At 47.4% G+C, this 70,372-nt stretch overlaps 2 protein-coding genes across 3 annotated transcripts in view; both read left to right on the top strand.

Moving 5' to 3' along the window:
* Nucleotides 1-6,524, top strand: part of GINS4 (GINS complex subunit 4) — a 13,743-nt gene extending 7,219 nt beyond the window's left edge. The window contains exons 5-8 of the mRNA XM_060136263.1: nucleotides 2,595-2,692; nucleotides 2,857-2,945; nucleotides 5,287-5,377; nucleotides 5,468-6,524. Coding sequence (XP_059992246.1) covers nucleotides 2,595-2,692; nucleotides 2,857-2,945; nucleotides 5,287-5,377; nucleotides 5,468-5,564 — 375 coding nt within the window. The 3' untranslated portion in view covers nucleotides 5,565-6,524. The remainder of the gene's footprint in view (nucleotides 1-2,594; nucleotides 2,693-2,856; nucleotides 2,946-5,286; nucleotides 5,378-5,467) is intronic.
* Nucleotides 6,525-36,155: 29,631 nt separating this feature from the next.
* GPAT4 (glycerol-3-phosphate acyltransferase 4) lies at nucleotides 36,156-67,849 on the top strand. 2 transcript variants are annotated; one of them, XM_060136671.1, is made up of 12 exons: nucleotides 36,156-36,291; nucleotides 48,248-49,231; nucleotides 56,722-56,791; nucleotides 56,946-57,246; nucleotides 57,999-58,073; nucleotides 58,850-58,939; nucleotides 59,116-59,209; nucleotides 59,718-59,833; nucleotides 60,941-60,996; nucleotides 61,517-61,602; nucleotides 64,511-64,719; nucleotides 67,083-67,849. In XM_060136671.1, the coding sequence occupies exons 2-12, from the start codon at nucleotides 49,067-49,069 to the stop codon at nucleotides 67,189-67,191; spliced, it is 1,371 nt and encodes a 456-aa protein (XP_059992654.1). In that variant the 5' UTR covers nucleotides 36,156-36,291; nucleotides 48,248-49,066; the 3' UTR covers nucleotides 67,192-67,849. The 2 variants fall into 2 exon arrangements, with proteins under 2 accessions (XP_059992654.1, XP_059992656.1); XM_060136673.1 differs by lacking the exon at nucleotides 36,156-36,291 and adding an exon at nucleotides 41,205-41,224.
* The last annotated feature ends 2,523 nt before the right edge of the window (nucleotides 67,850-70,372 follow it).

The following is a 70,372-nucleotide window of genomic DNA, read 5'->3' as shown; positions in this document are numbered from 1 at the left end:
TTTTCAATGACGTCTGTTTTAACCCTGGAAGTTCTTACCTCCTTGAAGTTTCTTCTCATTTGGTTCCACTTGTCCTCTTAGTTATTACAAAGCAAACATGCTTGATTCTTGAACACCATGGTGTGAACTGCGTGGGTCCAGCGGCACATGGAATTTTTTCACTGTTTGCCGTAAAGTGATCCGAGGTTGGTTGAATCCAGGTGCAGAACCAGGGACGCGGAGGGCCGCCTGTCAGGCGGGGGCGGGGGGGGGGCTAGCACACTCAAGCCCCGAGTTGTTCAAGGGCCAGCCGCACCCTCCACCATGTGGGCGCGCCTCAGATACTGAAGGCAGCTCAGAAGGCTCTCGGGAGTCCTCTCAGCTGAACATTTCAGCCGTTTATTTCCATTTACTCTCCTGGTCTCTTCCCTTAAAAGGTTTATCAGTATCCTTCTTAAATTATCCCACCTACAATGGAACAGAGTTCCCGTTGTAGTTTGGTCACTTTTGTGAAAAGCAGGATGATCACTTTCCTTGTGGGTATCAGACTGGTAGTAACGCCACCCAGTGTCATGTAGCGTCTGACGGACACGTCACCCTGGGTTCATTCCGCACTCGCCATGAGCACCAGCCTCTTTGGAAGTTTTTAAGCTGTTATTATTATTACGCCATCCCGTCACTCTCCTGTACTTCCATGGCTTGATTTTTGACCCCTCAGTGTAGGGCTCAGTACTTGTCCCTTTTCAGCTTCTTTTTTGGGGCCATTTCCCTGGTCTCTGGATCCCAGTCTTGTCACCTAGTCTATTAGTTATTTCAGCAAGTTTGATGAGTGTGTCATCAGAGATCTTATCTGGTTCTTTAGTAGGACTGGGCCAGTGATCGATGTCCCGCCAGAGCCTTCCCCGCCGATCGGCGTCTGTCAGTTGAATCCGTGTTCTTCTTTCACTCATTTATGCGTCTCCTAGTCTGTGCTGTCACCCAGCACCCCTGCTACAGCTTGTCCCCAAGGACGTTAAAGACATCATCACGCATTTTGAAAAGCTTGAGACGCGCTACGCCTCTCCCCACCCTCAGCTGCCAGGCCGCTCAGTTTTTTGAGGCATGTGGTGAGGTGAATGCTCTACACGCGCACCGCTACTTTCCTTTGAGTTCACAGACCGTCTATCTGTAAGGCCACGTACAACGTGAAGGACACTGATGTGTGTTGGAAGAGTCTCCTCCTTTGTATTTTTGAAAATCAGGAAATGTGTCTGCCTCTAATCTTTCCCACCTCTTCTGAACTCAGTGACTCTGAGATTCTGAAATGGCATGTATTTTTAGTGCACGAAGTGATACAGTAGCAGCGGTGATCCACATAGGACAGGAGAAGGTGCCTCACACACTCAAACTCCGTACAGACGAGAATTTAGTTCATCCTGGAACACAGTGCATCCGAGCCGGGAGACCTCACCGCTTTAAGGATAAGTGCTGCCTTCTCTGGGCCTTCAGCTCCTCCTTGCCATCATCGTGGTCCTGCTCGCAGAGAGCGTTTCCCTGGCGGAGGTGATCGTGAGAGCTTTGACTCCAAACGAGACTGCCTTTCCTGGTTCCTGACCACACACCTTTCTGTAGCTTTTAGCTTTGTTGTTGTTTTCTGGTAGTTCTTAGCACGCTTCCCAAGCCTCACCTCATTGTGGGTTTTATCCTTGCTGGTTATATTGTTTCTTTTGTTGTTGTTGTTAATTTATAAATTTATTTATTTATTTTTGGCTGTGTTGGGTCTTCGTTGCTGCGCACGGGCTTTCTCTAGTTGCAGCGAGTGGGGGCTACTCTTCATTGCAGTGCACAGGCTTCTTGTTGCAGTGGCACAGGCTCTAGGCGCGTGGGCTCAGTAGTTGTGGTGCGGAGCACAGGCTCTTAAGTGCGTGGGCTCAGTAGTTGTGGCACGTAGGCCCAGTAGTTGTGGCTCGCGGGCTCAGTAGTTGTGGCGCATGGGCTCAGTAGTTGTGGCTCGCGGGCTCTAGAGCGCAGGCTCAGTAGTTGTGGTGCACGGGCTTAGTTGCTCCATGGCATGTGAGATCTTCCTGGACCAGGGCTCAAACCCGTGTCCCCTGCATTGGCAGGCGGATTCTTAACCACTGCACCACCAGGGAAGTCCCTGGTTATAGTCTTATAATCGAGCATCACTCTCTGTCTGCTTAAATGTTCTGTGTGTGTCTCTCCAGCCTCTGTATCTGTTTTACTTCACAGGTTGTACAGTTGTGTCTGTACAGTGACACAGAAGTGCTGGGTAACAGCCCCTTCCTTTCTCTTAACTTCCATTTCCAGTTGTCTCACCAGAGTTTCTTTCATGAAAGCCTCTCATCCTTTTTAAACTGTCTTCCTTTTTTGAGCCCTGGCCTTTGCTCCAAATTCTCTGAAACCTGCCTTCGTGAAGTCCAGTGTGTAAGTCTTATGATTAGAAAGAGTCTCAACCATGAAAACGTGTCATTTTAAGAGACACTTTCTAGATTAACCTCGACCTGTTTCAGAAAACGAGCATGTGTGCCACTGGAATCAGACCAGACCTTCGATGACACACTTGATTGAACTTGCTGATGGCAAAAAGCGTTGACAGGTGTTTCCTGTCCCCACAGATAGAGAGGTTTTTCCCTCACGTCCTTGAAAAGGAGAGAACACGCCGTGAGGGGGAGCCTTCCAGCCTTTCTCCGGAAGAGTTTGCCTTCGCCAGAGAGTGAGTAAGCAGCGAGCATGGGACCCGCCTTTATTTCCCTGGCTTGCCAGTGTGAGTTTGGTGGTTGTGTCCCTGAGGCCAATCGCAGGGCCACTGCTGTTGGTCTTATAGCCCTGGTGGCTCCGGGGCGTGTCGTCACTGCGATGTGGGTTTGTGTGTTTCAGGTACATGGCTAACACAGAGACCTACCTAAAGAACGTTGCCTTAAAGCACATGCCTCCTAATTTACAGAAGGTGGACCTCTTGAGGGCAGGTGAGCAAAACATTCTCCTTTCGGACATCCCGAGGGGCCGTAGTTTACACCCCACGTATCTCCAGGTGTCTTAGAATAGCATCTTCATCTCCACTCTCTTCTCTCGAACATGGGCAAATAGGTGCATAGATAGATCAGCAGAAAAGAGACAGAGGGGAAGGGTTCTGGGTTAAAAACCAAAAATCGTGAAAAGCAGGCGCCGGGCTAACGATTTCAGCATCACTTTTGTGTTCTTCCGGTTCAGAGGAAATTCTCGTAGCTGCCACTGTAAGTGCAGACTCACCCTCGTACGCAGTCACCTCCCGAGGGTCCATGCTGTGCTCGGCTCCTCTGGGCGAGGAAGATGCTGGGGTCTCTGGTCTCCGGGGGCAGCAGCGTTCCCCTCACAGGTTCCAGGCCATGCAGGGCCTGTCTTCTCGGGGGGGGGAAGTTAGCTGGGAGGCTGGGATGCCTACGGGGGTCCCTCAGTGCTCCTGATCTTCAGTTGTGAGCAGCCTCCCGGCTGTAGGAAGGGGAGCAGGACAGACGGCAGGGAGGCGCCAGGGGGGGAAGCACGGCCATCTCCTCTGCCTCTCGCCCCCTTGCTTGGTCCCCTGAAAGTCTGCCGAGCCACGGGGGGGGGGGCCCTGGTGGTAACCCCTAACCTTGGGTCAGCCAGCAGGCCCCCTGGCCTGTGGCCTCCAGTCCTCCTCCCCGGCCTTTCCCAGCTCGCCGTGTCCACACAGGACCTCACGGGGGCCTGGAGTCCACAGGTTCCCAAGCTGAGTTCACGACAGCCGAGCCCTGAGCGTCCCTCGCCGACCCAGCCTGGGGGTCGCGCCCTGAGCCCTGCCGCTGGCGGGGGACTTAGCCCCGGCTGTCACAGCTAAGTACCACCGACAGGACGGGGGCGCCTGACCAGCCGGTATGGATCTTCTCACAGATGTGGAGGCCAGAGTCCATGGTCAGGTGCTGACAGTGTTGGTTTCCCCGAGTCTCTCTCCTTGGCTTGCAGGCGGCCGCCCCCTGCACACGCACCCTGCTGTCTGTCCCTCTCCTCAGCAGGTTGCATCAGGACCCCACCCTGACGGCTTCATTTTGCCTCTTTAGAGGTCTGGCCTCCAAATCCATTCCCGTCCTGAAGTACTGGGGTTCGGGGCTTCAGCGTGTCATCGTGGAGGGGACACGAGGAGCAAGCCCACCGCGTGCTGGGCTTGTGGAACTCTGAACTGGTCATTTTGGTGAACTGCCTGAGGGACACAGGAGGCCCAGTCCGTGTCCAGTTTAGCCTCTTTTGTCTGCACTTACGAGTGGGGCAAGGACCACGTCCCTAATCACTGCCCAGCACCACCTGTCATATCCAGTTGAGCCGGGTCCAGGCCGTTGCCCCAGAGCTGCTTCTACTTGATGCTGGCCAACACCTCCTGACGCTCATGTGTCGCTTGTCCTGGGTCCCTTCCAAGGACCAGAGCTGGGCGCCTAGGGCTGGAGCTCTTTGGGAGCCAGCCTGCCCTCGTGAGATCAGAGCCTTGCTCACGTAGCCCAGATGCCCCCTGGAGCACGGAGACCACAGTGGCAGGGTCGTGGAAGGGCGTTGTAGCCGAGCATCCTTCGAGGGTTTCCTCACATCAGCAGCAGCCCAGTGGGCCCAGCTGACCCTGCTGAAGTTGGTGTCTCTGGCAGGCCCAGAACCCCCGAGCAGCCCAGGGGACCCTCCCTGGACCTTTGTGGTCAGTTATCCTGACCCCCCTCCCGTAGACAGGGAACCGAGGGCAGCCCCACACCTGAGCTGGGCTCTGAACACTGAGTTGTCCGGTGGGTTCTCCGGACCCCGCAGGTGATGGGGTCCTCTTGGCACAAACGGAGCCGCAGGCAGGGAAGGGCTGGAGAGCTGCCAGCGCGGGGCACTTCGTGGTGAAGTGCTGGCTGGTGGTAGAGAGGGAGGGAAGCTTACAGCGCGCAGCCCGTATTCACCTCCCTGACGTTCAAGGCCATCACCGTGTGACCCAGCCTCCCTAACATCCAGTCCTCCCACCCTTTATACAGACATACTTTCTGGCCCGATTCACACACTCTGTCCTCCTAAGACGTCACGCGTGTTTCTCCCATGGCCCTCGCTCTTCCTCCCAGGCACCCTGCAGATCTTAGGGCCTCATCACTTGTCAAATGAGCGGGTGCTGTGTGAAACCTTGAGGGAAGCGTGCTGTTTCTAGAAGGAGCCAGATCCCTCCTCAGGTCCCTGCCCCCGAGAAGCTTTTACATCAGGGCTCCCTCTGTGCCTGAGGCAGTTAATCCCAGCAGCTTCTCCATCCCGATCTTGTCAGCTGAGCATTTTCTGATCACACTATCGTCCTCCTGGCAGTTCCCAAACCAGATCTGGATTCATATGTGTTTCTGAGGGTGAAAGAGCGACAAGAAAACATACTGGTAGAACCGGAAACAGATGAGCAGAGGTGAGTGGCGTTTGCGTTGTGGATGGTGGGAAGCGTTCCTCCCCATGGGGCTGCAGCCGAGCTCCGCGGGTACATTGTTTTCTCTTCCAGGGACTATGTGATCGACCTGGAGGAGGGCTCACAGCACTTGATCCGATACAAAACCATCGCACCCCTGGTCGCTTCTGGAGCCGTACAGCTGATTTAAAACCCGAAGCAACTAACCAAGAGTGAGGACATGGCACGTTGGAGAACGTATTTGGAAACCCCACGTGTCAGCCGGTGCCCGAGGACGGGAACTTTTCCTGGCAGTGCCATGGGTCACTGGGGCATTGAGATCCGCTCGGGGCAGATCCCTCCCTGGCTGCTCCAGCCAGGATCAGCAGGTGGGGTCATCGCTCTGCCGACCCCGCGGCTGGGCAGGGACACGGAAGCGCCCTTCGTGGTGGTGTTTGAACTGAGGAAAGTGAGGCCGAGGGGGTGCAGAGAAAGGCCTCGCTGCCTGTGATGAGGGGACTGGTGGGCCCCGACCTGACAGCTGCAGGAGCGCTCCCTCAGCCCTCCTGGTAGGAAGAGTGTAAATAGATTAAACCGTGTGGCCGCCCTGTATAGTATGTCACTGACTCGTGTAAACTCAGCTTCTGGGGCCTCTGCTCTCGCACTTAAAGCCAACTTCTGTCGTGCCTAACTGAGCATCACAACCAATAAACTAGTAACTAGGTCTTGGTTTCATGGCAGAAGGAGCCCGTGGGCATTTCCCAGCGTGTAGTCTAGCGAGGTGCATCCTCCCCGTGGCGAGCTGCAGCGTCGGGCGGTCTCCCGGGCCAGCCTGCAGGCCATGTGCCAGCCTTGACCAGGGCCCCGGGGGCAGGGCAGCAGCAGCTCCCCTACGCCGCCACCTCAGCGGCAGCTGCTCCTTTTTAGGCTCTTCACTTTCTCAAGGGGAATAGATGAAATTAACCTCGGTGAGTGGACCGTGTCTCGGTGACGCCCGAGGAGGGATGTACACACGCGAATCGTCTTCCCTTGAAACGTGATACAGAGCAACTGCCTTCCAGTCTTTCTTGCTCGATGCAAAGGCAGGTTTTCATCTACATGATGTTGGCTCTTGGAGTAATCAGTGTAATATTGCTGTCATTTCCAAGAGAAATCACTAAGTGAAAGCAAGGAAGGTTTTATTCGTTAATAAAAACATTTTATATCTCACGCAGTGCTTTGTTTTCTCCAGAGCGTTTTCACCTTCTTCAGCCATTCATTAAATAAATGTGCAGTGAGCACACAGTATGCCGGGCACAGTCCACCACACTGGGGCTCCAAGCCAGAAGGAGATGGTCACTGACCCTGCTCAGGTGGGAGAAGTGCCTTGAAGAGACTTAGAACGGGGGGCTCACGGGGACTCACCAGCATGACTGGGTGCTCTGAGAGGCTCTCACTGATTTCAGTGAATCTCACTGAATTAGGCTGAGGTCTGAATAACAAGAAGGGGCCAGACACAGAACTCGAAAGGCTTTCCAGGCAGAAAAGGCAGCTTGTGCAAAGGCCCTGAGGCAGAAATGAATTCTACCTGCAGTCGGTGTGGCTAGAAGGCAGTGGGCACAATGCAGAAGGGTGCAGGATTAAGGTCCGAGAGGCAGGCTGGCCCCAGATCACTTAACGGCTTTGTTAGCAAGGACCCCATGGGTCCTCACAGCATCCTGAGAAGCAGGCAGGGCTGGTAATAGGTAAATAGGTGGGAAACAAGGTAGGCAATAAGTCTGAACCCAAGTCTCCTTCCTCAGGGCCACCTTGTGGTCCCATGTCACCGTTGCCTCTGCTGTGGAAAGGAGAGGACCGGGCTGCATCATGTCACCCGCTCCCGCCCTGTTCATGCCGTGTAGCACGGAGGAGTAAGGTCATCACTGAAGCCACAGAGCTCATTGCTTCATTTCCTAGGTCACCTCTGCAAAGGAAGACTGGTTTAGATAAGCCATTTCGAAATAAAGAGGAAGTTGAATTTCAAAACAAGTGAAGGGAAATGATGTGGTTTAGTGTGACGTCTTTAACATTTTCAATTTGTGGGGAGTATTTTGCTTTATGGTTAAAAACTCATCACTGGAAGCAGGATGGGACATTTACTTCAAACAGTAGCATCATACCTTATCATAAGCTTGTTGCCAGTGAGATTCCTGAGAAATGCTTGCATGTCCATATCTGCAGGTGCAGCAAAAACATGTACCAGCTGTGACCTTGGAGCAAGACCCGCTGTGTTTACTCTGTGCCCAAACATTGAGGCTTCAGTGCCCCCAACCCCATGCACATCCACCTTCCTTCTGTGATGGACTTGAGCTAACCATGAAACTCTCAGAGGGATTGTGAAGTGAGCACATCATACACCAGTACTTCAGATAAATGTTATATGATATCGTTTCTATGTGTAATAAAAAAAATACAAATGAACTTATTTCCAAAACAAATAAATCCACAGACATAGAAAACAAACATGGTTACCAAAGGGGAAAGGGGGAGAGAGGGATAAATTAGGAGTTTGGGATTATTTATTACTATACTATATATTAAATAGATAATCAACAAGGACCTGTGTAGCACAGGGAGCTCTACTCGATATTTTGTAATAACCTGTAAGGGAAGAGAATCTGAAGAGAGTGTACATATATATATGACTGAATTGCTGTGCTGTATACCTGGAACTAACACGATATCGTAAATCAACTACTGTATACTTCAGTTTAAAAAATACTTCATATAGGTCTTCCCTGGTGGCGCAGTGGTTGAGAGTCCGCCTGCCGATGCAGGGGACACGGGTTCGTGCCCCGGTCCGGGAAGATCCCACATGCCGCGGAGCGGCTGGGCCCTTGAGCCATGGCCGCTGAGCCTGTGCGTCTGGAGCCTGTGCTCCGCAGCGGGAGAGGCCACAACAGTGAGAGGCCCGCGTACCGCAAAAAAAAAAAAAAAAAAAAAAAAAAAACCTTCATATAATGTTAAGTAATTTATCATGGGAGGCTAAACATTCCAAATATTTGGAATTGTTCAAAATTGATTTTTTTCTTTTTTGTATTATAGTAAAATACACATAACGTAATTGCCATCTTAACCATTTGTAAGTTCACATTCAGTGGTATTAAATATATTCACCTTGTTGTGCATCCTTCACCACCACCCGTCCCCACGACGCTTCATCTTGTGAAACTGAAACTCTATACCCGCTAAACAATAACTCCCTCCCACCGTCCCTGAAAACCACCATTCTACTTTGTCTTTACGGTTTTGGCAACTCTAAGTACCTCATTAAGGGGAATCATAGTTTGTCTTTTTGTGGCTGGCTTATTTCCCTTAGCATAAGGGAAACCTTGGGAAACCATGGGTTTATCCATGTTGTAGCATATGTCGGAAATTCTTTTTAAGGCTAAATAATATTCCCTTGTACGTATAGACCACCTTTTGCTTATCCATAAATCTGTCAGTGGACACTTGGGTTGCTTCCACATTTCAGCTGTTGTGAATAATGCTGCTGTGAACATGCGTGTGCAGATATCTTCGAGATCCTGCTTTTAAATTTTTTGGCTATACACCCGTAAGTGGCATTCCTGGATCATAATGTAATTCTGTTTTTAATTTTTTGAGGAAACACCACACTCTTCCACAGCAGCTGTACCATTTTACAAGGGCTTCAATTTCTCTACATCCTTGCCTATACCTGTTTGCTATTTTTTTATAGTAACCGTACTAATGAGTGTGAGGTTATATGTCATTATAGTTATGATTTGCATTTCCCTAATGATTCGGCATCTTCTCCTGTGCTTATTGGCTATTCCTACGTCTTCTTTGGAGAAATGTATATTCAAGTGCTTTGTGCTTTTCTAATCAGGTTGTTTTTATTGTTGATGAGTTTTAGGAGTTCTCTATACATTCTGGATATTAATCCCTTATCAGATATATGATTTGCCAATGCTTTCTCTCATTCTGTGGGTTGCCTTTTTACTCTGTGGATAGTATCTTTTATGCATAAATGTAAAAATTTTTTTCATAAAGTCCAATTTGTTGATGTTTTCTTTTGTCACCTGCGCCTTTGGTGTCAAATCCAAGAAATCATTACGAAATCCAATGTCATGAAGTTTTTATCATATGCTTTCTTCCGAGAGTTTTATTTGCTTAGGTCTTAAATAAATTTAAAGACCTAAAGGTCCTTGATTCATTTTGAGTTAATTTTTGTATGTAGTGTTAAGTAAGGGTTCAACTTCATTTTTTTGCATGTGGATATCCAGTTTTCCCAGCACCATTTGTTCAAAAGACTGTCCTTCCCCCACTGAATGGTCTTGGTACCCTTGTCAAAAATAATGTTACCATACATGTGAGGGTTTATTTCTGGGCTTTCTATTCTGTTCCATTGGTGTGTATGTCTGTCTTTATGCCAATACCACACTTTTGATTACTGTAGCTTTGTAGTAAGTTTTGAAATCAGGAAGTGTGTGTGCTCCAGTTTCGTTCCTCTTTTTTCAAGATTGTTTTGGTTATTGGGGGTCTTTTGAGATTCCATATGAATTTTAGGATGGGTTTTTTCTGTTTTTGCAAAAAAAAGTCACTGGGATTTTTATAGAGATTGCATTGAATCTGTAGGTCTCTTTGGGTAGTACTGACATTTTAGCAATATTAAGTCTTCTGGCCCATGAACATGCAATGTGTTTTCGTTGATTTATGTGTTATTTAATTTCTTTCAGCAGTGTCCTTCAGTTTTCATTGTATAAGTGTTTTACCTCCTCGGTTAAGTTACTTCCTAAGTATTTTGTCCTTTCTGATGCTATTTTAAATGGAACTGTTTTTGTAATTTCATTTTCAGATTGTTCACATATAGAAATGCAATTGGATTTTGTGTGTTGACTTTCTATCCTGCTCCTTTGCTGAATTCATTTATTAGTTCTAACAACTTTTTTGTGGAGTCTTTAGGGTTTTCTACATATAAGATAAACATCATCTGCAAACAGGTAATTTTACTTAGTCCTTTCCAATTTGGATACTTTTTATTTATTTTTCTTGCCTAAGTGCTCTGGCTAGAACTTCCAGTACTATGTTGAATAGAAGTGGTAAAGCCGGGCATTCTGATCTTAGAGGAAGAGCTTTCAGTCTTTCACCATCAAATGTGGTGTTTGCTGTGGGTTTTTAAATATGGCTTTTATCATGTAGAGGTAGTTTCCTCTTCCCATTTTGTTGAGTGGTTTTATCATGAAAGTGTTGAATTTTGACAAATGCTTTTTCTGCATCAGTTGAAAAGATTTTGTGTTTTTTCCTTCATTTGCTGATATGACCTATTACATTGATAATTTTCATATGTTGAGCCGTCCTTGCATTCTAAGAATAAATCTCAGTCATGTGTATAATCCTTTTAATATGCTGCTGAAGTCTATTTGCTAGTATTTTTTTGATGATTTTTACATCACTGTTTATAAGGGATATTAGTCTGTAGTTTTTTTATTGAAGTATAGTTGATTTACAATGTTGTGTTAATTTCTGCTGTACAGCAAAGTGACTCAGTTATATGCATATATACATTCTTTTTAATATATTTTTCCATTATGGCTTATCCCAGTGTATTGAATATAGTCCCCTGTGCTGTAGTTTTCTTTTCTTGTAGTGTCTTTGTCTGGCTTTAGCATAAGGTTATGCTGGCCTCATAGAATGAGTTAAGAAGTGTTCTCTCCTCTTCGGTTTTTTGGAAAAGTTTGAGAATGTTTGGTATTAGTTCTTTAACTGTTTGGTAGAATTCACAGTGAAGCCATCAAGTCCAGGGCTTTTTTTTTGCCCCCGGTTTGGAGATTCTTGATTGCTCATTCAATCTGCTTACTAGGTATAAAATCTGTTTATATTTTCTGTTTCTTTGTGATTTAGTCTTGGTGGGTTTTGTGTTTCTAGGAGTGTGTCCATTTCATCTAGGTTATCCAATTTTTAGCATACAATTGTTCATAGAACTCTTTTATAATCCTTTTTATTTTTGTGGAATCTGTAATAATGTCCCCACTTTCATTTCTGATTTTAGTAATTTGAGTCTTCTCTCTTTTTTTCTTAATCCATCAAGGTAAAGGTTTGTCGATTTCATTGATCTTTTTGAAGAACCAACTTTTGGTTTCATTGATTTTCTCTGTTGTTTTTCTGTTCTTTATTTCATTTTTCTCTGCTCTAGTCCTAATCATTTCCTTCTTTCTGCTAGCTTTGGGTTTATTTTGTTCTTCTTTTTTCTAGTTCCTTAAGTTATAAAGTTAGTTTGTTGATTCTCTCTTTCTTGTTTTTTAGTGTAAGCATTTATAGCTATAAATTGCCCCCTTAGCACTGCTTTCTCTATGTCACATAAGATTTGGTGTGCTTTGTTTTTCTTTTCATTTGTATCTAAGTAGTTTCTAATTTTCCTTGTGATTTCTTCTTTGAGCTATTGGTTGTTTAAAAGTGTATTATTTAACTTCCATAATTTTGTGAACTTTTCAGTTTTACTTTTGTTATTGATTTCCAGGTTTATCCTCTTGTGGCCAGAGAGGATACTTTGTATGATATTTATCTTTTCAAATCTATTGAGACTTAATCTGTGGCCTAATGTATGGTCTGTTCTAGAAGATGCCCCATACGCACCTAAGAAGAATGTGTATACTATTGCTGTTGGGTGGGGTCTCTGTATCATATATGTCTGTTAGATCTAGCTTATTTTAAGTCCTCCGTTTTTTTTTCCGTGTGTTCTGTCCATTATTGTGAGTGGGTATTGGTGTCTTTATTTTTGTGGAACTGTCTGTTTCTCTCTTCAACTCTGTCAGTTTTTGCTTCATGTATTTTGATGGTCTGTCACTAGGTGTGTAAATGTTTATAGTTGTTATATCATCTTGCTGTATTAAACCTTTTATTAATATATAATGTCCTTTGTCTCTTGTAACCTTTTGTGGTTTAAAGTCTATTTTGTCAGATATTAGTATAGTCACCCCTGCTCTCTTTTGGTTACTAGTTACATGGAATGTCTTTTTCCCTTTCATCTTCTTTGTGTCTTTGGATCTCAAGGGAGTCTCTTGTAGATGGCATATAGTTGGGTCATGTGTTTTTATTCATTCTGCCAATCTCTGTCTTTTGATCGGAGAGTTTAATTCATTTACGTTTAAGGTAATTACAGATAAGAAGGGACATATTTCAGTCATTGTGCTGTTTGTTTTCTATGTGCCCTGTAGCCATTTTGTCCCTCATTGCCTGCATTCCTGTCTTCTTTTGTGTTTTGTTGATTTTTTTGTAGTGAAATGTTTAAATTCCTTTCTCATTTTTTATACTCTATAGCCCTTTTCTTTGTGGTTATCATGGGGATAACATGGTAAAGCTTTAACACTCTAATTTGAATTTATATCAGCTTAACTTCAATAAGTTTTTATAAAACTGCTCCTTTACGGCTCTGTCCCCACCCTTTTCATTTGCAGATGTCACAGAATTGCGTCTTTATCCATTGTATGCCCAAAAACATAAATTAAAAATTCATTGAAATGCATTAGTCTAGATTTAGAGTTCCACACCAAAGTTACAGTAATACTAGCTTTTACACTAGTAATTTTTGGGAGTTTTTTTTCTTAAAATGTGTTAATCTCTTACTTCATGTAGAAAACAAAAAGTACAGTTACAAACCATTGTTAAAATGATGGTAGCTTACATAATTGCCCATGTGTTTGCCTTTTTTGAGATCTTTATTTCTCTATATAGCTTCAAGTCACTGTCTAGTGTCCTTTCATTTTACCCCACAGGACTCCCTTGAGTATTTCTGCCATTGCAGTTGTTGTCTGGGTGGAGAGACAGATTCCTGGCACTTCCTGCTCTGCCACCTCCCAGAATCCTCTGAGAATTGATTTTTTTTTAATGTATCTAATCAACTAGCTCTGAAAGTACTCTCACCTTGTCCAAAAAAACCCTTCATTTCTTTAAAAAGCAAAATCAGTATTCTTAATATTTAACAGACTTGATTTCAAATAACTTAGTCGTTTCAAAAAAATTGAATATCCTTTCCGCAGCAGAAAAACAACTACTGGGGGTATTCAAAGGCAGTACAGATTATCAATATAGAATATCAGAGGCACTGTAGATTCTGAAGGCAATAGTAATATCTAATGTTTATGATTTATTTACTATGAATCAGACGCTCATATGCTTTAAGTAGATAAACCTGTAAATCTTTACAACCACACTACGCAAGGAAAAACTTAAGATTTTTGGAATGAACAAAAGAGATTACTAGATATCCTTTCAATGGGATGCTTGAGCCTTGTAGGGTGTGTGACCACGTCTTTGAATAGGCTATTTTACGACTCTCTAGAGGTAGAAGTTAATTCATAGAAAACTGATAGTAATGTGAATATTCCCTAACTGTTGCTATGCAAGTGATTCCCATTCATGGCAATGCAAATGAATTTTGTCCTGTAGAGAATAAAGCTAAATCCTCATTTGAACTGGTTTTAACATTTTCCTGATTCTGTCATTAAAAAAAATAAGTTAATTCACTTCACCATACAGTAGAAACTAACAAGACATTGTAAAACAACTATACCCCAATAAAAAAAATTTTTTTAATAAGTTAAATAAAATCATTGGCACATGTTCATTTTACATCTGTCCGAGAGTCAACAGTTCCTACTGTTAAATACATTTTTTAAATATTTCATGTATTGGTAAGGTAGGTAATACTGATATCCCCATTTTATAGATGGAAAAAACAGACAGATCCACTGAAGGCCACACCCAGCTACTAGGTAGAGAAGGTGGGTTCAGACCCCGGTGAGCTCAGAGTTCCAGATTCCATCCTCTTCATTACCTTGTAATACTCTCTCCACAAAAGGAAAGAAGATCCAGAAGTATTTTGAGCCATGAGAGCTTCACTGGAGTAAATTCAAGTCTTCCATAAAGACTCCTTGGGGGAATAACCACTACCATTCGCATGACTTCAGAGGAGATGGCATTTTTCTTAACATGGGAGTATTTTCTGCTTTAAGTAGGTCATGTTCTATATACCAAGATGCTCACAAATTCTCCTGGCTAAGACAAGGAAAAACAATATCAATTCAGAGCACAGTTACCTAAGCCTGGCTTCTTGTCCAATTCTGTTAGGTTCTATGAGAATGAGGACAAAAGTAAATGACTACTTCTGCCCCAAGGAATTTACAAGGAATCCTAAGAAGACTTCCTAAGTAAATCTGAAAATATGAGATTGTTTGACTCAGAAGAAAAATTGTCCTAACAGCCGGGACTAAAAGGTTTGAAAGGAAATGATTTTCTTGGGTTCAGAGCTTTGTATATGACAGAATGTTTTCAGTGAATGTTTAAGTGGGGTACTGCTTGGGACCCAAAGTTGTTCCCAGCTCAAATGTAAATTTTTTAAAACTTCTACTAACTGCTTCTGTCATCTCTGAACCTGCAATTTTCCTCAAGTATAATTCTAACCATGTCATTGCTTCTCTTAAAAAGCTTCCGTGGTTACTTATTGCCTACAGGAAAGGAAGGGGGTGAAGGAGATGAATATTTTTTGAGCATCTGTGTCCTGGACAGTGGACTGATTGCCCTCCACAAATTACCTTGTTTAATCCTCATAACAACCCTGTAAGATAAGCACTAGTCTCACCATCGTATCCCAGCTTCCTGGTTAAATTGTATTTTCTCTTCCCCTAAATGGTTTCTAATCTCCTTTTCATACTTACATTTTTATCTTTCTTAAAATCCCACCAAGATTCTTTGGGAAATTAAGTAAGGTATAAATAATTTCACATTAGTAACACTGGGGCCAACAAGATGATTTGGGCATGGCTGCAATCTAATTTCCAGAACAGGTCATGAAAATAACCTAAATGAAAAATGGCATATGCTTCATCTGACTTCATCGTTAACAAACGGCAGTAGCTTAGCTCTGTTCGCAGGCATGGCTGCCCTCAACCTCTGGGCAAGTCGGTTGCTCTTCAGTCTGAATGAGACTGTAGCCCGCCTCCTTCATTTTTATGAAAGATCATCAACTTTGCCATCTTCTGGTACCTAAAGCTTCCTGATCTCCAATCAACAACATCGCATGTCTGCACACTGTGGGCTCAGTGATGAGCAGGCTGCTAATCAAGGCATGGCCACCGTTTAATAAGGGAAACGAGAGAGAGAGTAAGGACAGTATCATCTGTCTGTTTCTCTTGGTTCCCCCAAGTTTTATTTCCATATCACACTTGATGCCGGAAAGCAATACCCCTGGGCTAAGGTATAAGTTCCTTGCTTTTAGCAAAGAAATAGCCCTGTGAGCAACATCTTCTGTCTTCCAAAAATTATAATTGAAGACATGGTCAATTACATGACCTGTTCTTTTCTTTATAAGGATCCATGTGATAGATTTTTCTTAGAATTTAGTGCAAGTAAAAGTTTGCCTCTTCAAATGTCTATGATTTATTTATTTATTTATTTATATTTATTTTTGCGGTACGTGGGCCTCTCACTGTTGTGGCCTCTCCCATTGCGGAGCACAGGCTCCGGATGCGCAGGCCCAGCGGCCATGGCTCACGGGCCTAGCCGCTCCGCGGCATGTGGGATCTTCCCAGACTGGGGCACGAACCCGTGTCCCCTGCATCGGCAGGCGGACTCCCAACTACTGCGCCACCAGGGAAGCCCTATGATTTATTTTTATCAGACAGATGAGTCCTATCACTTCCCCTTGTTAGCCTTCCTAGCAAGGGGCACAGAGGCAATTCCTGTTTCACTGTCTCACTGCAGCTGCCTGTAATATTGCCCTGGATCTTTCCTTAAACACTCTCTGATCTCCTTTTTATACCTCCAATTTTTCTATTTTATTTTGTCTTAATTTAAAAAGAGAGCCCAATTTGGGGAAGAATCAAGTAAAAGATAAATAAGTATGGAGTAGTCACTTGGGCATATATGAGTAACTTTGCGTCCCCAATTTTTAAAAATATGTATGAGGGGACTTCCCTGGTGGTCCAGTGGTTAAGATTCCATGCTGCCAATGCAGGGGGCCCAGGTTTGATTCCTGGTCAGGGAACTAGATCCCACGTGCCACAAGTAAAGATCCCGCATGCTGCAACTAAAGATCCCAAACGCCGCAACTAAGACCCAGTGCAGCCAAATAAATAAATAAATACATTTTTAAAATAAAATAAAATATATATGAGAATGAGCCATTTCACAAAACACAAATTCCTAAGTGAGGCACATCAGCAAAAGTGGTGATAAAGGCAAGAGTCGTAGAGTCCTGTCACTCTAGAACTCTAAAAAGAGGGAATAGGTCACGTCAATGATGTGATAAAAATAGTAGTTGCCGGGCTTCCCTGGTGGCGCAGTGGTTGGGAGTCCGCCTGCCAGTGCAGGGGACGCAGGTTTGTGCCCCGGTCCGGGAGGATCCCACATGCCGCGGAGCGGCTGGGGCCGTGAGCCATGGTCGCTGGGCCTGTGCGTCCGGAGCCTGTGCTCCACAACGGGAGGGGCCACAGCAGTGAGAGGCCCGCGTACCAAAAAAAAAAAAAATAGTAGTTGCTAACTGTAACTCTATTCAATTGGTACCTGAACACATAGGGTCAGACACTGTGTGTGTAACCTGCTTGTACCCTGTGCGTTCAGAGGAAGAAGGCTCCTGACCTGAAACAGCATGTGGTCTAGTGAGAGAGACCAACCAGAGCACAAATCCCAGAAGAACATGCTTTTATCACAGTAGGAATGGGCGTGGAGCATTAAGAGAGAGCATGGGAAGGCCTCCAAAGGTGAAGAAATCGCCAAAGCTTCCCAGAAGGGGTGACGCCGAGCCAGGACTTGAGCACTCAAGGAGTTAGCCCGGCCAAGGAGGGAAGAGGCGATGGCTGTTCTGGGTGGAAATGCCATGTTGAAAGGCACAGAAGCCATGGGCACATAGAGCATCCTGGGCCCTCCGAGGAGCTGGCTTGGAGCTTGCAAGAGCATAGGATGAGAGGCAGGGTGTAGCCAGAGAGCAGCTTCCCATTTCACAGGGTCTCATAGGAGGCTTATAAGACATGCATGATGTGTAAGTTTTACAGGAGTCTGATTTTCCATGCTAAAAAATTTGGATTTTTGCACTAAAACATTTGGAAGCCTCTGAAGGACTTTGATTTGATCAGGTTTGCATTGTAGAAATCTGATTTGCATTTAGAAAAACCCCTCTGCTGACTGTGGAGAATGGAGGAGTTAGAAACAGGTGGCTGCGCTGGCAATCCAGGCGAGGAGAAATGAGGACCCGGCAGCACATAAAGGTGGAGACACAAGGCGATGGGCCGGCATCTCCGTGGTCAACTCTCACGCTGAAGACAATTTATACACTGGATAAAATAGAAAAAGCATTTTTCTAAAAACATCAGATGGCTAATGAGCTAGTGAGAAATTGTTGCACAAGGTCTAGAGGAAAACAAGTCAGGACAGGTGAGTGAGTCTAGCGTTGCCAAGGCGACATGGTAGCCGTGAAACAGCAGTGCGCTTCCTACAGCAAACGCAGTGACCCTAAATCTGGGGTTCACAGACAGGTCAACTCAGGGGTCTGTGAACTTGGTTAAGAAAAAAATTACATTTTCTTTTCACTAACCTCTAAATGAAGCTTAGATTTTCCTTCTGAGTCTAGGCCACAAGCCTCAGTGATGTGTGCATGCCTGTGACTTTGTCACCAACAGAAATCAGCTATTTTCACACCACATTTACAGCTGTACGTATCTCAAAATGTTTAGGGACTTCCCTGGCAGTCCAGTGGTTAAGACTCTGCGCTTCCACTGCAGGAGGCACAGATTTGATCCCTGCTTGGGGAACTAAGATCCTGCATGTCGCATGGCACGGCCAAAAAACAAAATGTCATTTACATTCATCACTATTTCTAAATTGCAGTCACTTTCAGACCTGCTGCTTGAACTCGCTATTTAATGCTCTAATAAGGAAGCACACATATGACTCTATCACAAGGTTTTTATAAATGTTTTGGTAACTGTATTTCAATTTAACGGGCTTCCTTTGTAACTCTGTATATTTTTTCCCCTTTAATTTTTTTCTATTTTCTTCTTTTATTTTTTGTTCTCTACATATTTTATGTTTTTAAAACCATCGTTCTGAGAAGGCGTCCACAGCTTCATCAGATTGCCAAAGGGACAGAAGAGGCTAAGCACCCCTGGCCTGGTGCAACTGAAACGGAGCAGTTTGGTCCTTCCCTGCCCCCCACCCCATGTCCTCAGCCTACCTCTTGTCTGTGGAAAAACTTTAGCTGAAGAATAAGTTTAATCAGAGAAGTGAGAAAATGCAGAAACAGAGGAAAACAGTCAAAGGAGACCAAATAATAACAGTTTAGTCATTAAGCATAGTTAAGGATGTTTAGTTCCTCCTTAAGGGCTATAGATAATTTTCTGAGCCATGTCCTGTGAGCTGTCTTGTAGATACTGAAACCCCCACCAGATGGAAGAAGTTAACTCCATGATGACCAGGCTGTAGCCATGACATAAGCTGCCACAATTCCAAGAATTGGCCTCAAAGAAACGGAAACAAACCGACCCTGGAACTGAAGATTAACTGTACCTAAAACAATCGAGATGACACTGGTCAGGCCACCACATGACCAATTTCATGATGACTGTCAGAGCTGACTGTGCTGTTTCTGCATGTAGCCCCCTCCCTCTGTCTATAAAAGCTCTGGCCCCCTGGCCTTCCCTGGTGGCACAGCGGTTGACAATCTGCCTGCTAATGCAGGGGACATGGGTTCAAGCCCTGGTCTGGGAGGATCCCACATGCCGCGGAGCAACTAGGCCCACGAGCCACAACTACTGAGCCTGCGCGTCTGGAGCCTGTGCTCCGCAACAAGAGAAGCCGCGATAATGAGAGGCCCGCGCACTGCGGTGAAGAGTGGCCCCCGCTTGCCACAACTAGAGAAAGCCCTCGCGCAGAAACGAAGACCCAACACAGCAAAAATAAATTAATTAATTAATAAACTCCAACCCTCAACATCTTCTAAAAAAAGCTCTGGCTCCCTGATTGTTGGGGGGCGGGGAGTCGGCCTTTGGACAGGTGTCCACCCTCCCCCCTGGTTGCTCGCCTCCGAAATAAAGCAACCTTTCCTTTCCTACCAACACTTGTCTCTCTCGAGAGCTGGCTTTTGAGCGGCAAGCAGCTGGACATGGGTTCAGTAACAGAAAAGTTAGAGTCCAGGGCCTGTGAAGGTTGAGAGTTCTGGTAAACCACCCTTCATTCAGTACCAGGACTCTACAAGTGCAGGTGAATTAGAAGCACACCAATCCCTCACACAGAGATTTTAGGCCAGCTTTGAATCCAGTGGATGGTCCTGAAAATTTCAAACTCGTAAATTGGATCAAAGCAATCCAGGCACCTGATGGGACTAAAATCATCTCTGAGGAAAGAGAACATCCTAGGCCTTAAATGATTTCTATACATAATTTTTCAAATACAATATCTAACATAGAGATAACTGGCCATAAAGGAAAAAAAACAAAGGGGGAACAGATAACAGAGACGCAGGTCCTCCAGATGGTGGAACTAATAGACACAGGCTGGAAACCGACCATCCTCATGGAGATAAAACACGAATGCAAACATTTCAGGGGGGAACTAGAAGGAATACAGAGTAACGCTGCAGATTTGAAAAAGAATGTTAGCAAAGAGCAAGCCTGAGAGAAGCGGATGAGCACTTAGATTGGAGGTGGGCGGGAATTTGAGTAAAAGAGAGAGGAAGCTGGGACTTCCCTGGTGGTCCAGTGGCTAGCTCCCAATGCAGGGGGCCTGGGTTCAATCCCTGGTCAGGGAACTAGGTCCCACGTGCAAGCCGCAACTAAGACCCAGCACAGCTAAAAGAAATAAGAAAGTAAATATTTTTTTAAAAGAGAGAGAGGAGGCTGGCTACCCATCTGATCTGGGTAACTGTGAAAACAACAATGCCATTCATTGGTACAGGATAATGTAGAACAATTTTGTAAGGTGGAAGTGGAGTAAAGAAAGTGATGGGGGCTTCCCTGGTGGCGCAGTGGTTAAGAATCCGCCTGCCAATGCAGGGGACATGGGTTTGAGCCCTGGTCCAGGAAGATCCCACATTCCATGGAGCAACTAAGCCTGTGCACCACAACTACTGAGCCTGTGCTCTAGAGCCCGCGAGCCACAACTACTGAGCCCATGTGCCACAACTAGTGAAGCCCGCGTGCCTAGAGCCTGTGCTCTGCAACAAGAGAAGCCACTGCAATGAGAAGCCTGCACACCGGAAAGAAGAGTAGCCCCTGCTCACCATAACTAGAGAAAGCCTGCGTGCAGCAACGAAAACCCAATGCAGCCAAAAATAAATAAATTTTTAAATTAAAAAAAAAAGTTACTCAATCCCTCTGTTAAAAAAAATATAAAGAGTAATGCTAAATAGTTATATTTAGAGTAATGCTAAATAGTTCATTCTTTAAAAGGACTAAACAGTAATATAATTACTTACACAGCAAAAGAAGTGTTCTCTGAACATGAGGAAGTCTCTAGACTACAAGGAAGATAAAATTGTAGACTGGGCAATGTTACAGACTGAATGTTTGTGTCCCCACCACTGCACCAACAAAATTCATGTGTTGAAGCTCCAGTACCTCCAGGTGTTGGTATTTGGAGGTGGAGTCTTTGGGAGGTCATTAGGTGTAGATGAGGTCATGAGGGTGGGGCCCCTATGATGGAATTAGTGCCCTTACAAGAAGATGAATGGCCCAAAGTCCTCTTTCTCTCCACCATGTGAGGACACAGCAAGAAGGCAGCCATATACAAGCCAGGAAGAGGGCTCTCATCAGAACACATCTGCACTGACACTGTGACCCAAGTCTTCCAGCCTCCAGAACTATGAGAAATAAATGTTGTTTAAGCCACTCAGTCTATGGTATTTTGTTTTACCACCCCAAGCTGACAGCAAACAAGAGACCCATGGAATTTCCATCCCTGGGAGCCTCTAAGAAATGTATAGCCCTGTCCTCTCTCAGATGGGAACCTGGGCTTTCCTCACTGCTTGTGATTCACAGCCAACCACTGATGGCTTAGATTTCAGTGACCTTTAAAATGAACCTGCTCCATTTAATGAATTAACCAGAACAGCTGGGGGTCTGGACATGGTGATGAATGAGACCATCAATTTGCATGTGGTAATTCAAGGCATATACTAGATCTGATGACCCAATTTGATCCTGATTTTTAAGGGGCAAATTAGTTTTGTGGGATTAAAAAATCCAGGAGGAAATGGTTGTGGAATTACTCAACTGAAAAGAAAAAGGAAGGAATTAAGCAAGTTTTTTTGTTTTATTTATTTATTTATTTTTGGCTGCGTTTGGTCTTTGTTGCTGCTCGCGGGCTTTCTGTAGTTGCAGCGAGCTGGGACTACTCTTTTTTTTTTTTTTTGGTACGCGGGGCTCCCACTGCTGCAGCCTCTCCCGTTGCGGTAAACAGGCTCCGGATGCGCAGGCTCAGCGGCCATGGCTCACGGGCCCAGCCGCTCCACAGCACGCGGGATCCTCCCAGACCGGGGCACGAACTCGTGTCCCCCGCACCGGCAGGCAGACTGTCAACCACTGCGCCACCAGGGAAGCCCTGGGGCTACTCTTCCTTGCGGTGCACGGGCTTCTCATTTGGTGGCTTCTCTTGTTGCAGAGCTCGGGCTCTAGGCGCATGGGCTTCAGTAGTTGTGGCACGTGGGCTCAGTAGTTGTGACTCACGGGCTTAGTTGCTCTGTGGCATGTGCGATCTTCCCAGACCAGGGCTCGGACCGTGTCCCCTGCATTGGCAGGTGGATGCTTAACCACTGCGGCACCAGGGAAGCCTGCAAGTTTTTTTTAGTGAATGTTAGAAGACCAAAAATTTATAATATTATGACTAGTGGGGGGAAAGCAATGGAGTCTTGTAAAAATCAAGCTGCTTTGGGGCTTCCCTGGTGGCACAGTGGTTAAGAATCCGCCTGCCAATGCAGGGGACATGGGTTCGAGCCCTGGTCTGGGAAGATCACACATGCCGCGGAACAACTAAGCACGTGTGCCGCAACTACTGAGCCAGTGCTCTAGAGCCCACGTGCCACAACTACTGAAGCCCCTGTGCCTAGAGCCCGTGCTCTGCAACAAGAGAAGCCACCGCAATGAGAAGCCCATGCACCGCATCGAAGAGTAGCCCCAGCTCGCTGCAACTAGAGAAAGCCCATGCTCAGCAACAAAGACCCAACTCAGCCAAAAGTAAATAAATTAATTAATTTTTAAAAATTGCCTGTGAAACTGCTCTTGCCATCTACATAAGCTTTGATAGCAGTGCCAGGATCATGCTGAGCTTGGCATCAGCCAATACAAACAGAGGAAAACAAACTTACACAACGTAGGTCATGAAAACACTTACTGAAAGTACAAGAAAAAAAGAAGCCAAATCTAAAAAAGCACAGTCCAACTACATTCTGCTCCCCTACAGTAACTTGACACTTAAAATAGTGGAAAAGTGGATAACAGAGAAATAAGCAAAGCTGTAACAGACTGATATTGACAAAGCAAAATAGAGGTATCTATAGAATTATCAACATAGACTCCAAGGCGAAAAAGACTAGATAGGATAAAGAATTTTATCATCCATTGATATGGGATGAAATCACTTAGAAGATATAATAGTGATGAGTCTTCACACACCGACTAAGACAGTGTTACAATAATATGAACCCTAAACTGTTGGAGAATATACGGATTTGAGAAAAACGCAAACCTCATAGGAGACTTGAACTCTCCTTTCTCAGAATCTGAAGATCAAATTGGGGAACCTCATTTGAACAAACTGAGAAAACACTTGCTTTTTTTAAGAAAATTTGTTCACATACTAGCCAACATAGAAAAGCTCAATAAATTCCACATTTTCTGAATGCTAGGAATTAAACCCCAAGATGATCAGCAACCTTGCCAGTTTTGTTCACCTTTGTACCTGAGCACCTGACACAATGTTTAGCACACAGTAGAGATCCAAAAGTATTAGTTTCATAAGGAAGGAAGGATGACCCACAATACAGCACAAAAGCAACTTGAAGAATACATCCTCCCCCCAATTAGAAATTTCCATTACACTCTTCAAAATAATTCTTGTGTCAAAGAGAAAACTGAAATGGAAATTAGAACCTATTTAAAAGTAAATGGCAATAAGAGTACTGTGTATAAAAATGTACAGTTAAAAAAAAATGTACAGGTTGTCTTTGTGGAAAATTTACACTTTTAAATGCATTTCTTGGAAAACATAAAAGATTGCAAATAAATGAAATAAAGTATTCTGCTGAAGAAAGTAGAAACAAAGTATTATAGAAAAAGAAAAAGGGAAATCATAAAATGAAAACAAAAGATAACGAGCTGTACAAAAAGAAAATCACTGCCTAAAAAATTAAAGGAAACATAGTCTGATCATGAAAAAAATAGAAAACACAAATAAAGTATATTAAGTATAATAAAAGGACTGCAGATAACACAGAGATTTTAAAAAATTAATAAAACACTATGCCCAACTTCACATCATTAAGTTTAAATTTAAAGTTTAGAAGAATGGCTGATTTTCTAAGAAAATACAAAGGATCAAAACTGACTCAAGAAGAAGTAACATCACCTTGGTTGGTCAAATATTTCCAAATACATTTTCCTAGTCTTTTGTTTGTTGATTTTTTTATGGTGTCATTAGCCATATAGAATTTCTCCCACCCCAAAACTATACAAATATTCTCCGATAATCCTTTCTTATGACTGATATTTTTTTAATTAAATTCTTCAGTTATTTTTGGTGTGAGGTAGCGGTCTACCTTTATTTTCTTCCAGCTAGATAGCCCACTTGCCAATGTCATTTATTAACCTAAGAGCTACTACGACTTAATTTAAAAATATACAAATGGCTTACTATAAAAATTGGCCAAAGGTTGGAATATGCATTTGATTGAGAAGGAAATGGAAATGACCAATAAATACATGAAAAAATAATACATACCATTTTTGTTTAAAAATATAATCAAAACAATCATGAGATACTGTTTTTCACCTATCATATTGGCAAATATTTAAAGTTTGATCATTTTTAGTGATGGTGAAGGTATGGAAAAAGGGTAATTCTTCAAGGTTATTGGTGAAATTATAAATGTATTCAGCCTCTCTGGAGGCAGGTTGGCCATACTTAACAGAATTTTTAATGTGTACCTTTGAACTAACAGTACTCATTCTAAATATCTGTCAAGGAGAAATTCTCACACATGTACAAAAATGTATGTATACAAGAATGTTGGTTGGACTATTTTATTAGCCAAAAACATTGAGAATCCCTTAAATGTCAATAGTAGAGTATGGTGGACCCATATGATGGACTCCCATGCACCAGGGTGGAAAATAGGCTACATCTATAATACACTAATATGAAAAACGCACATTGCCTATATGTACTCTGAGGCCATTTTTGTAAGAATAAAATCTCCAAACCACTTTATAACCAACAACTTTACTTTCTTGCTGTTTTTTTTTTTTTGAAATAAACTTTTGATTGATTGAAGTAGAACATACATACAGAAAGTTACACAAAGAACATACCTGACTTACCACCACCCAGATCAAGAAGTGCATTATTATCTAGGAGTCTGGAGCACAAGAGAAAGGTGCAGGCTAAAGACAGAGACTTGGGAGTTAGCATAGGAAAATAATTGACTATTGTCAAAATCGGATAAAGACATCCAAGAAAAAGGTATAAAGTGAAAAATGTGAGGGCTGAGGACTTGGGGTACATTAAAGCCTAAGGGGTAGGGAGAGTATACTGGGTCTGCAAAGGAGACTGAGAAGGATGCCCAAGGTAAGAACCCCAGGAAAGAGATAAGATGTTGGAGTAGAAGGACGTGAGCTCCTATTCTTACAAAAACACCAAAATCACAACTAACTGCTGAACAACCATCGACAAAGAAAAAAAACACACACTGGAACCTACCAAAAAAAGATAACCTACATCCAAAGGCAAAGAAGAAGCCACAACAAGATGGTAGGAGGGGTGCAATTGAGATAAAATCAAATCCCATGCCCTCCGGATGGGTGACCCACGAACTAGAACCCCAGGAAACTGGTCCACCACCTGAGACAGTCTGATCCAGCAGAGGCTCAAAGCCCGCGAGTGCCATCCAGGTACACAGGTGGGATGCGTTATGGATGTACTTTGTATTCTATGACCCTGTAACTCCAGCCACAACGGACTGAACCGGAAATCATTGCCCAGGGCTCTGTGCCAGCTCTCAGTATTGGTCAATGAGTGCCACACCCAATGACCCCCCAGTCTCTTTGGATCACACCTGTATCGAGTAGTACATCAACACAGAATCCAAAATGGAGAGAGAAGGCAGTAACGGAAGTGTGATTGGGAGGAAACCATGGTGGAGAAAAGCGGCCAGAAAGTGGGTAGCTTGGAGTAGCGTAAGGAAAAGCAGCAAGGCTGACTCTCACAGAAGCAGAGGAGAGAGAGTGCCGTGGGAACCCTGGGGAAACTTCTCACTCCTGGAACTGGAAGCCTGTCTTTCACAGCTGAAAGGGGTTCAGTCTCATCACCGTCCTTCCTCTCCCTATCACAGGTGACCCTAAGCCTGCCTGGTCAGGGACAGAGTGCCAACGCCTGCGCAGAGTGTCTGAGTCACGCTTCTTGTCACCTTTTCATTTCCCCAACCAAGTGTTTAAGACATGAAAGGCCTGATTGGCTGCGTCCCGGGCCGGTGCCTCAGTGCGGCTGGCCCTTGGGGTGTCAGGAGCATATAAATAGTTCTTGCTGGGGAACCTGGTCTCAGACAAGAGGAGAGACATCTCTGCCACCGCTGCTGCCCAGACCCGAGTGGGATAAGCGCTCCTGCGTCCAGGAATTGGGAGCTCCCTGGGCGCGCAACGCTCTGCCCCTTCCTGCCTGCGCTTCTTTGTATCCACTTTCATCCGACACGTGTGGGCCGGCGACCCAGGGGAGGAGAAGTGCAGTGATGGGGCGAGGGGAAGGGGGTAGGCGGGCTGCAGTTGAGAATGCCTGGCCCTTCTGCCCTGTCATCAGAAGGCCCTTCCTTCTCTGTTCAAAGGTCCCGGTGCTGCCGGGTCACCCGCGCGCCGCCCCATGCACCTGTGCCTCCGCCGCAGCGCATCCCCGCAGCAGCGCCCCACGGACCGTCCCAGAGGAGCTGCGTCCCCGGTCATCCTTCCGCTCCTGCCTGGCATCACCTCCTGAAGCCCGGAGACCCAGAAAGCGGGTGGTGTTCGCAGACACCAAGGGGCCCTCGCTGACGTCGGTGCACAGATTTGAAGATGCTGTGGGCGGAAACTCAGAGGAGGACTCCTGCCGCGGGTCCAGCTGCGCGCGCCCTGCACAGCCCAGCTCGCCAGAGCCAAGCCTCTAGGCTCCGGGCTGCCCCGCCACGGGCAGGACTCCGGGATCCCGGGAGGCGTCTTCAGACCCCTCGGGCGCCGGGAGCAGTGTGCGGGGCCGGGGTCCTCCTGCGAGGCGCGGTGCGGGCGCGCGGGCTGGTATTCCAGAAGGTGTTGCAGATGCGCATAGCCTTGGATGCCTGGGGTCTGTCCTTGAAGCGCCGCGTGTCACACGCCCGGTGCTGGCGGAAAGGACAACACGTTCGCGCGGTGTTGCCGCGAGGCCCCCCGAGGCGGGGGCACCATCCAGTCCTACTCCTCTTTAGAGTGTGTTCAGAGCTTTCGAGGGACGATGATCAAGGTCAGAATTATTGCTTGGCGCCTACTTCACAGTCCTGCTCATCGGAATGAAACTGAACTCGGCGAGGGCCCACAGACAGAGCCCTCGGGGATACTTTTTATGTGCAAAGCTTGAATCTCTTGCCCAGGACGTGCGCCTTTCCTCTCTCCCCTGGAGCCCATCTCAGACCCTTACAGCTCCTGCATCACAGTGGGCAGACAGGAATGACGCAACTCCTAGTCGTCCAGTAAGCCTTGAATGCCTTGCATTCTTGTCTCACAAGGTCAGGAAGTAGACCAAAGAGATGAGATTTCCTTTAGGAAGATGCCACCAATGGCGCCCTTCACCCTCTGCAGGAAAGCTTTTGGAGTGTGGAAACAGAAGAAATGTAAAGAAAGCTTTTCTATATAATTTGTTCAAAGGCCTGGCAGAGAGTGTCCGCAAGGATGGTGTGGAGGGTAGGAGGGGTGAGGGAGGGGTTCTTTGCATTAAGGCAGGAGGATGCAGCGCAGAAGCAGGCTCTTTTACTTCCCTCCCTGTTTGGAAAAGTCTCGTTTTCTGGTAACTCGGAATCGTCTTGCTTCTTCAACTTTGGCCAAGAGAAATATTTGTTAAAGTATTTTCAAGTTGTAAACACTTGACCTTTCCCCTCTTCAGCAGATAAGAGGCAGGGACAAGTTTGTCTACCTTAAAGTAGGTAGACTTTAAAAAATTAATGGTTTAGTACCGTTTTTTTCAAGCCGTAATTTACTGAGGCCCAGAAGGCTGACCTTTGCTCCCATGGCCACCCACACTTTCCCTGTTGTATTTACTACCCCGTATTGAAACTGCTGACTGAACTGTGCCTCCCGTAAGGTAAAGAATGTTGCCCACCATCCAGCTCTACAAGAATCAAGTCATTAGCCAGTGCAGTCGCTGGCCTACAACACACTCTGAAAGGAATTCAGGGCGAAGACCAGGTTGGGGCACTTCGTGCTCTGCGAAAACAGGCCAAATGAGCCCTTAGATAGTTAGAAATATTGCAGGAGACATTTTTTATGAACCTGGATTCGTGCATCTTCCTCTCCTTAGAAAAGCACTAAAATCATTAACTGAGACACCTGCTCTTTGTAACTAGCAGTAACCCTCTGCTGAGATGTATGCTTGAGTGCACATACCCTTTTGCCAAAATCACACGTATACTGATCTTATCTCTTCGGAGCAGGTGCCTCAGAGCTATCTGAGAGGCTGTCTCCCAGGCTATAGTCCTTAATAAGTTCCCCAATAAAGCTGAAACAGCTCTCACGTCGTGGGGTTTTATTTCAGTCAACAACTCCCTCAGGTCTGGGGGAGGCTGGGACAGGCCTGCCATGTACACTGCTGTCCCCGAGCCTGGCCACCACTGAGACGCCCAGAATGTATGGGTTGGTATAATACATGAGTATTTGTGCCAAGTATGCCAAGTATGCTTCTAGCTTCAGTTTACAATATTCTGATATTTTTAGGCTTTGGAAGATTTTAATCTCTTTTCAGAGTTTGTTCATTTCCTCAGTTTATTGTTCATGGATGACAAATTTTAAATAACCATGCTTTTTAAAAAATCTTTATCTGCTCTGATCCTTGACTTGTTGGGCTACAATTGTTTGTGCCAGTGGCTGGCTATATAAATGCAGTCATAGTGGTCGAGCAAGCAACCTTCTCTTTATTTTTCTCCCTAAAGGGCCTGCCCTGGCCAATTCACTCTGTAAAACAACCAGGTGGTTAACATCGTAAAGAGAGAGGCAGCCAAGCACACAGGCTTCCAGGGACAGTGTGAACACAGCTGCAACTTCCTCATCTGAAAAGGGATGCTATTGTGACCGCCCCCGTTTCGTCCCCATCCCTATATCCTGCCTCTAGTCCTGACTCCATTAAGGGATGATCGGGTATAGGGTAGGTGGTCCCCACAGGGTATGTTGTCAGGATTGGGGAACGAATGCTCTCTGAAACTAAAGCTGGTAAGACTTGTCCATGAAAAAGTTAATCAACAGTCAACCTGGGGCTTCCCTGGGGGCGCAATGGTTGGGAGTCCGCCTGCCGATGCAGGGGACATGGGTTCATGACCCGGTCCGGGAAGATCCCACATGTCGCAGAGTGGCTGGGCCCGTGAGCCATGGCCGCTGAGCCTGCGCGTCCGGAGCCTGTGCTCCGCAGCGGGAGAGGTCGCAGTGGTGAGAGGCCCGCGTACCGCAAAAAAAAAAACCAGTCAATCGAAGAAAGAAATGGAAAATTTTATTCACGCCAACCTGAGGATTATAACCCAGGAGACAGTCTTTTAGAAGGCTCTGAGGACTCTTTCGAAGAGGTAAAGGGGAAAGCCAGTATATGTGTGATTTTGGCAAATGGTTTACGCAACCACGCAATCATCTTGGTAGAAGGTTACTGCTGTTCACGATGAACAGATATCTTCGTTAATGGTTTTAGTGCTTTTCTAAGTATGGGAAGATGCAAGAAACTGGATTCATAAAATTTTCTCCTGAAAATATCTAACTGCCTCAGGGCCAGTTTGGCCAGTTTTCACAGAGCACAAAGTGCCTCATACTGATCTTCCCCCAGAATTCCTTTCAGGGTGTCCTGTAGGTCAGCGACTGCAGTGCTAATGACCTGATTCTTGTAGAACTGGATGGTGGGCAGCATTCTTTATCTTACAGTCCCCTCCCTTGCGGTCTTAATTTCGACCAAGGTTTGGGAAGCATTTCATGACCAGTTTGTCTCACGTCACCAGGAATGCTCATTCCCAGGTCAGGCGAGGATTTTCTTGATGGGCCTCTCAATGTGCTATTACTGCATCTGGTCCTGTTCATAGTAGCTCAGAGCCTCTGGATCGCCAGTCTTACTAGTCTCTTGTGGTCCAGGAAATGGTTCCCTCTTCTTGCTTCTTCCCTTATCTAGAGTTACAATATATTACAGTCGTTGATCTTATAGAACTATATAGTTCATCAATCATTTCAAGTCACCTAATAATCATTAACTTTATTTGAGACTCAGTCACACATTTGCAAGAAACAATAATCTTGTAAAATCTGCAGAATGCAAGTATCAATAATATAGCTAGTAGCATTAATAAGGTCATAAGTCAGTATTTAAGCTAAGAACTTCCATTAGGTGTGGCCTAGTGTCTCCCCAGGTCATCTGACCAGTCTGTTCTACACCAATCACTGTCTTTAAGGGAAACAATATATTGTCATTGTACAGAAAGCTCACCAAAGGTGTCGGCACATACAAGGTGAGTGGTGGGTCATTATGACCCCTTACAAGATTGAGGAAGGAATGTTATCTTCTAAGGAGTTACATGGCTGGCACCAGAAGAAGAAAAATGGATCTATGTGGCAAGTGTTTTTGCCATTGGAGAGGTCTGGTTAACTTATAAAACAGATGCACAGTGCACACTGGAGGGGAGAGAAGAGGCCTCAAAGGACAGATTTTATGTTTAAATTTTGTGGGGTTTTTTGTTATATTTATTTTATATGTTATGTTTAACTTTTTGTTTATTTTCTATTTTATGTTCCATTTTTGTTTACTTTTATTTTATTTCAATTTTATGTCTTGCCTTAAAATGTGAATTTTTATTTCATCAGTGTCAACAGAAAAAGTAAGTAGCCAGCTATAAAGGTGACTTACCCCTAGAAATGTGTTGTAATACATTTGTAATGAAATTAAGGTTTCTAAAATCTCATCAATGAGCCTTTGAAAAAGTACTACTCATGTCAGAACTCACCACTGGGGAGCGGAAGTCTGGAAGACCATGTGGGTCTGGTCTCACAATTATGCGGACCTGGAATCTAGGTTTTTGATATTATCTCCAATGATGTTATATATGCCACCGCAGCCGTAGCTAACAGGATTGAAAAAAGATGCTATTCATCATCATCTGTGAATTTTGCAAGCCTGTAGTGCACTTTGAATTAATATTTGGTATTTTATAAAGCCTTATCTTGTAAATTGCACAACTGTGCTCATTGCCCCCTTTTCTGTTAGAATTGTTGATTTTGGAAATATGCACATGCACTATATGTCACAATACTAATCCTGTAATTCTTTTTTCATAGTGATAATCTCAAAAAAAAATGAAAGTGGCTCAGGACCCTCTTGACCTCTGAAGACTCCAGACTAAGATAAACTGGTCTAATTTATAACACCCTTTCTTATCTGGGTAATATTTCCATTCACTGAGCTCTGATCTTTTTGCTGTTAAGAACCCCTTTTACTATTTTTCCCCACACACAATGTGTGTTGTCTACCAAATTTCATGCATTCAGTACTAGTTCATTTCATGATTTCATTAACTGCGTAAATAATTTGTCAAGTTTCTGATGGTTACATTGTGTAGTTTTTACTCATTCAACAAACATTGATTGAGCAAGTGCTATGTGCCAGATACTAACTACTAGGGATGGAAAGATGAATTTAAAAAAATCACAGTCCTCCGGGGCTTCCCTGGTGGCGCAGTGGTTGAGAGTCCGCCTGCCGATGCAGGGGACACGGGTTCGTGCCCCGGTCTGGGAGGATCCCACGTGCCGCAGAGCGGCTGGGCCCGTGAGCCATGGCCGCTGGGCCTGCGCGTCCGGAGCCTGTGCTCCGCAACGGGAGAGGCCACAGCGGTGAGAGGCCCGTGTACTGCAAAAAAAAAAAAAAAAAAAAAAAAATCACAGTCCAGTGAGGGAAGCCAGCCATATAAATAGATAATAAAAATGAACAGGGAATTCCCTGGCCGTCCAGTGGTTAGAACTCCGTGATTTCACTGCCAGGGGAAGGAGGGCGTGTGTTCAATCTCTGGTCAGGGAACTAAGAGTGTTAGGGGACACGAGGGAGAAATCAGAGACCACTTCCTGTTGGAGTTGCCCGCTATCATGAGTCCCTACAAGCTGAGCAGATGTTTGCCAGAAATTGCATTTTAGTCAGCTTAAGTGGCCTTATTTACATATGTAATTTCCACCAGACTTTTTGAATTAAAGCAACTGAAGCTCCCCTTTTCTTTTCTTGAGACTCTCTAGAAGGCAGCCCATTGTCTTAATGGAGGTGATAATGACTGGTGGGTGTGAATTTTAGAAAATGGAGAGCCTTAATGGAGGTGATAATGGCTGATGGGTGTGAATTTTAGAAAATGGGGAGCCTGGCGAAGAGGAGTAGTTTCCCGTATTCATCCAAGAGGATGCTTTGCTCAACCAAGGATTTTTCAGCTACGTGGCAGGTAGAATGCTGTACAAGTAGAATTTCGGGGGTGTATCAGGTTGCCAGAGCCTTTACAGTCACACATTTCCTTTCTTCTTCTTTTAAATGTTATCGTCAACAGCAACCTATCGGTATTGATTTGGTTCCCCAAGTAGATTTCCTACCGCTAAGGGTATGAACTGACCTATGGATTCTATGATCCCAGTTATATTATTCTATTATTCGAGTGAATTAAGCATTTTCAATTAGCCACCTAAATTAATAAATAAGCCTTATCTTATTATCAGTGTCTCCTGTTGGCTTGATTACTACAGAGCAATCCCCAGAGCCGGATCATCCTGCTGTGAATTGGCAGAATTGAGTCTGTGTATATTCACACTGAGGACCACAGTGTGGATACAACCTGAGAAGCTTGTTTTCATTTTGCTCTTAACTGCAAAGTCCTACTTAAGACCGAGTGTCCTTGTATTAATCTGATCCAACACGTATATCATCCATATTCCGAGGATTCTTAAATTTATATTACTAGCCTGGATCTCTCCTCCCAGCTCCAGACTCATATGTCAAAGAATAGCATCTCAAATGGTGGTTCCCCCGAAGTTAAAAAGAGAACTACCACACAATTCAGCAATCGCATTTTGCGGTATATAACCAAAGGAACTGAAAGCAGGAACTCAGATATTTGTACATTCACGTCACAGCAGCATTATTCACAGTAGCCAGAAGGTGGGGGCAACTCAAATGCCCACCAGTGGATGACCAGGTAAAGAAACTGTGGTCTACACATACAATGGAATATTACTCGGCCTTAAAAAGGAAGGAAATTCTGGATGAAGCTGGAGGGCATTATGCTAATTGAAATAAGCCAGTCACAAAAAGACAAATATTGTATAATTTCACTTATATGAGATATGAGTACTCAGAGTCATAGAAATTGAGAGTAGAATGGTTGGTTGCCTGGAGCTGGGGGAAAAAGATTAGGGAGTATTTGTTTAATGGATACAGAGTTTTCTTTTTACAAAATGATAAATTTCTAGAGATTGAGTGCACAATAACGTGAATATACTGAACACTGCTCAACTGTACGCTTAGAAGTGCTTAGGATGGTCAATTTTATGTGTATTTCACCACAATGAAAACATTTTTCAAAAAGAACCCAACTTTTGCTTAATTTGGCCTTTTCTCTAGGGGCTTGGAAATGAGCATCTCTGTTGCTGGTTGTGGATTCACCTCTCAATAAATGTCAAAGGCTTTGCACACACAAAGGTGACTTGGATGGGAGAGAAGTTATACAGCACACGAACGGGATTATTCTGCTGGGGGAAGGAGTGTCATTTTTTTTTTTTTTTTTTGGCTGTGTTGGGTCTTCGTTGCTGCACGTGGGCTTTCTCTAGTTGCAGCGAGTGGGGGCTACTCTTTGTTGCGGTGCGTGGGCTTCTCATTACAGTGGCTTCTCTTGTTGCGGAGCATGGGCTCTAGGCACATGGGCTTCAGTAGTTGTGGCACACGGGCTCAGTAGTTGTGGCTCGCGGGCTCTAGAGCACAGGCTCAGTAGTTGTGGCGCACAGGCTTAGTTCCTCCGCGGCATGTGGGATCTTCCCAGACCGGGGCTCGAACCCATGTCTCCTGCATTGGCAGGTGGATTCTTAACCACTGTGCCACGAGGGAAGTCCAGGAGTATCTTTTAAAAGGAGTATCTGCCCAGTTCATAGCACCGTGTGACATACACACAGCAAACACAGTGATCGCAGAGGCGCATTTTGGGAAATGAGTTCAAAGTTAGGACGGCGTGGGAGGTTATTAAACTTCTCGCTGAGCTCTTAAACACTGTGATCCCCTACTCTTAATGGACTATCCTTCATCAGGTTTTTTAAATTACTCAGGTAATTTTTGTAGTATGAGAGTATATTCATTCTAGAATGTGAAAATTCCTTTAACAATAATCTAAAAGTCCCAATTCACCGTGACAAGGAGTTTACTGTTGGATATAGGCTGATCATGCTATAGGCAAGAGGCCTCCTCTGTAGGTAAACCTACTTTGTGTCTAACTTTTCAAGCTGCTTGCTCATTTTCTCTCTCCCATTTGTATTCCTCATGCCTAGAAATGACCATGACAGAGATGTGACCAGATCACTGACCTTTGCAAACAAAAGTTTGGAGCCTAAGGGAATTATATTAACCCGGTTCTTATTGGCTTCTGCTTTGGAGAGAAGTTTGATTGCCTTCCTGCACTCAAGAAGTTTAGAGATGGTCTCAGGGAACGTGTACATATTCTCTCGCGCATGTGTGTGCGTGTATGTGTGTGTGTGTGTGTGTGTGTGTGTGTGTGTGTTGATACCCAACAACTGAGTCTACTATTTGGTTGGGCAAAGAATCAGTCAACACTATTTGTGTTCAGTCTCTAGTATGTGTAAAACATTTTTAAATTTCAAAATTATTATGTACAAAGAAATGTAGTGTATGGTAAGAATTGTGAGGAAATTTAAACATGAATATATATGAGCAAAGCAGGTGAATGGATGACTTCTACATTTTGACTGATTCTGGATCAAGAAAGTAGAGCAGATATAAGAACTCAAAGAGCATTTATGATGGTGGTGGCCACTTTAAAGCCCTATGCCTCGCATTGATGATGTCCAGTTTCTCCTTTTATGGAACTTAATCTATTTGAAAATTAGACATAGCCATGCATTGTTTGGCTTTGCATCATTGGGACCAAAATTTGTTAAATGAATGGATAAATGATTGAGTTAATGAATATGGGATAAGTCCCACAGGTGTGGTAGCATTTAGCATGGGGATGAGCGGTCCAGTGTTTGAGAGCAGAGCCATCATTCTTATATGATGATTTTGAGGTCTAAGAATATGGACTTTACCCTCAAGCCTTACTATCAGATCATTTAGCATGGATTGGCAATCTGACAACAGTGTGCAGAATAAACTAGGAGGGAGGGCTTGATCTTTTAAGAACAGGAAGGAAAAGGGCTAATTTTTTTTTTAAGGAGAACCAGTTTTAGGGCAGATGATACAGGTTTGGGTTAGGCGTTTGAAGTTTAAAGAGATGGTGAGCAATACACATGCAAACTCTAGCAGGCAGCAACTAGACTTTAGCAGAGAGGTTAAGTTACAAGTTGAGGCAGACGTTGGAAAGTTGCAGCTGCGAGGGAACAGGGAGATGCCTACACCCTTGAACTCCTTGGCTTCGCTAGTTGGCAAATGAGACTCGGATGATGATGGTGGTGGTGATGACAGCTAATATTTCTTGAGCGTGCCGGCCGCAAGCTAAGTTCTTTCCATACCGATCCGTATCTCACTGTATACTCACAACAGCCCCAAGATGACAAGGCCATTTGGTGACTTCAAGCCTTTTCTCGCTAATCAGGGCTGATTTCACTCTCTCCAGAACCTATAAGAGTGTTCTTTGCGGGAAGCAGCCAGCGTTCGGGCCCTGGCGCAGCTCAGAAGCATGGAGACCTCTCTTTAGGAAGTGCTCCCCTTATCACAGCAGGAGTCTCGGGGGCACGCGCCAGGCGAGGAGCAGGCGACTAGGGCCCGGCGCGCACAGTACCGGTCTCTGCAGCAGCTGGCCAGACCCAGGCAGCGGTCCTCGCCCGCCAGGTGGCAGCTTGGAGGGTACCGGGCGCGCCCAGTTGGGTCTCGGGACGCGGAGCCCCGCCTCCTCGGCCCTCCATTCGGTTCTCCGTCTGCCCGTCTCCCCGGCGCCCCGCCCTTCGGAGCCCCGCCTCCCCAGCGCCCCTCCCCTCGGCGCCCCGCCTCCCCGCCTCCCCGGCCCAAGACTTGGCGCCCCGTCTGCTTATCTCCCGGCGCCCCGCCCCCATCTCCCCGCCCCTCGGGGCCCCGCCCAGCCCGACCGGGCGCGCGCCAGCGCGTGGATACTGGGCGTGAGGTTAGACGACGGGAGGGTGGGGACTGGACGCGAGGGTCACGTCAAGGCGGCATAGACAAAGGGCGGGCGCGCGCACGTCCTTACGCACGCCTCGGCCGGCGGCGGCGAGGGCGGGGCGGACGGTCCCCGGAGGGGTTTGCCTCCTGGAGCCTCGAGGAAGGTGAGTACGGTCCGGCTGGCCCGTTCCTGAAGGTCACGGGCGTCTGCGGGAGCTGGGGTTTGGGCCGGCGCCCGTGAGGGCTGCGGTCGAGCGACCCCGCTCCCTGCGACCCCCACCCCCCGGCGTTGGGAGGCACCATTGCCGCTGCCGGGGGGTTCCCGGCGCCGGAACGTGCCGCCCTCCCTGCGGTAGAGCGGGCCCGCCCGTCCCCGCGGCGCCCTCCGGCCCGCGCCCCCGCGTGTCCTGCCGAATCCCGGCCCCCGCGGCCTGCCCTCCGCGCGCTCGGGAGGGTGAAAGATCACGGGGAAAGGCCTTCACCGTGACCGCTCAAGTTCTTTGGTGTCCCTGGGATGTACGTTTTCCGCTCCTGTTCTCCAGAGGATCCCCATTTTGCTTTCTTCAGGATTTCTTAACCCTCGATATCCCTTGCCTCTCCGTTTTGATTTCACGCCCTGCGAAGCATCCTCCTACCGGAGGGTCTTATTTCCTCACCCTCCGTGTCACAGAGGGCTTTAACTTTCGCAGTTGAAAAGTTAGGGAAAATATACCGTATGAAACATACTGTAGTTCTGTGGAAGTAAGCTCCATGCTGTACTACATACCAGTGCCTCACTGCTCAAGGCCTCTGTGCCGCGGACCTTCTCGCTGATAAGTTTCTTGAGATCCGTTGAAGAATTTGCTTTCTGGTTCATTTTCCTTAATTTTGGCTGAAGTTTGAGTACGCCTGTTTAGTTTCATGTCTTGTAGATTCTATCTCAACCCAAGGGAAACTGTATGAAAAGCAATTGTCCTTATGCCAGAGATGGTAGAAAAGAGTCCTGTATTAATGCCAGTTCGGTATTATTTTCTCACTTTGACAGTGATGTTTTTTTCAACCTTGTATTATGCAGAATTTCAGACATGGAAAAGTAGATAGAATAGTGAACCAGCATGTACCCATCATCCAGCCTCAAGAACTCACCTGTGACTGAGCATGTCTAATCCACATCCCCCTTCCGCGCGCCCCCATATCTCTGGGATAAATCCTTGATGTCAAAAGTAGCTTGAGAGGGCTTCCCTGGTGGCGCAGTGGTTGAGAGTCTGCCTGCTAGTGCAGGGGACACGGGTTCGAGCTCTGGTCTGGGATGATCCCACATGCCGCGGAGTGGCTGGGCCCGTGAGCCACAACTACTGAGCCTGCGCGTCTGGAGCCTGTGCTCCACAACAAGAGAGGCCGCGATAGTGAAGAGGCCCGCGCACTGCGATGAAGGGTGGCCCCCGCTTGCCACAACTAGAGAAGGCCCTCGCGCAGAAACAAAGACCCAACACAGCAAAAATAAATAAATTAATTAAACTCCTACCCCCAACATCTATTAAAAAAAAACCATGTTCCTTCAATGAGCCAAGTTTTTTTAAAAAAAAAAAAAAAGTAGCTTGAGAGTCAAAATAAAAATCTTACTTTATGGCTTTATGGAGTAAAGCCATAACTTAGTTTTATTGGGACATAGTCTATTACAAGTACTTCAAGTCCAAAATACATAATAGCATTGGAGAAGCACCAGAAAAGGGCATCTAAAAATTAATTAAGCGGCTGGAGGACAGGTTAAAACAGAAGGTATGGATGAGAACTTCCAGATCATCTTGTCTTTTTCATTTTTGATGAGCCCTCAAGGCCCAGAGAGGTTCAGTGACTTGTCCAGATCTACAGAGAATGAGAGGTTGGACTGAGGCTGGAAAAGACATCTACCAACTCCGCATCTAGTCTTTCTCCTGTACCATGCTGCTTGCGTTTATGTTGTTTCCTTTGGGAAAGAGAAGTGTGTGGAAGGGCTGTGACTGAAAACTCTTCCGATGAAGGGCTTGGGTAGGCAAATATGAACCTTTCCACCAAAATATGGAATAATGAAACTAGGGGATAGGCCTTAAATTATTTCTTAAGCTAGATTTGGGACAAGTTGAAGAGTTCTCATCATAGCTTTTAGGAAACATGGGAAGATGCTGACCTTAAAAGTGGAAATCCAAACAGAATAAGTACAAGCTTTAAAAGATTTAGATGACATTCATAGCTATTGAATGAAGAGTGACTAAGGGAAACTGGAATGCTTTTTAGGGGGTGTACCCCTGATGCTATGCTCTTGTGGCTGAGAGAACAGTAGCGCCCTCCCATAAAAACATCCTTCCTTGCCATGATCAGGTAAGAATCCTGGGCTGGGTTAGGCTTTTTTTTTTTTTTTTTTTTAAACAAAACCATGGTTTGTATTTCCTAGCACACTTTAGGCAGTTAAGTTTCCATACCTCAGGAAAGACAGCTAAGTTCAGTACTTGGGCCTCAATTTTTTTTACCCTTAAATGCTGCCTGAGGGATGCTGTGAACAAGGGAATCCTTGTATGTAGACTTCTTGGAGTGTGCTTGTAAGTTCAGTTTATATGATATGACATAATTGTTCATAAATTTATTTTCAGGATGGACTTTTCTTCTGTGAGTTTGTGACCTAAATACAGTAGTTGTCATGCACATCCAGTTTATGGAAATGCCGCTCAAATGAACAGCATCAGGGTGTCTTGGTAAATCATTGCCCCTGAAGACATGAGTTGGTGGGCGAATTGTATGTTTTGGCTGAGGGGTTGGTGTGTGTTGGAGAATATTTGGTCCTGGTTAAGCTTGAGCTGTACTGCAGAATTGTTTCTTCACGTAAAACAACCTCATCGTGGCATGTCATTTACTTCTTACTGTATCACTACATTCATGGGGAGGACCTGAGCAAATGTCATCAGTTCCCTGTATAATAATGCTTACTCTATAGCATGATGAATGCTTTTTAAGAGCACAGAATTTTAGAGTTAGGAGGAGTGTTGTAAGTGCTTGGAGTTTTTCGTAAGTCCTTAAAGGTACTCTATCTTTTAAAACACATTGATACATGCACACGCCACCCAGCCCTACAGGCTAGTTTGCTCTCTGGGAGCTCTTTTTATTTTGTCTTCATAATAGTTGTTAGTGTGTTTGCCTTCTGTTAAACTGTTAGCTCAAGATCTGCAATTCTAGAATGATGCTTTGTAAAAAGTAGGCACATGATAACGCTTTTGTTGACTTTTTGAATTAAAAAAACAGAAACCAAAAAGCTGGTGGGGAAACTCAAATCCACAGAAGGTGAATGACTTATTGAAGGTCATACAGAGCAGAGAGTAACAGAGCTGGGCCTCCAACCTCAGACGACTCCTGAGTCCAGTTCTCAGCCCCTTCCTTTGCACTGTTCTCTTCACATCTCCGAGGAGTAGGGCGGGGAAGATACTATATGTATTTTTTCCGTTACCAGTTGGAGATACATTATCTTCAGGGTCTGCCTTAAAACTTTGTGGTCAGTGCTATCCAATAGAAACATAACACAAACCACATGTATAGTTTTTTAAATTTTGTAGTAGCCACTTTAAAAAAAGTAAAAAGAAACAGGTGAAGATAAGTTTAATAATATATTTTATTTAACCCAGATTATCTAGAATATCACTTCAACATGTAATCAGTGTACAAATTATTAACGAGATCTTTTACATTCATTTTTTTTTACCCTAAATCACTGAAATTCCGGAGTCTGTTTTACATTTACAACACGTTTCAGTTTAGACTAGCCACATCTCCAGTGCTCAAGGGTCAGACGTGGTTAGCAGCGGCTGTGTTGGACAGTGCAGAATCACTGTCAGCTGAGCATAAAGATGAAAGAGCATTTTATGTTCCTGGTAATATACAGGTCTGAGGTTAAAGTAGAGTTTGTGGTTTTGGTGACTTTTCTTTGCACAATTAGGGTTGTTTCAACCTTGTGGCAAGTTGAACCAAGAAGTCTGATGTTTCACAAATTTTGTGCCTTTGTGATGAAATGCTTTCTCATTGTAAAGAGACTGCTTAGTCATGGGGGGGAAGGTTTGACTTTTAAAAAATGGCTAGTGATAAAACTCAATAATAAAATAACCTGATAAAAAGTAGGCAGAAGATCTGAGCGCTTCACCAGAGAGGATATACAGATGGCCAATAAGCACATGGAAGATGCTTCATATCATTGGTCATGAGGGAAACAAATTAAAACCGTGAGATACCACCTAACATCCATTAGCATGTCTAAAATTAGAAAGACTGATCATATTGAGTGTTGGTGAAGATGTAGAGCACGTGGAATTTTCAGACACTGCTGGTGAGAATTAATGCAAGATGGTACAACCAGTTCAGAAGCCGGTTTGGCCGTTCATTAAAAGCTAAACGTACACTTACGTCATTCCACTCCTAGGTATTTACGCAGGAGAAACGAAAGTATGTCCATGCAAGGTTTGTAGGTAGCGACTTTATTTGTAACAGTCCCCAGCTGGAAGGACCCATCACTAGGTGAGTGAATAAAGAAGCTGTGGCCTGTTCTACCAAGGGAAACAGCTCAGCAATGGGGACACGGGCAGCAGCATGAATGATTCTCAGAGTGATTATGCTAAGTAAAATAAACCAGACACAAATTTTTGAAAAAAGAAGGCCAGGAAGTTGCTTCCAGTTACATATACAGTACTCAGATGTCAGAGCACTGATTTTGAAATGGAACTCTGAGAGCAGCGTTCAGGTTGGGTAACGAAACCTCTCGGGTCTTAATAGTCCCAGCAAATGAAATTGTCCTTTCTTAAACTGATGGCCCCAGAATGTCAGTGTTTCCTGTATCTTTGTCCTTTTTTTCTTTTCCAGCTTTGCAGGTTATGTTGCTTTGGGTTGAACTTGGTACCACGTTTCTTGTTACCCAGGTCCAGCTGACGTGAGGCCTTTCTGGGCAAGGAGAAAGTACTTAGGGTCAGAATGACCTTAGTTAAGACCAAGACCCTGAAACTGACCATGTTCCTATCTTCTTCCTAGTGAGTTGAGTCATCCTTGAGCCTGACATATCCTGGCTTTGTCTTGGACCATCTGTTTTATCCAGGATTGCTGTTGGCCGTAAGCATATCCCTGGTTTTTCAGCAGTTCAGGTTCACTTCACCTAGCAGCTCTGTGCTGTCCCAACTCCTTGGAAACATTTTTACACCCTTCCTCCTAAGCAGCAGCGTCCTATTCAGGCATATTTCTTATACTCCACTGCTCTGACATGCTTGACATCAAATTCCCCCCAGCATACATTTCCTCTGTGTACGTGCATTTATTTACCGTCACATCAGAATGGGGGCATTTGCTGGGTCTGTGACCTGACAGAGTAAACTAGGAAAAATGGATGGCTTTCCTCTCAAGTGTAACCTGCCCCAAAGCAAAGGAGGGGCCAGCCTGGGGAGCAGAAAGACCACAAGACGAGGGGTTGGGAGGAAGATATAAGTTCTAGTCCTGCCTCTGTTACTGGCCAATTTTGTAGCTTGTCTCGTCACTCAACTCTTCCAAGCCTCAATAATTTAAGCCATTAGAGGAGCTTGCATTAGAATTCTCAGTGATTCACTAATAAAGTTGTGGTTTGCGACAGCTACCTTAGGGATTGTAAACACCTTTAGGCAGGAGTGGTGTTGAAAGAGATTTCTTGTCAGTGTAATGTCATGACTTCTTGGGAAATACCTTCCAGTGCCCCCTTCTCCTTCATAATAACAGGAACTTAGTGTAGCAGTAATAACAGTTAATGTATTTTGAACATTTACCTTGTTCCAGACACTGTGAAATGTGAACATTCTTTTTAGTAGATGTTGAGCAGAAGTTTAAAGAGATTAAGTAATTCACGCAAAGTCACAGTCACACTACCAGTTAAGTGATCGAGTGAGGATTCAAACCCTGATGTGTTTGTTTTGATTCTTGAATCATGAGTCCGTTACCTATTCAAAAATGATAAATACAGTTTTAAAAGTACCAAAAAGATAAAGTGATGCCTTCCTTCCATTCCTAGAGGCGGCTGCCATTGCCAGTCTCCTGTGTCTCTTCCCAGAGATGTGTGTCTTTGCAGGTACACACGCACCCTGTATGTATTTGTCCTTTTCCTCCCTCCCTCACAGTTGGTATTTGCAGTGGACCTTGTTCTGCATCTCACTGGGAGGTTGTTTCTTCTCGGTGCATATGTAGATGTCTCACTCTCTCTCTTTTTTTTAAACAGATGACGAGTATTCCACTATATCCTTGACTAATGGACAGTGATGTTTCTCTTGATATTACAGACAGTACTGGAGTCAGTAACCTTGCACATACCTCCTTTTGCACAGGGTTTCTCAGCCTCCGCACGGTTGCCATTTGGGGCTGGATACTTCCTTGTTGTGGCAGGGGCGGCCTGGGCATTTTAGGACGTTTAGCAGCATCCCTGTCCACAGTCAGCGCTGGATGCCAGGAGCCCCGCATCCCAAGTTAGGACGATCACAAATGTCTGCAGACATTACCAGATGTTCCCCGGGGGCTACAGTCAGTCGCCCCTGGTTGAGAACTACTGTTGCAGTTTATCTTTAGCGTAAGTTTTTAGAAGTAGAGTTGCTGGATCTAAGGTTATATGCATTTCAAGTTCTGACGGTGATTGCCGAATTCTTCTGCATAGAGGTTGTACCGTTGTACACTCTAGTCAGCAGTATTTGAGGGTATTTTCTCATTTTCACCAATAGGGTGGGTTATAAGAAACTTTTTTCGCCCTTCACTGTACTTTTAATTCACATTTCTTGGCTTTACAGCTCCCCTTTGTATGAGCACTTAGTGCTTGCTAGGCACCACGGAGTAGTTTTTGGTTTGTGGGTTTTGTGACATACTTTGAAATGCCTTCCACTCTATCTAGCCCTCTTAAAAAGTTTGGTACTTAGAACTGCAGGCAGTGCTCTGGGTGTCTTCTGATCGTAATGAAGTGATAATATGTGCCATTTATTGAGATCTAATATATATAACAGACATTGTGCTTAGTGTGCTCTAAAAATGCATTATCCCGGTGTAGCCTAAGCACTTATTTTTAATGAAATGGCATATCTTCTCCTTTTTGAGTTCGTATGTGGCATGTCTCTGGACATATTCTGGTAGTAGGTATGGTCTCCTGAAGTGTAGGATGTGGCACAGAGTCATGGAGAGCTAGCAGAAAAGAAGTTTCTATAGCTGCAAATCGTAATAGTCTCTGCCTTGTGATCGAGTCAGAACTGGTTTAGAAGCCCTGATTTAAATTTGTAAGTTCCCTCCTTTATTTTCTCTTCCAGGACTCTTATATTCTTTTTTTTTTAGTTAAGGTGTAGTTGATGTACAATATTATGTAAGTTACAGGTGTGCAAAATAGTGATTCACAATTTTTAAAGGTTATACTCTATTTATAGTTATTGTAGAATATTGACTATATCCTCAGTGTTGTACCGTATACCCTTGTAGCTTATTTTATATCTAATAGTTTGTACCTCTTAGTTCCCCACCCCTATATTACCCCTTCGCCCTCCTCACCGATAACCACTAGTTTGCCCTCTATATCTGTGAGTCTGCTTCTTTTTTGTTACATTCACTAGTTTGTTGTATTTTTTAGATTCCACATGTAAGTGATAGCCATACAGCATTTGGCTTTCTCTGTCTGACTTATGTCACTTAGCATAATGCCCTCCAAGTTTATCCATGTTGCTGCCAATGGCAAAATTTCATTCTTTTTTATGGCTGAATAGTATTCCATTGTATATATGTACCACATCTTCTTTGTCCATTTATCTCTTGATGGACCCTTAGGTTGCTTCTGTATCTTAGCTATTGTAAATAATACTTCAGTGAACATTGGGGTGCATGGATCTTTTCGAATTAATGTTTCTGTTTTCTTTGGATAAATGCCCAGGAGTGGGATTGCTGGATCATATGGTAGCTCTGTTTTTAGTTTTCTGAGAAACCTCCATACTGTTTTCTATCGTGGCTGCACCAGTTTACACTCCCACCAACAGTGCAGGAGGGTTCCTCTTTCTCCACCTAGGACTCTCTTCTTGTTGACAGTCATCGAAGTGGGCAGTGATGACTGTGTATGTGCCTGTTTGCTGAATACTTGTCTCTAGGACTGAGTGCCTAATGCCTAACATGGTGTGTGGCACACAGTATGTGCCCTGATGTCGTCACCCTGAGAACTGAGAAGCCCTGGAAAGTGGGCCATTTGAGGGCCCAGATTTGCCATTCAGTGGGTTGAAGAGTTTCATTAGCTTGGTGGTGGACTGCCACATTCCTAGGATGCGGCCATCTTCCCTCCTAAAAGGCTCAGAACTGGTTGGGTCTTCTCTTTTTCTCTGGACCATGTGGACTGTTGGGGGAACATTGGTCCAAGCGACTCTCAGTGGATTTGGCTGAAAGGTGTGGAATGGAAGAGAAGGGGTAACTAGTGCTTTGAGCTGATAGCTTCCCCTGCCTCCTGCCAAGGAGTCGTGGTTATATTTACTTGAGGCAAAGTGATAGCCTCTCTTACAAGAGCATTTATCTAGAAATTGTGGTATGATGGAGTTCTCATGTGAGCAGTTTCCCGATATTTCCAGAGACCAAAGTCTGTGTTAAGGGGCCTTAAGACGCCAGCACCTCTGGCTGTGATGGCTGGTCCGCTAGTCCGGCAAGATGTTTGGAGGCCTGTTTGATAACCACAGTGTGCTGGCCTCATCTTTGCCTCTAAGAATTCACGGGAGGATTGTTTAATGTTGGCCACAGAACTCATTTGGCTAGTTGCTGTTGCGAGTCCTGGAGTCTCTGGGGGTGCGGGGAGTGGAGGGCAATGAGGGGGAGGTCACTGCCTTGGAGGGGAGGAAAGAGCAGCCGGGACAGAGGTCTGCACACTGTTGCTCTAAAGGGTCAGATAGTAAGTAGTTGAGGTTTTGCTGGCCGTGGTCTCTGTCACATGTTATTCTTTTTTTTTTTTTTTTTACAACTCTTTAAAGATGTAAACACCGTTCCTAGGACACGAGCCTTGTAAAAACTGGCCCAGGTTTGTCCTGTGGGCCTGGTGTGTCCACTTCTGAACTAGGTGACGAAATTATTGCTAAATGTGTTTACTTTGATGTTTTGGGGACACGAACCCAGAATAACCTTGGAAATTCTCAGTTGATTGTGGTCCAGAGGAAAGAGATCTAAGCTCTGGCTTGGGACGTCAAAGTGACCCCGGTGTTGGTCACCTTTGGTTCATGGAACTTAAGGTAACCTTGGCTAATGTGACAGCAGCTGTGCAGTGGGGCAGGGATGGGAGAGTGGGACAGAGGTGTGGCCCTGGAATTAGGCTGGAATTGGACAGGTTTAAGGAATACAGTGACTCAGCGAATTGACTTAAGTCTCAGAAATACCTCTAATTTCCTGAACGTCCGTTGGGATGTCATTAGAAATCTGGCATGTACTGTCAGCTTGGCCAGTTTTTAAAAATGAACGAGCAGGTTTGTACCTTGGATTCTGAGAACACCAAATTCCGATGCGTGAATCCAGATTTGTCTTGTGGTTTTCCTCTGATGGCAGGAAGTTCTATCGAGCAGGCCCGGCATGAAGGAAGTGTTAATGTAGCTCAAGGTGGTTTGACAGCTAGGAGGGCCTGGTGGTTAAAGAGCGGGGCCGTGAGATAGGCGCACTTGTCCAGATTCCTCCTGTGCCATTTATAGCTGTGTGGCTCCGGGTGACTTTGTCCTCTAAGCTCCGCTCCCTCACCTCTCATAGCCGTGATGGTAACTCCCCTGTGGGGTTGTTGTGAGCATTCAGTGAGGACGGCGTGTGCACAGTGCTTGTTGTATTAGCTCAGCGTCCGTGCTGTGAGCAGTCAGTAAACGTTAGCAATGATTATGGTCACGTGAAAGTGGAAGAAGTGGAGGATCCCTGCCACTGAAACGTTGTCTTTTTAATTTCATTGCTAGGTGTGTGGGATGTAATGGGAGCAGTTAGGAGTCAGAGAACGGGATCCGTGTCTCCCTCGCTTAGTTTCCTAACTGGTAAAATGGAAAGAATACATACTGACAGGTTGTGAGATAACATGAGAAAGGGCTTTGAATCCTAAACAGCACTGGACAGAACTCAAGGTGAAGTCAGTGACCTGTTCATTTGTTCCATTTCTTGAACGTCTAAAAGTATTGGAACCGAGCCAGAAGGTGATTGGCGTGAGGCCAAAATGTTTGCCAGAGAGACATGATAGGATGTTCCCAAGTTCAGAACTTGGAGTGGTAACTTGTGGTTAAGAATGAGTAATATAAAATTGAAATAGTGAAATTTAAAAAAATAAGTGGCTGTATTAAGTAAAAGAAGCCAAGAAGGCTGCATACTCTGTGATTCCAACCATATGACATTCTGGGAAAAGCCAAACTATGGAGACAGTGAAAAGACCAGTGATTGCCAGGGGTTGGGGTAGGTAGGGGTGAATAGTCTGAGCACAGAGGATTGTTAGAGGAGTGAGAATACTCTGTGTGGTGCCTTAGTGGTGGATACATGTCATTATACATTTGTTGAAACCCATAGAATGTACAACACCAAGCATGATCCCCAGTGTAAATAGTCTTAAAGAACAAAAAAAAGAGTGGCCAGAAGGCTGGAGGAGTTAATCTATGTAGAAAACGTGACAATATCTTGTAATACTAAAACTGTATTTCCTAAGTCAGAAGCGAAACACAAATACTGTGTATTCTTACATAAATGTGGAATTCAGAAAATATGAACTTGTAGAAACAGAGAAAAGAATGGTGGTTACCCAGGATCAAGGGGTAGGAGAAGTTGGAAAATGTTGCAAAGGGTAGAAACTTCCAGTTATAAAATGAAGTTCTGGGGGTCTAATGTACAGTGTGGTGATTATAGTTAACAACACTCTATTAGATACTTGAAAGTTGCTGAGAGGGTAGATCTTAAATGTTCCCACCACACACACACAAAAGGTAAATATTTGGCTAATACTCTGTGGGTGTCACGTTGCGATATGCAGGTGTACAATATGTAGGTGTATCAGTCATGCTTTGTACTCTGCAGACTTGCTCAGTGTTACCTGTCAGTTAAATGTCAGTAAATCTGGGGGGAAATAAATAAAAACAAGAGTTATTATTTTTTTAAAACCTAGATTTCCTTTTCCCCTGCAATTCCATTTCTAGGAATTGATCCTGCAAATATGTTTGCATGTGCATTTTGTATGCTAAATCGTGTAGGCACATTCATTACATTATTTATAACAAAAAAAGGGTAGAAACATTGGTGTCCAACCTCAGGAAAGCAGTTAACCAAATCAGGGAATGTTCTTAACAGTTGAGAACCATGCACCTTCAGAGAGTAAGGGAGCTCCGTGTGCACTGCGGGAACACTCTCCCAAGACACGTTAAGCTACAAAACAAAACAAAAAGCAGTGTTTGTGGTGTGCCATCATTACTGTTGCCTGGGCGCGAGGTGGGCCAGAGTCATTTCCTCGTGTGTGCGTAGAACGTCTCAGGAAGAATACGAAGGTGGTGATGCGGTTGCATCTGTGGACAAGAACTCTGGGCAGTGGGGGGACAGGTAGGAGGCACGTGTACTCCGCCTAGTACACCCTCCTTGTCTTTTGAGATGCGTCTTATGTCCATGTATTTTCTTTTTCTTCTGTTTGAAGTCTACGGTATTGATTTTTTTTTTAATTGAAGTATAGTTGATGTACAATGTTGGGTTAGTTTCTGCTGTGCAGCCGAGTGACTCAGTTATACATACACATTCTTTTTCGTATTCTTTTCCACTATGGTTTATCCCAGGACATTGAATATGGTTCCCTGTGCTCTACAGCAGGACCTTGTAGTCCGTCCAGTCTATATGTAATAGTTTGCCTCTACTAACCCCAAATATGCATACATTTTCTATTAGAAAAGTTTGAGCGGCCACAGGTCGTCGTTTCACCGGGGTTGAGAACTATGAAACATCTGTGGTTCTCCTCCACACGCGCGTCTGCCACCTGTTGCTCTGCACAGTCCCTTTGACCTTGATGTTGTGAGAACGGCACAGGCTCTAGGCTGACCCTAAAACGCACCGGGCCCCACCCCAGAGCATCGTGATGTGTCTCCCCTTGGTTTGTGTTTGTGTGACGGATGGTGTTTCTGTCTCCACCTCCAGCTTCGGCAGCATGTGAGCAACTTCTTGCCAAGGACCCGGGTCACCGCTGAGAAGGGCGCCTTAGGGAGAAAAGTATCCAGAGGAAACGAGCGCCAGACGCGTCTGGAATCCCACGCACCGCAGGCAGCGTGAGGCGTGCCGTGCTAGCACCTGCGGCCTCCTGGCGCGGCCTCTAGCTCTCCAGGGAGGAGGGTCCTGGGAGCAGTGCGCCCGGAGCCTCTCCAGGGGAAGCACGGGGCCAGGTGTGAACCCTCTATGATGGACGCAGTTTCAGCTTATGAAGGAGTTGTAAGGAGACCAGTTATTTCACGTCCACACACTCACGCTCGCTAGCCTTCTGTGGGAAGCGCCAGCAGTCGCCCTCCTCCGCGGGAGTTATCAGGATTTTCCTGGCGCCGAGTTGAGCTCTTCTTGGTACTTCTGGCAGTGACACATCCTCAGGAGAGATTTATCTGCTAAATGCTCTTGGACAGGAGAAAAAGTAAAACTCCTGGAAGCAGCGTGAGAGTAGCAGAGCCCAGATCGCGCGCTCGCCGCTCACTCGCCCAGACACTCTGTCTGGCCTCGGATGCTGGCACTGAAGACTGACCCTGCCCCGTCCACCCCTGCAGCCCGTCTCTTCTGGGGGGGGGCTGGCCGCCTCGGGGGCCCCCTTTTGCTCTCATCCTACTCCCAGGCTCTCTGTTCCGGCCGTCGAGTGAGGTGAACTTGGGAATGGAGTTGGTGCCCCTCCCTAGGCCGGTGCTGTCGGAGAGGACCATCTGAGGCCGAGCTTTGTTCGTGGGGAGGAGGGCGCTGGCCTGGCCTGCATCCTCCACCATGTTCCTGTTGCTGCCTTTTGACAGCCTGATTGTCAGCCTCCTGGGCATCTCCCTGACCGTCCTCTTCACCCTCCTCCTGGTTTTCATCATAGCCCCCGCCGTTTTCGGAGTCTCCTTTGGTATCCGAAAGCTCTACATGAAAACTTTGTTAAAGATCTTTGCGGTGAGTGTGCTGTTTACAAATGGTTGCTTCACGGAGGAGGGAAGAAGTACCATTAGCAAAAAGAGCTGTTCTTGTCTGGTTGATTGTGAACTCGCTGCTGGATGTGGGGAGAGTTGGGAGAATGGGAAGGAAGTGGCATTTTGAGTAGAAAGAATAACTAAACGTGAGCTTGTGAAAGCCTTCAGCGGTCTTTCTTTTGAGCTAAGGGACTTGTGTGTTTGGTCTGTCTGAGCAAAGGCACCTATTCCATGACCCCACACCTTGCCTGTTTATTTCAAATGGAGGGCCTTAAGAATGAAAGAAAAAGTCACTGCCGGGCAGTGATGTAACAGATACTGCAACTCAAAGCTGCTGCTGGCATATTCCCTGACTGATAAGTATGGGAGAGTCTTTTCTCTCTTTCAGATGTTTATCTTAATACGTTCTTGCACTTCAGACAAAAAGAAGTAACAGAAAAGGGCATTTGATGAATTTTTCTATTTTCTGAAAGAGGAGGAGAAGAGTATATTTCTTAACATATGTCAGAACTTAAGTCGTTATACCAGTGAACAGAACTGGTCACAGTGGGAAGGAAATGAGTGAGAAGTGATATTTCCTGGAAGTTGATCTCTGCCACAAGCCTCTTAACTGTCTCTTCAGAGATGTGGTGGTTTATTAGCAGGATCTGTTTTCAGTAGTCACCAGATCTTCAGGTTCATCTTTTCCATGGCTGAGACCATAATAGGAAACACAGCGCAGTTATATTTGTTCAGATAGTATCTTACGGTTCAGAATAGTCTCAGTCGTTTTCCTTTGGTTCCCTGTATGTAATTCTGCAGTGGCCCAGGGTATCTATCAGTGATAGACTTAACCAGTGAAGAAATAGTGACTCTGGAAGATGAAGTGAGCTGTATGAAATGCTACATTACAGCAGGAAATATTTTTAGGTATATTACTGAATCTTGAGTTTTGGTATTTTATATAAGAATATGACTTTTTTTCACATTAAAAATATGGAGGTGAAGTTGACAGAACCTAAAGGTAACCATTTAAAGGGAAGGTTCGCTGGCATTCGCGGTAGTTGCAGCGTTGCCGGGCCACCACCTCTGTGTGGCTCCACAGCACTCTCAGCTCTCCGGAAGGAGGCCCCACAGTCATTAAGCACTTGCCCTCCACTTTCCCCTCCCCTGGCTCTGACAGCCGTGAACCTGGGCTCTGTCTCTGGCTTGACCTATTCTGGATCTTTCATTTTCATGGAATTACATAAAGTGTGCTCTTTTGTGACTGGCTCCTGTCATGTAGCATAACTTTGTAACATGTTTCAGTACTTCGGTTTTTATGGCCGAGTAGTATTCCACTGTGTGTCTGTACCATAATCCGCTTACCCATTCATCTGTTGACGGGCCGTTTTCACCTTCCGGCTGCTGTCCGTAATGCTGCTGTGGTGCGCTTGTACTTACTTAAGTACTTACATTCAACAGTAAGATTTCTGAGCCCTACCTATGGTCTCTGGGGTTGTCTTGCTACTCAGAGAGTGCTCTGAGACCAGCAGCTGAGTGTCACCCAAGACTGGTTAGAAATGCACAGGCCCCCTCTAAATGCACTGGTTAGAAAGTCACAGGCCCCCTCCAGACCCACTGAATTAGGATCAGCATTCCAGCGAGCCCCAGGTGCACAGTAAAGTTTGAGAAGTAGTAATCTTGTCAGTCTTTAGTGTTTGTTTTAATTAATCAGGAAATGTAATTTTCTTAAACTTCAGTCCCTGAAAATCTTCAGTAGAACCCAGGGTTCCTGTGAACCACGTAACTACCCATGCCCGTTTGCCACTGAAAAACGTACATCAGTATAGAGTGAGTAGAACAGCTGATAAACTTCTAGGAGACAACAGTGAGTGATGTCTAGCTTTTATTCAAGTTTATAAGCAACTGATTAATTCATAGACCTATGGAAGTACTTATTCTTAAAACATAAAAATAGGAGTAATCAGACCAGAGTTCTTTGGTAGTAGCTAAATTTTTAAAATTTGGATCACTTTGGGTGGAACAAAAGACCTAGAATCCATGTACCTTCCCTATTCCATTTTGAAAATGTCCCCTCAAATTAGTATTTTAAAGTTCATAGCCAAGTAAGTCCTTATTACTATTGACTGTGTTTTTCAGATGTACGTTCTTGTGGCTTTTAATGTCGATTATAATCATATATTTTTGGGCCAATCCATGGGACAGGTAATCTTTTTTTTTTCCTTTTTTAATTAATTAATTAATTTATTTTTGGCTGCGTTCGTTGCTGTGCGTGGGCTCCCTCCAGCTGCGGTAAGCGGGGGCTACTCTTTGCTGCAGTGCGCGGCTTCCCATTGCAGTGGCCTCCCCCGTGGTGGAGCATGGGCTGTAGGCGTGTGGGCCTCAGCAGTTGTGGCTTGCGGGCTCCAGAGCGCAGGCTCAGCAGTCGTGGCACGTGGGCTCAGCCTCTTGGCAGCATGTGGGATCTTCCTGGACCAGGGCTCAAACCCGTGTCCCCTGCATTGGCAGGCGGATTCTTAACCACTGCGCCACCAGGGAAGCCCTTAGTTGCCGCAGAGCAACTAAGCCCGTGCGCCACAACTACTGAGCCTGTGCTCTAGAGCCCACGAGCCACAACTACTGAGCCCGTGTGCCACAACTACTGAAGCCCGCACACCTAGAGCTCCGCAACAAGAGAAGCCACTGCAATGAGAAGCCCACGCACCGCAACAAAGAGTAGCCCCTGGTCGCCACAACCAGAGAAAAGCCTGCGCGCAGCGACAAAGACCCAACATGGCCAAAAATAAAAAAGAAATAAATAAAATAAAATAAAATACACCTAAACTTGTGGGTGCTTTTTAATAAAGACGAGACCTTTATTTTGCCTTTTTTTATCCTCTTCATCCCTTCCTAAACTGGGGTGCTATATGTAATTTTGCAGTTGGAAGGAAGCTCAGAGATCATCTTAATTCCATGGGTCTCTTCCTAACTATGCATCTGAATCACCTGGGGAGTGTTTAAAAAATACTTGTTTGGGAGCACTAGAATCTCCCCAGAAATTCTGATTTAATTGGTTTGGGTGGGCATTTTTAAAAAGCTCCCCGAGTGATTCTAGCATCTACCATCAAAAGGTGGAGTCTGATTGCCCTCCTCTTGAGTTGGGGACCTGCCTTGGGGACTCGTTTCTAACATATAGAATGTGGTGGCCGTGACGCTGTGTGACGTGTGAGGTTAGGTTAGAAGTGGCAGTATTAACTTCCGTCTGCCTCTGGATACTTGCCCCTGGAGCCCGGCTGCCACATTGTGAGGAAGCCTAGGCCCCGTATATGTGTTCCATATTCCAGTCCCAGGGGAGCTGTGACAACCAGCATCAGCTGACACCCAGCCGATGCCGGACCCTGTGCAGTTTGCAGATTCATGAGCAGAATAGATGGTGGTGGTATTCTAAGCCAGTGTTATGGGGTGGTTTGTTACACAGCAGTAGATGACCAGACAAATAATAGTAAAGAATTTTAAACATTCATTCATGTCTCACAGCTGACAACACCTTAAAAATTTTTTTGTTACCTTTCAGTCTTGGCAGTATTTTATGGCTGTGTTCATGGCATGTACATTTAATTTTATGTCTGCATTTTCTTCTGGGATCTTATAAGCCAGTTTTACAGTTTAGTAGGTAATCTTCATAAAGATGATCCAAGCTGGATGTCTGGTAGTCCGTGCAGTACACATACCTGTGCCTTTGGGGAACCTAGGTCGGCGCAGCTTGACAAATGGTTTCCCACGATCAGCTCATCTCCCCATATAAAGGAACCTTGGGGTACCTGCCAAGGGGGGATGTGTGCGTGGGCGGGTCCTCCAGGTCTTTCCTCCTGGAAGACAGCTCAGTGCAGGTTCTTTTAATGCTGAGTTACGGGAGATGGTTGTGTGCGGAGGGCAGCGTGTTACTTAAAGTACCTTAGTTGTCCTAATGTTTGTGCTTCACATTTACCCTCAGTACAGTGATGATGGGCCAGCTGTAATGAGTGGCGTCGAGCTCCACAGCGGAATGGGTCGGAAACCAGTGATGGCTGTGAGGGGGGTGAAGAGACTGAACAGGTCGCGGGGTCCGGGTGGGATAGGGTGACTTTTTGGAGGGTTTTTTTACCAGCTCTGGAACTTGACCGAAGTCCTCAGACCCTGCAATCTACGTCCTCCTCTGGGGAGTGGGAGCAGTAAGGCCTCCTTCACATGGGTCCGTGCCCCCACCCCCCGTCCCAGCATCACCGGGGGTAGCCTAAAGGCCGAACTGAAGGAGATGAGAGTGGGATTATGGTGCTAGGGAGTGGTTTTAGGTTCAGGTCTGTCTTTCATACGGAGACCTTGATGAAGAGAAATACTGGGAGCTGGTAAATTAAATGCAGCCCTTACTGACTGCCTGCGAAGTGCAGGGCGCTTGGTCAGCTTCCGCTGGGTTCTGCCTCCTGCCCCTCGAGGCAGTTATAGTTTAGTAGGAAAGACAGATGTCTGCATACAGAACTAATTCAGAATGTGACGCCAGTTAAAATACACAGGCGGAGACGAACTGTGACTGCAGGAATTGGTTAGGTAGCATTTCATGTAAGATTTGGCCTTTGAACTGGATCTTAAAAGAGAGAAAGCATTCTAGAAGTGCAGTGGGTAGAGGCGAGAAAGTGCGGTCTGGTTTAGAGGCAGTACCTAGTTCAGGAGAGAAGAGCCTTTGGGGGCCTGGAGGGGATGTTGCATGGTGAGACGGGAGTGCGCGTCCACACGGCCTGGAGGGGGGAAGGCGGGGGAGAGAGCTGTAGGTGGGAGAAGCCGCGGGTGGATGAAGGGGGTGGCCTGACACTAGCAGCCAGGGAGGACCCTTCTCAGGCGGGGAAGCTTGGGGACCATGGAAGGAGGGCCGGGCGGAGGGGAGCACATTGGGGTCAGGTGTGTGAGGCTGCCTCTCGCTCTCAGGCCGGGTGTGAGGATGGGGGGACTTGCACACGGTCATGCCCAGCAGGTGATTGGAAACGTGAGGCTGACGCCGCTGTGCAGTCAGGATTGTTGATTTGACAGTAGCTACTGAGAGATTCCCGCGGAGCAGGGAGAGGGGATGTCGTCGCTGGCTGGGCGGTGGCCGGTGACGGGTGCTGGGGTCTGGTTCTTTGGGTGTCTCTAGTGCGGTCGTGCGAAGTGCGGTGGAGGCTGGCTGAGAAGAGGGGCGGGTCTCCGCTGAGATTAGTGCTGCAGAGACTGTCAGGCCTTCCGGTGCACTCAGTTCCTAACCCGCAGTGCTCAACAGCGTGCAGTAAAGATGCACTGTGGTGCCGCCCACACCTCTCGGGGCCAGGCCTGCGTTCACCTGCGAGGCAGTGTTGGGTTTACTGTTAGCTCGAGTGCAGCATTGTCCTTGCCCCTAACAGTCTCTGTCTGGGAGGTGCTGAAAAGGGAATAATTAAGTAATCTGGTCCTGAACATCCCGGATCAAGGGAACGGAGGGGGTTGTGGGGAAATGACCTCTGAACCCGGAGCTCTCGCTTTTATTCTGGGCGTCTGGACGCGGTGCTTCTTGAAGTGAAGCCGGAGAAGCGTAGCTCTCCGTCGCCCTCCCGGGAGTCACCGCAGCAAGGCGAAGGAGCCCGTCGCGAGCGCTGGCCCCTGGCGGCCCCGCCCGACGCTCCTCCCCTGCTCTGCTGACCTTGCACGGTTCTCTCCTCAGCGCAGAGACATTTTGAGGTGTGCCTGAAGTTCGGGAAAGTAAAGCTCGAGTACAAAGCGGGAGGGCAGGAGGGTGTTTGTGACAGAGCTGGGGGCTAGACTCTCATGCAACCAGCACCTTTCCCGTTAAAACAGAAGCCACAGCCTTCCCGCACATTCCGTCGTGAGGCGTCCTCACGGACGTTGAGTCCTAGTGATCCAGCGGCCTGAAGGCAGGTGCTACCTGCCGCTTAGAAGCGGATCCAAGTATCAGAACTGTCAGTGCAGAACCAAGCTTCTCTGGCTCTGTGCTTTGCAGCTCCAGTGCAGAGTCCTGGCCAGAATGGACAGCCCTCAGCTCTGGTGTGCCGGGCTTGTTGTTAGCTCTCTCGCCCCTTAGCCACCTCTTCCCTCGATGACATTCCCAGATGGAATTCATCTTCCTCCGTTGTAGGAGCTAGGTTTACATTTTCTTCTAGAAGGAAATCGCCTGTGCCAGACGCCATCAGGGGTTAACTGCCTGAAGTGGGCTGTGAGTTTTCCTGCCCTAGACTCTAACTGGGTGACTCTGTAAACTCTGTTTTCTCTAGACAGTGGTGTTTGAAGAAACTTCCAGATGAGGTCAGACGGCTGATTAAGCTCGTGTCCTGCTCCTGGCTCTGATGCCTTGCTAACACTTCAGGCTCTGCCAGCAGAGTCTCACCAGAGGCTTTGTGCCGTGTGGATTCTGCTGCGTCATGGAATGATGGGGTTCTTTTCTACCTTGCAGAACTGTGGAAACAGAAGTGTGAAAACACACCTTTTAAAATGTCCGTTCTGTTTCCTTGACTCACTGCGGTCATAACTTTCTGTTCTGCGGTACCACGTTGCGGGAGGGTGGACAGGAGCCCGTGTGTCTGCCTCTCAGCATTTGAGAGCAGGAGGGACCCAGCCTCTGGCTCTCTTCAGACAACTAAAAGGATTTTAATGAAGGAAGGGAGGATCTAGGAAGAGCCTCACTTTCCTGGAGCCCATATTATTTCAGTGATACTGAGGACAATTCGGGGGGTTTGCCGTTTCCCGAGTTCTGCCACATATGGTCTCATTGGATCCTCGTGAAGTAGGAGGTTGAAGGACCATCATCCTGTTCTGTGGATAGAAAAGACTAGCACCCAGAGTGTTGGAATGAGTTGCTTAAGGGACACAGCATAACTGTCAAACTTGGGATTTGAGCCTAGTTTTGTTTTTGTTTTTTTATCTCCAAATAGTGTTTTTTAATACCTTTTTTTCTTTTAAATTTTATTTTATTTTAAACACTAAGCTATTCTCAGGCTTTCTGTGTCAAGTTTGTGGGGTCTCCTGTTAAAGGTTACCCAGAGGGTGAATGGGCAGTCCAGACATACATATTATTTAAATCCTTTATCGACTCGAAAACTAAAATTGTTGCTTTCTTGGAATAATTTGGAAGGCAGGCAGCACCGGGTGGCAGGCAGTAGCTTAAAGGGTGCTTGGTTTTGCTGTTGGTGAAGCGCTGCTGTTTGGCAGAAACGAAGGAACCCATGAGGTCCGTGGACTGTCAGACCTGGGAGGCCGTGAGAAGCGAGGCCCGAGCAGCTTACCCCAGCTCCTAGTTCCCTGCTCGTGACCGCCGGGGACGTGGCTTTCGGTCCAGGTTATCTGGGACGGGTGTCCTCTAGGAGGAGAGGGCTCCGAGTTTCCTTCCAGAGCCAGTGCTCTCTCGGCCGCAGTCTGCTCTCGGGGCACCGGGCTGGAGTCTGTCACGGAACGGAAGTGGAGGTGCCCCCGAGCGAGGAAGGGGCTCATCGCGGTGTGTGGCTGTTCCCTCCACAGTGGGCGACCTTGAGGATGGAGCGAGGCGCCAAGGAGAAGAACCACCAGCTCTACAAGCCCTACACCAACGGTAAGACGGGGTGTCCGTCCCCCTGCGCAGCGGCCCCCTGGAGCTGCGTTCCCACGCGCTTTCGCCCCGCTCCCACTCGTCACTGGTGAGCACCCTGAGCGTTCCCAGCGTGCCTTCTCCCAGCGGGCCGCTTGACCGGGCTGTTCTCTTGCAGGAATCATTGCAAAAGATCCCACGTCACTAGAAGAAGAGATCAAGGAAATTCGCCGGAGTGGCAGCAGTAAGGCTCTGGACAACACTCGCGAGTTTGAGCTCTCTGACATTTTCTACTTCTGCCGGAAAGGGGTGGAGACCATCATGGACGACGAGGTGACAAAGAGGTTCTCGGCAGAGGAGTTGGAGTCCTGGAACTTGCTGAGCAGGACCAATTATAACTTCCAGTACATCAGCCTTCGGCTCACCGTGCTCTGGGGCTTAGGAGTGCTGATTCGGTACTGCTTCCTCCTGCCCCTCAGGTGAGGCAGGGCCTAGCCCGATGCTGATCTGCCTGCCCGTGCCCCCGGCCCCTCCGCTTTGCTCTCCCACTTTAGAGAGGAGGACAGTACCGTTCTCTCACCGGCCAGGCCATCTGGCTCTCGGAAGGCTGCACCGGGGCTTGTCCTTTCAGGGCCCTCGGATTGTCTGCGTATCAGACGTAGCTGGGTTTCTCAAAGACAAATTGCTTGTCTGGACTGACTAAACACAGGGACGGGGAACACGATGTTCTTCCTGGCCGCCCCTCCCCGGGCCTGGCGGATTCTGTTCCTGCAGCTTCCTCTCCAGGACAGAGGCAGTATTGATCTCCCAGTGTTTCTGTACCACATGCTATTCTGAGTATGTCTTGTCAGCTGCTGGTACCTTCGGGCCCTATTTCCTATTGCTTCACAGTGAAGCTGGGCCAAAGGGAAGGGTAAGACCACAGGGCAGCAGGTGCGTGAGGGCGGCGCAGCCATCAGTAGGCCGTCCCGTCGTTCTGGCTGCTGCCAGTGCCTGCAGAGAGGGTGTCGGCTGAACGCCAAATCCATGGTGTCCTGCCACCCTGGAAGCGGAACGCCCTCTGCTTCTGATAGGCCTGCCCGCGTTTCTAGGGACCCGGACTCCTGTCTGGGTCCAGGTGATCAGATCTTGCGGGGGGGTTTCATGACGCCCAGTTCCATTTTCACACGTCCAGTTCTGTACTCGGGGCACAGATTTGTCTGCTGTGTTGTAACTTGTCTTCTCGTTACAGGATAGCTCTTGCTTTCACGGGGATTAGCCTCCTGGTGGTGGGCACAACAGTGGTGGGATACCTGCCAAACGGGAGGTGAGCAGAGCGCGGGCATCCGAGTCTACAGGTACTGGGGGACGGCTCCCATCTTGAAGGCCAGGCCACTTCTTTGGGCGTAGCCCAAACCACAGACTCTTAGAGGGAGACAGTAACCCAACGACAGCAATGACATAGGCAGGAAAGTTTTCTTCCAGCTGATCTTGATCTGTGACTGTTCTCTTTGCCCTCCAGCCCTCACACTCTTCCCATTTTAAAGACAAAAGGGAGAAACCACAAGCCCGTAGTGTCCAGCAGGTTTTATAGCATGTTGTTGAGTTTTGAGCATTCTGCTGTGTTGATGAATTGGTAAGAGGATAAGACGTGTAGGTAGAGCCTTTTTGTTTGTTTGCTTTTTTTTTTTTTAATAAGAGAAATGGGCTCATTCTGGGAAGTTATGGGGCTGGCAAACCTCTTTTCCCCGGGCTGGTGGGGAGGTTTGACTCTCTGGCCTTTGCCCTGCCTCTGGGTGTTGACCAGCAAGAAGGAAAGGAATCTAGGAGACTCAGGTGTGCTGGAAATTCTAGGGCTGTGAATTCTAAGCCCATTACCTTGTGTGAATTTGAGTAGCCCTCATCATTTCCTTCTTTCTTTCTTTACCTGTAGACAGAAATATGCTAATACAGAGTTTTACCATAGACACTAGTATTTGTAAAAATACTCCTCAGTCATAAAGGCCATAGGCAGTGATGGTTAGATGGTTGGACTCAGCACCTTTTCCTGTCTTCCTATATGTATGAAAAATAAAAACAGAAATCTCTGTCCTGTTGTTGCAGGTTTAAGGAGTTCCTGAGTAAGCACGTTCACCTAATGTGCTATCGCATCTGCGTACGAGCCCTGACGGCCATCATTACCTACCACGACAGGTGAGGGGGCTCGGGGTGGGACAGAGGGGTGCACTGGCGTAACACGGGGGGCTGGCAGCCGGCCCGCGGGCCCTCAGAGCGTCGTTAGAGCCGAGGAAGCTGCTGAGGCCAGGCGTGAGTTCCAGATGAATTGTTTCACACTGATTTTTGTTGCTTTGCCTACAATTTAAACGCAGGAAGAACCGGCCTAGAAATGGTGGCATCTGCGTGGCCAATCATACGTCTCCCATTGACGTCATCATTTTGGCCAGTGATGGCTATTACGCCATGGTAAGGCCTCTCTCTGTTGCTCCTTTAGGCTGGTCGGGGCTGGGAGCTCTTTCTTAAGGGTGTGAACAGGTAAGCACGTTTTTATACACGGGCCTGACCTAGGTTGTTGCCTTTGTTTCTGTGGCCTTGGGGACTCCTTGGGACCTGGATGTTGTGAGCAGAGTGAGCACCGTGGGGAGGGGTGAAGGTGGGGACGGAGGATTTGAAGGCACTGGGCTCGGGGGCTTTGGATAATCCGCCCGGGGAGGGCGTTGGACACAGGTGTGCTCTGCTTCACGGTTCGTTTTAGGGTTTTCAGCTGTGTTTATATCAATAGTTACACATCTCTGGTATCACTGATTAGAAGGAGAATTTAAATTCAGAGAGTCTAATGGTGGTTTCTGAACAGTGAGAGCCTGTGGTTACTGATAAAGCGTTACGGGGTGAGAGGTTGGGGTCTGTGTCTCAGGGGACCTGCGGGCTTGCGTGAGGACGGCTTCGCTGCCCTTGCTCCTTTGTCTGAGAGCAGGTTGGGCAGGTGCACGGCGGCCTCATGGGCGTCATCCAGAGAGCCATGGTGAAGGCCTGCCCCCATGTCTGGTTCGAGCGCTCAGAAGTGAAGGATCGCCACCTGGTGGCTAAAAGGTAAACAAGTGACACACAGTCTGCGCTTAGGGGAAGCTGTGCCTCTACAGCCTTCTCCACTGAGCCCCAGCTGCTTTCATAGTAGTGTTTTTCTGAAACATGGAGTAGAAAAAGTATCAAAACCCTAGTGTTATTACTAACCCAAGGTAGTAATGTTTGTAACCTTTTTTATTCCTTGTACCCATTGTAATGAACACTGTATGAACTTTTAATGTGATTTGATTTTTTTTAAAATATTTATTTGGTTGTGCTGGGTCTTAGTTGTGGCTTGCCGGCTCCTTAGTTGCAGCACGAGGGCTCCTTCGTTGCGGCAGGCGGGCTCCTTAGTTGCGGCTTGCCAGCTCCTTAGTTGTGGCATGCAAACTCTTAGTTGCGGCATGCATATGGGATCTAGGGAAATCTCAAAATGAATTCATTGTCACAAATGAAGAGACACTGAAGGCAACAGAACAGAGTGCAGCTCTGTTTTCAAGGTAAAAAAAAAAAAAAAGTAAACCTGGTGCAAGTGGTGGCGAGAGCTTTGCCGTAAATTGAGAGGAAGCAAGCCTCAGCCGAGACCCGCCCCTCAGGGATGGTGGGTCGTCCCCAAGCTCCCTGCGCTGCGTCTCGGGGCTGATGGTGGGTCGTCCCTGAGCTCCCTGCGCTGCGTCTCGGGGCTGATGGTGGGTTGTCCCTGAGCTCCCTACGCTGCGTCTCGGGGCTGATGGTGGGTCGTCCCTGAGCTCCCTGTGCTGTGTCTCAGGGGGCTGCAGGTCCCACCCAGCATGGCTGTAGGAAGTCAGGGGTGAGCGTTTCTCGAGGCTGCTCTTTGCCGGACTCTGTGGAGGGTGAGCCCTTTAGACAGTCCTAGGTCTGAGCCATGGTTCCTGTGCACAGACTCACGTACTTCATTGAATAGCTGTGCACATTAAGTAGTAATCATCCGGTGTTCCCTGTCCTTGGGAGTTTTGTCTGTTAGCCCATGGTTTATAAAAGAGAGGGTCGTGTTTGTTAACCTGCTTTTATACCACGCCCAGCGTCACGTCTAGGCAGGGTATCGATAGACGCCTTTGGGTGATGATGGACGTGAGGCTGTCTGACCCTTCGTTTTATTTTCCTCTTGTAAAGGCTGACCGAGCACGTGCAGGATAAAAGCAAGCTGCCCATCCTCATCTTCCCGGAGGGTAAGCTTCTGTGTGGGGAGGCCGTGCAGGAGGGTGAGTCCAGCGTTGTGTTGGAGCCCGGGCCCTCACCCTTGTTGGGGGGACCTGTCTTCACTGAGCAACGTGGGGGCCCTTTAGATTGGTCGTGGGACTGAAAACTCAGGGGATTCAGAATATGGACTGAGAGTGCCGCCGTGTGGCCTTCCCCGTCGCGGGAGCCCCTTCTCTAGTGTTGCTGACAGGCTCCTTGAGCTTCCTGCAGGGTCCTCCCTGGACCCTCCCGAGTCGGCCGGGGCCTCTGGCCTCTCATCTGGGCTGCCGTGGGAACCAGGGAAGACGGTCCTATAAGAAGAGAAGAGGAAGCAGCGCAGTAGTCTGTTCATCTGTTTTCAGTGTGTGTTCAGGAGCTGGGGAGATGACAGGTTTATCCTCATTGAAGAGCCATTAGAATGATTTTTATTATTATATTTAATCCTTAAACTCCTAATCTCTGGGGGAAAGGACGGAAGGAAATAGCATTTTACTCTCTCCTGCGTTTTAGGAACCTGCATCAACAATACATCTGTGATGATGTTCAAAAAGGGAAGTTTCGAAATTGGAGCCACAGTTTACCCCGTTGCGATCAAGGTACGAGCCCTCTGAGGCCAGGTGATCACCGCCGCCGCTGTGACGCACAGCGGGGAGCTGGGCCCCCTCTGCATGGAGCAGCCCACACTGCGGAGCCCTGAGCTTGGCGCATCTCCCCCATTGGTTCCTCTTTCCTCCCAAGCCCCGCCGGTGTGGAAGGCAGTCCACCTGAGGGGCTTCCTGCGGGCACGGGGCTGCCCAGCTGGGTCTGTGCCTTTGGTCGGTTAGAGGTAAGGGTAGGTAGGTGCAGATGTGTCCTTGCTGCTGGAGGAAGAGACAGCCCTGCTGCTGTGGCTCCCGTGGTTCGCGTGGCATATGACAGACCGAAGGCCTCTCGTGAAAGTAAAGGGGCCTTAAACGAACCTGTTAGTCTGCCCCACCTTTTAGGAACTTGAACCTCTGAGAGTCCAAACTTGCTTAGGAAGATGGGACGCACTCAGCCAGTTTCCCCTTTTCCTCCTCCTCTCTCTCCCCCCTCGTATCCATCTGATTTTATAAATAGATACACATAATTATTTCTAAAAGAACGCTGTTACACTACTTCCTCAAAAAAAACACAGCCTTTGTCACTATGTTTAGAGTATTTAGGTTGACGTCTCAGATTGGGGTAAGAGTGAGTCAGAGTTGCTGTTAGAATTTAGTCTCCATACTTTTGCGAGCGTCTTTTGTCTACAAAGGCTTCTGAAGAAATATTCCTCATTGTCACCTGGCAGCACAACTGGGGCATTTGGGGGAGGAGGTGTTCTTCTTGGTTAAGCGAACACTTTCCAGCCACGCTGCTTTCCCAGGTAGGCCGAGCACCAGGGCAGGGATGGTGAATGAAGACTGGCTGCACAGTTACAGGTCCCTGGACCAGGGCTGCCCCCGGGATTCGTTGAGGGTGCTGGGTCTGGAGCAGCAGAAAACGTTCTGTTCGTATTGTGTGCCGTGGGTGTGGGAACGGGGAGAGATGTTTGCATTGCGTGCGTGCGTCCCACAGTTTAATGTCCTGGGAGCCCAGTGCCTCACCCCACGTGTTTATTAAACACCGGCTGCCGCACAGAAGCCCTTCCTGCTCACTCCAGAGCATCGGTTCTGTGCAGCTGCGTCAGCATCACCGGGGGGGGGGCCGTGAAAAGGCAGATCGTTGGGCCCCACGCCTGGAGTTTCTGAACTTGCGTTTCTGACCCGTCCCTGGGCGCTGCTGACACTGCTGGTCGGGGACCACACTGAGAGCCTGCTTGCTCTTCGCCACTTTTGGAACATGGACCCTTGGACAGTCATGCCAGCTCCAGAACACGGCGTATAAATTTTCCTTCCACCCACAGGTTTATTAAAGCTCACATGTGATTAAGAACTTCTGCCTCCCAGATACTTTTCTAGTTTTTGTGAAGACGTCATTGGTAACCAAACTTGCATGACCTTAGCGGTTTTAAAGCTCTTGTTACATTTCCACCAAAATTAAGCCATTGTCTGACTTTGAGGAATGTATTGCTGTTTTGAACTTTTGCCTTGTTTTTCTCTCTACGGTGTCTGCCCAGCATAGAATAGAGAATCAGCCCTCAGCTAAGGTTTCTCTCCAGTCATGCCGTGTAAACTGTAACAGCACCTTCTTCCAGTCACACACACTAGCTCCTGTTTAAGACTCGTTCTTCTCCACGTTTCCTCATGGTGTTATAACATGAACCCTTCAAGCCTTCTGTAGTTACATCCGGATTTTTTAGTTTCTATGATTAAGTCTAAATGTCTTCATTTCTGTAGTCAGGTGTGCAATTAGGCAAAATGCTCTAATTTTTATTCTGAGAATCATAAAATTTCGGCTTGAAAGGCCTGAAAAAAAATCATATAGTTGTAACCCAGCCCCCTCGCCCCCAAGTGTGAGAACCTGCACTCGGCATCTTGGCTGGTGTCCCTTCCCAGGGTCTCCGGGGAGGGGCGTCCTCCACGCTGGTGGCAGCTGGGTCCTGTGAGGCCGCTCGTGGAACCGCATCTCCTTTGGTTTTTTCACTCGGGTCCTGGGTCTTTGCTTCACAGTCACACACTCCGTGTGACGGCTTGTCTCTGAGAGCCCTTCAGCTGTGCAGTGGCAGTTCAGCCCTAGCCCTTTTCAGGCTTCCTCCTCAGGACCCGGTTCCTCTCGCTGCCTCTGTGTAACTTCCTGCGGCAGCTCTCCCTCCCGACTCGCCTGCACTAGCTCTTCTCTTTGGGGAGAATGAGGGTCGCAGCTGCGGCCACATGGCCCACAAAATGCCCCTGAGGCACAGCCCTCGCCTCCCCCGGAGCGGCTGGCAGTGGCAGTATCCGGTGCCCGCCCGCCGCTGTGGCCGCTGCGACCTCCTCGGGGCAGCGCGGCCCCCTCACAGGCAGGCAGCTCCGTTAGAAGCGCTGTGACACAAGCAGAGCTTTCTAGTTGTTTTCTCCTTGGTCTGGGCACCAGAAGCGATCTTTGAAAGCTGGCGGTTGTGTAAGAGAGTCTCTCTCTGTGGAGGTACATGTCGGTCTTTGTGAGTGTGTGACGTGACAGGAGGGGTTGATGGAGCCGGTGGGGCGAAACGTTGGGGGTTGTTGACTCAGGGCGTGGATCCCTGGAGGATGTGCTCCTCTTCTGTGTGCGGATGCGCTTGAGGACTTGAGGAATAGATAGTAGACACCTGTGAGTGAGACAGGCCCCCTGGATCAAAGAGGGAGGACCTTGGAGGAAGGCTGCTGGTCCCCCTGAGTGATCTGCGCTCGGGGGTGGATGTGCTAGGTGTCACACGTGCCCAGGTGTGGGGCTCCTGCGGAAGCGCCCACGTAGGGGGCTGGGAGCAGCGTCCTAGTACCGGTCCTGCCCCGGGCACGGCAGGGAGCGTTCAGCAGAGCTGCCGTTGACGCTCACACAGGTTGGAACTCCTGACTTCTCACTGTCCGGCGTTCCCTTGTCTTGCAGTACGACCCCCAGTTCGGTGATGCTTTCTGGAACAGCAGCAAGTACGGGATGGTGACGTACCTGCTGAGGATGATGACCAGCTGGGCCATCGTCTGCAGCGTGTGGTACCTGCCTCCCATGACGAGAGAGGCCGAGGAAGATGCCGTCCAGTTCGCAAACAGGGTGAAGTCCGCCATTGCCAGGCAGGGAGGCCTTGTGGACCTGCTGTGGTGAGTCAGAGCCGGATCTTAGCAGCCGAGTCCAGGAGGATGGGAATTTCTGAAGCAGGTGCTGGGTGGTTGACTCCATTTACGAAGGATCCTCCTCTCCCTGGTGTGAAGAACGAGCCCACCAGTCCTGGAGAGTCAGCAGTTTGACTCACTCTCAGAAGCCCGGGATGTTTGGACGAAGCGGTGCGTTTGGCGCCCCTTCCTGGGGACACAGTCCACCTGAGCACCGGGACAGCCCTGTCTCTGCGGGCAGGGACTCCGTGCCAACCTGGAAACCTCAGAGGAGCATTGGGCTCTCTCATCTCGTGTATTTGGCAAATTGCACCATCCTTAGAAAGGCCAGCTCTTTTTTTTTGTAGCTTGTTACCTACTAGAGCCGGAGTTAGCAAAGTTTTTCTGAAAAGAGTCAGTACGTATTTTAGACTCTGGGTCACGTGGTCTCTGGTGCGACTGCCTGACTGCCACTGTAGCGGGAAAGCAGCCAGAGGCAGTCCAGGAGCGGGTCCGTGGGCCAGTGACACTCCACTTACAGACGTAGGTGTCGGGTGGATTCAGCCCGTGGGCCATGGCTTGCAGACCCTTACGCTAGGGTATGAGGTAGTTATACTCCAGCTAACAGGAGGTTGATGTGGTTGAACACTGGGTCAGGGGGACTGATCCCCCCTCCTGGGACCCTTAGGTTTAAGTGCAGGGGTCAGCTCTGGAGTGCATTTGACTGACTGGGCGTTTAAACTGACCTGTAACCTTTTTTTATAAAATTAATTTTGTTATTGGAGTATAGTAGATTTACACTTGTGTTAGTTTCTGCTGTACAGCAAAGTGAATCAGCCATACATATGCGTATAGCCACCCTCTTCCAGACGCCACTCCCACATAGGTCACCACAGAGCACAGAATAGAGTTCCCTGTGCTATACGGTGGGTTCTTCATAGTACTTATCTTTTATATATCATAGTGTGTATGTGTTAATCCCAATCTCCCAGTTTATTCCTCCCCTCCCCTTTCCCCCTTGGTAACTGTTAAGTTTTCTACATCCGTGACTCAATTTCTGTGTAAATACGTTCATTCGTATCATTTTTTTTTAGATTTCACATATAAGCGCTACCACGATTTTGTCTCTCTGTCTAATTTCACTCAGTATGGCAGCCTCTAGGTCTGCTTGGCCCTTTTTAAAAATGCTGACATTTATCGGGCACCTGCTGTGCGCCGGACACAGTGCTGCTGCCGCTGGTCTGATCATCTCACCTCACCCTCAGTAACTCCATGAGTAGGAAAATCATTACTGCCATTTTTCAGATGAGAAACTGAAACTCGGAGAGGTTAAGTAACTGTCTTTCAAAGCTACAGAATAAGCCCTGGAGTCGCATGTTGAGCTCAGGTCTGACCGGCTTGAATGTTTAGCCACTGCCCCACGTTCCCTGTCGCTGAAGCCCAACGAAGACAAGGGTGGCCGCTTTCCAAAGGAGGCCTTTGCTGGGGATTTTAAAGGATGTGGCAGGTGTCAGGGCTCCCAGGGTAAGGCGGGTCCGGTGGTGAGGGCTTCACCAGAGACTTTTCCTACCAGCCCGCCTCCACACTCAAAGTGTGAGAGAAAGACTGCGGTGGGCTTGGGTTTGCATCAGTCACTGAAGATGATGATGATTCTAGGGTGCAGGCAAGGCTTTGGGGTGTCTGTCAGGTGGGGGGAGACTTTGAAGAAGCGAATCCACGTTTAGAGGATTTCTTTGGGGCTATTGGAGGAGGTGGGTGGTTAGCCCCAAACTCTGCGTTACTTCCATTCCCTTACGGGACCATCCCTTGAGCGCGAAGAAGTAAGAACTTGTGTTTTCCGTTGTGTTCATTTGCGTGAATTTGGAGAATCCCGGCGTCTGAATTGTACAGATTTTATTTTACAGATCAGTTTTACAGATTCATTATAAGTCCTGGTATTTCTTAAAGCTTGGCTCACCTTCCATAAAGCCAGGGCCTCCTTTGCTTTCTGTAAGGTGAGGATGAATGAGCAGAAAGAACTTTTAACTCCTTGGCAGGTGTGAGCAATTAGAAAGTACCCTGGATAAGAGGAGTGAGCTCTGACCCCAGGGCAGGGGTGAGAGTTGTAAGGCGGAGAGGGTGGGTCCCACAGGCCCAGGGCCGGTTTCCGAGGCCACTGTGACGAGGGAGCCGCTGCGACTCTGGCGGGCTTCTCCGGGCGGGAGCGGCACGGGCGGCCGGTGGGAGCGCACCTGGCCGGGGCGCAGGGCAGCCGCGGGGCTTCTCCGGGTGGGAGTGGCATGGGCGGCCGGTGGGGGCACACCTGGCCAGGGTGCAGGGCGGCCGCGAGGCTTCTCTGCTCTTGCATCCAGCCCTCCTCTTTCTCTCGTCAGGGACGGTGGTCTGAAGCGGGAGAAGGTGAAGGACACATTCAAGGAGGAACAGCAGAAGCTGTACAGCAAGATGATCGCTGGCAACCACGAGGACCGGAGCCGGTCCTGAGCCCGCGCTGCCGCCCGGCCACCTCCGCCCGGGACGCAGGCGCCATGGGCCGCTGCACGCAAAGGACTCTTCGGGCTTCTTCGAGCCGCCCGGGCCGCTCCCAGGATGAGCTGCCTTCTTGTTCCTTCTCTGCCGAGTCGGCGGGAGGAGTGCCATTAAAGACCCCTCCCCACCGTGCCCGTGTGGCCTGAATGCTGGGCGAGAGCCATCCCCACTCGGGACCCGGGGTGCGGTCTGTCCCCAAGACCCGCCTGCAGGCGGGGACCTCACCAGGCCAGGCCTGCCCCGAGGAATGCGCAGCCTCGGAGCCCCGCAGACTCGAGAAGAGAACATGTGGTCTGCAGGGGCCCTCGGCAGACTGACGGTCCCCGGCCTGGGCCGCTGGCCACGGGGCCGGGTGGGCATGGGGACCGGTCCTCCCACTCCGGCCGCACTCTGCCAGCTCGGCCTCAGCTGCCCCGCTGTCCCCTGGGCTGGGGGTGTGGCGACACCTACCTCACCGGGTTGCTGTGGCAGCTCACGCGCTACCACGAGGGGAGGCCGGTCAGCTCAGCGTTGCGGCTCCAGGGCCGGGGTGGGGCGGGACGAGGGGAGCTGGAGCTGCCCACGGGGCTCCGGGTTTGTTTCTGTGAGTAAATAAAGTTGTCTTCGATGGTGACTGAATTGCGGGGTCTCTTCCTTCACGCGCACGCCCCTGGCTGGGGGCCCGAGCAGCATGCTTCCCAGCAGCAGGCTGGTTCTCTGACTTGAGCCGTCGCGGAGACTTGGTTTCTGGAACAGGGACTAACGCAGGTGGGAAGAAGGTAAAGCCCTCCTGTTAGGTGTTTGTATAGCTCTGGGTGATTTGGGATTCCCCACATACGGGTGCCGTGGGATTGGAGGTGTGTGACGGCGGGTGGAGGGCGTGCAAGACGGTCTGGAGGTGAGGGCGGGGGCAGCGACGAGAAAATCCCCGGACAGGGCAGCGGCGGGGGCTCTGGGGGTTGGGTGCCCCGTGGGCTTCACGCAGCAGAGGGAAGCCGCTGGCCGCCTGCGCCAGCCTGTGGTCACCTGGGGGCAGGTCCGAAGCCAGGCCCCTTCCCCCTTATGGCTTCAAGGCTCGCCTGAGTTCACATCCCTCAGGGGAGAGCTGCCTCTCCCCCAACTTCTCTGTCTGTCTGTCCGTCCGTCCCTCCCCGCTCCCTGCTCTGGCAGAGCAGCCACCACACCCTTCAGGGTTTTGCCGCGGCCGCGGGGAGGGTCAGCTGTCCGAGCCGCCCTCCAGCCTCGACGTGGGGAGGTGGTGGCAGTGAGCCTGGCTCCAGGGGCTTCTGACCTCAGTCTGGTCTCCACCCAGCTGCCGGCTGCTCCTGTCCCCTGGATAGCCTCTCATTTCCTCCTACCCGCCCCTGCCAACGGGCAGGAAACTCTGTTTCTCTTTCTATTCCATTTCTCTCAAACTAAAACACTGTTAGGACAGTAAGAACAGCCTCTTATGAACTGTTTTACAAAATGTGCAAGAATAAACAGTGATTTTTAGTCTTTTATAGGCAGTACTGTTCAGTGTTTAAAGGCTGTCTGGGGACTTCCCTGCTGACACGGTGGTTAAGAATCCGCCTGCCAGTGCAGGGGACACGGGTTCGAGCCCTGGTCCAGGAAGATCCCACATGCCACGGAGCAACTAAGCCCGTGCGCCACAACTACTGAGCCTGTGCTCTAGAGCCCGTGAGCCACAACTACTGAGCCCATGCGCCACAACTACTGAAGCCCATGTGCCTAGAGCCTGTGCTCCGCAACAAGAGAAGCCACCGCAGTGAGAAGCCCGCGCACTGCAACGAAGACCCAACACAGCCAAAAGTAAATAAAATTTTAAAAACCAACAAAAACACCATTAAAAAAAAAAGCTATCTGGAATGATCTTTACAAACTGGTCTTAAAGATCAAGTTCCATTTTTAAAAGTTCCCTTTTCTTTCTGCCATTTAGTATGTTTATTTCGTAATTTTCATAGGTACTTTTAAACATTTTGCTTTTAGTTTTCTCACATTCTTTTCAGCACATTTGTCTGTTGCTGATGACATAGCAGAGGACTGCAAGAACCTGGTCTAGAATTGCTGCTATGTAAAGAAATACTTGTGGAGACTAAGTAATGATTCTTTTCACTGTTACCAGCTGAGAAGGGATGTGAATTACACCCCTATAAATAGAAATTTTTATTTAATGCTTGTTACAAGAGTTCAGAATCATCAGATCACTCCATCCTTTTAAATTGGGGACCCTGCAGGCCCCCAGTTATTCATAACTGGCTTGGGATAACTGAGTCGGTCTTGTATGGTTAAACCTCCCGACATTTAGGAATAACAACAATGAAGCAGGTAAAGCAACATAATGTACAAAATACGCCCACTTCTGGGATCCCAGCACCCAGGAGGACAGGTCTTGGAGTGAAACCAAATGGTAGTAAGTAGTGGGATGAGTACTGGCCAGCATCAAATCACCTTGCCGACCTGCTACTCATTTGCCGTTTGGGCTTTATTTCTATTTCCTGATCCATAACTTGGGACTTGGGCTAGGTGACCCCTAAGGCCCTTTCCACATCTGAAATGTCTGTAATTTTTAAACCCCTAGTTCAGACAACTCTGAGCTGTAAAGTCATCTGGGTTCAGACATAAATGAGTTTGAATCCTCTTGCTTCCTGCAGAACACTGGGCTTGTGAAACTCCTTCAGAAGGTGTCACAACATGTCAGAGAGTCCCCAGGGTTTTAGGTGGTAGTGGGGCTGGGTGGATTTGATTGTGCATCTTGGGAAGACTTTTTTCACTGAAACGTGAGCTATTTTTTTTCCCAGCTAGTAGGCGAAGGAACTTTGTGAAAAGGCTGGTAAGATCCCCCTGACGGGAAGCTCTGTAGAAGGCTGTCTCCAGGCCGGGGCTCGGGGAGCTCAGCTTGGCCGAGCAGTCTGACGTGACGTCCAACTTCAGAATTTGATTCTTTCCACTGCCGGTCGCCGCCCTGCAGCCCGATGTGAATGTGTGTGTGTGTGTGTGTGTGTGTGTGTGTGTGTGTGTGTGTGTGTGTGTGTTTTGGGGGGACGGGCCGCAGAGGCCTGAGTGCCCAGACCAGGCCGGGACGAGCCCTCGGGCACCACCCCAGCTCAGCCCTTCACGACAGCACCTCCCCAGCCATGGGCACTAACCCTGCTGT

Source organism: Lagenorhynchus albirostris, chromosome 21 (genome assembly GCF_949774975.1).
Source record: "Lagenorhynchus albirostris chromosome 21, mLagAlb1.1, whole genome shotgun sequence".
NCBI lineage: Eukaryota > Metazoa > Chordata > Mammalia > Artiodactyla > Delphinidae > Lagenorhynchus > Lagenorhynchus albirostris.
The sequence above is the reverse complement of the archived record's forward strand: the minus strand, read 5'-3'. Positions and strand labels throughout refer to the sequence as shown.

What these genes read in the sequence shown, in the direction of transcription:
- GPAT4 (XM_060136671.1), top strand. Translation starts at nt 49,067, where the DNA reads ATGTTCCTGTTGCTGCCTTTTGACAGCCTGATTGTCAGCCTCCTGGGC. An exon ending in GTGATGGCTATTACGCCATG is followed by an intron (nt 59,210 to 59,717) that starts GTAAGGCCTCTC and finishes GTCTGAGAGCAG; the next exon opens with GTTGGGCAGGTGCACGGCGG. An exon ending in CGCCACCTGGTGGCTAAAAG is followed by an intron (nt 59,834 to 60,940) that starts GTAAACAAGTGA and finishes CCTCTTGTAAAG; the next exon opens with GCTGACCGAGCACGTGCAGG.